Genomic DNA, 64,671 nt, shown 5'->3' on the forward strand with positions numbered 1-64,671 from the left:
AGCATGAGCTACAAGGGGGGGTCGACCCAAGCAAGCTAGGGGGTTGCTTAGAAGGTATACTCACCCACACACACTCACAAGACTCTCATTGTGTGCTATGCAAAGTGCAAGAGCTCCCTCTCCTTCTCCAAGCAAGTAGAGGTTGAAAGCCTACACCAACACTCTTGGCTATCGAGTGCAAATCCGAGTGCAAATCCAACCAAGAGCCATGCTTTAATGCTTAAGCTTGCCATCTCCTTCTTCTTCATTACTATGCTATTATGTATGCTAGCAAGAAGAGTTATGATAAGTGAGAAACTAATTCTTTCTCCTATGAAATGTTTCTTCTTCCTCTTCCCTACCCTCATTCCCTGCTAGCTCTCTCCACCTTCGAAGGTGTTTGAGGTCTTGGGACTGAGGCTTGGGATAGTTAAAGCTTTCTTCAAGTTTATGTTATGCTTGTGATGTATGAAGCTTTCCATCTTCATTGCATCACCTAGGTTACAAGGAACACAAAGATTGTACTGTAACAAGTCTCTCTTAATTGGAGAAATCATAATACAAATGCCTATTGGAGGGGGGACCGGCTCCACATAAATTTGGTCCTCAACTGTTGTCGTGTTCTCTAAATTCTCTCTCTTGCAAAAGTATTGTTCATGCCAAGTTAACTAATTGCTATGATTATATTGCTATCTTCAAGTATGTTCACCCGCTATGCTCACAAAGTCATTTCTCAAAAGTACTCTCATAAATTTTCGCTACTCTCAAGTTAAATAGGCCAATTCCATTACATGCTAATTAACAATAAAACAAGTGACTATTTCTTAATTCTTACATATCTTCTTTCCAACCTGATTTTTTCTTAATCCCCATAGATCATATCACTCACAAGGTGTTTAGGGCCTTGGGATTGAGTTCAACAAGGTGTTTTAAGTGAAAAGTTAGGTTGCAAATTTTAAGAAATTTTAGAGCTTTCATCTCTTCAATAATGTAGTTAGAAGTGCGATTAGCAAGTTCAATTGATCAAAAGATCTTATGAAGAAGAAGAATTATATTAATACAAAGGCCTTTCGATGGGGAGGTTGGCTCGAAAAAGTTTGGCCCTCAGCTTTTGTTAAATTCTCTCTCTCTCTCTCTCTCTCTCTCTCTCTCTCTCGTAGTTTCAGTACATGTATATGATGTGTGATTTGAATCTAAGTTACTACTTGTTTTGCATTTTTCATGCTCGAACATGCTGAGTGTTACACAATTGATTAATTATTCTAAAAGATGTAATTTTTGCTACACTTTAATTTTAATTCTTTGACAAAAGAGACAAAGCTTCACTTTGTTATCAAGCTCTCTTAGGCCACGAAGGTAAATGGATTTTGATAGATATTGACATCATAGTTGAGTTATACTTGTGGTAGATGCTTTCGACATGGGAGTGGATGGTTCCTCAACTTAGGGCTTGTGGCCTCTTCTTAATTTTTGGTGACTATCGAAAGTCATGTGCGTTTGAAGTGAGATTTCCATATGCGAGTAGACAATGACTCACCCCAAGATGGAGAAGGTTATTGCCAATGTGTCATCACTAAAGATATGATTGTTGGTAAGATCAACCCACATAAAAAGATTGAGTTGGTTTGCAAGCTCACTTTGTTGAAATGGGTCCATTGCATACACTCTAGAAAGCATAAAGAGGAGTTAAGGTCGTATGACTCGCTCAATAAAAAAATTGTGAGAATACTACACACCTAATGAAAATATGAGCACCATGTGCTATGGAAAAAACTCGCTTCCTCTTGAAATTTACTGTCTTAATGTCCCAAAAAAGTAAACTTGGGCATTCAAACATCAAGCACATGCCATATTAGCGACAAATTATCCACATTGACGTTCTCTCTTTTGAGAGGAATAGCTTGAAATAATTAGATTGGAAATTGCTCACTTCCATGTATTGGAGGTCTCTCTCCTTCTTCTCGAGTAGAGATCACATGGCCTGGGCATGTCCTGGATGCACATAATGGTTAAAGGGACCAATGCTATCATGCCTCCGCGATGCATTGTTGTTTGTTGGATCACATGGTGTTTTAAGCTATTGCCATGTAATTTCTCTTCGCAACAAAGCTTTATTTATGCTTACAAAAATGTTCAATTCATGGACGATTTTTCAATTCATGAATTTTCATCCCGCCCAATAGCTTTGGGGCGGAGTCACTGTGGACTTTTGATTCATTCATATATCTTCGTCTTCCCTCTATTGGCCACCTTACCCTACTTTGTCAAGTTAAATTCACATTGCCTCGGTGTCATTAATTAGTATGTGAAGATTTCACCTTCTTGGGAGCAGGTTTCACGGGCAGCTGCGGGGTTCCTCCATGGATCTCTCGCTAGCTACAGACACATATAGCAGCACATATCTTCATCAGCACCATCACCATCATCTTCAGCAGCAAGATCAACAGCAGCAACAACAGAACCTTAATCATCATCAGCACCTACCGCACCAGCAGCATCAGTACCAATACCATCATTCCCAGCTTCCTCAAGCTCTCTCTTTGGCTCCTCCTTCAGGCAAGGGTTTGTTTGATCTCGAGTCTTTGGAGCATACAGGTGCTTCCAGCAGTTCAGGTTTAGGGCAGCTGGGTGCTTCTTCTTTTCAGCCAGAGTATGGCCTGTCATCGTATACATCAGGAGCGCCCAATCCTTCATCTTCATCGGCATCAGCCCTACCATCTCACCACTTGATGCCCTCCCACAGCCCTGGGCAGTTGTGGGGAAGAAGCCCTATGAACACACACAGCCCGCATGTTGGGGCTGGGCAAAATTTGAATTACTCCTCTGCAAGGGCGGCTGCAACAACTGCCCATGATCTACATTTTGCAGGTTACAATGGTGGAAGTCATTCTCTTAGTGATGGCCGCACCGCGCAAATATCTTCCACACAAGGATGGGCGGTTTCAGAACCTCACCATTCACAGTGGTCTCAACGTATATGGGATAATTGCCTTCCTCCGGGTGTTGAGCCTTCAGCAACCTCAGCCCCAAATGCTACTTTGTCTCACATGCACACTCACCTGCAGGGGCATGCAGTCTCTCACCCACACTTTCACCCGCAGTCTACATTAGACTTGCAGATGTACCGGCAGCTGCAACAGCATAAATCCCTTGCTACGAATGTGAGGACAGGCAAGCCTCCTCAAGTAAGGCCTTCTTCTCTATGCTTTTTGTTGATTGAGCTTTTGAGATGTTGTACTTAAACCATTTGCAAAGGGTTACATGGTTATTTTGATGAGTGTTGCCGAGTGGGATTAGGTTTAGGTTGGTTCTGTTTAATGTTTGTATTCACTAATTTCACGAGGTAACTTGATGGTGGTTGTAGACATTGAAGCTCTATGTCGGATGATGTGTCAAGATTGCTTTTTTGCCATTTCTTCACTTATGCACTTTATATGGAAGAGGAAAAAAGAGATGGTAGTAAGCACGCTTGAGATAAAGTGAAAGTAAAGTACCTTTTTTTGAAATTGTAATGGTGCACACATGCAGAAACAAAGTGTAGTGAGGGCATTTACATGTTTGCATTCTGAATATTGCTCATGCTTGTTGGCATGCGCCCCCCCCCACCCCCAACGAAAGAATTTGCATTTGGACCATTGCTTGCAAGGTCTCATATTAGAAAAATCTTGTTTCACTTTTTTGAAAGATTGGAAGGTATCATGGTTGGATGAGCGAAAATATTGTTTTGAGCTTATCTTCTATCTTGTAATGTACTTTCTAAACGTATTTTAGTCTAAGAATTATATTTCAATGCTCACCATCTCTGTCTTGTTTTTCTATCATCTAGTTGAATAGTATGTTCTATCCTTTTTTTCTAGATATATATAAAATATTGTTGATACTTGTTGATGATGCATTTTACACGTGGAGCGCCAAGAAATAGTTTGATTAATTTGCAGCCTCTTTCTTCGCTCTTTCTCTCTTGCTTACACATTTGATGCGTTTTGTAGAATATGAGAAGTCTTTACAATTTTTGCGAGGCGTAAATAATCCTCAAAATGAGGATGAAACTCTTCCAAGGTTCCAACATAGACCTTCACTCAATGTACTAGTAGTCTCTATTGGTCCAGACTCAGACCAAGGATTCAAACTCATGTGTATCACTTTGTGTCTTTCTTTTTTGACTTCGCTATGAAATCTCTCTCGGATAAATAGTCGTGTGATTGTGTAGATTGAGAGATTAAGCTTGGAAAAGTTTGTTCTTAGTGGAGTGTGCGGTGTGCATGTGTGTGTGAATAGGTGCTTGGTTGTAGTGGTGAATCCTCCAACTTATGATCCTTTGTATCCCGGTGCCCTCTGCGATGATAATAGATATATGAGACTAAAGGACACATATACAATAGGGTCTCTTCCTCACTTTGTACCATCATCATGAGTTTGCAACTTAGGTGTGAAAATCTTGTGCATTTGTTCTCTCTCTCTCTCTCTCTCTATGTGTCCCCCCCCCCCGCCCCCCTTTCCTTCAACATCTTGTATCTTTCTCTGTTACTCTCTTGTACTCTCCTTGAGACTTATTTTTTGACGTCATCGATGATTGTAAAGGGGATAAGACCCTAGCTGTGCCTGTGGGCCTTGTGAAGTTTGTGTTAGGAGGAGGGCATCTTTGATATTCATAAAAAAGTTTATAATCATTATTCTTGGAACTTGTTATATTAAAATAGAACAACACTTTGAGAAAAATTATGCACCAAATGGAAGAGTACTCAGAATCGGAAGTCACTCTAGTAGTGAATGAAACCTAAGGGCACTACATGTCGACGTGCATGCCTCTGTGCCACGTGTACATGCTACTACTATGTCTTTGGAGCCAAGGTTTGTCTAGATAGTCTCAAGAATTTTTTTTCTCGCAATTTTGTGAGCCTGTTTGTCGGGCTTGTATGTCCGGACATGTCCATCGCATAGTCTTACCTAGTTTTGCATGAACGGTTTGTGCTCGTGTTTGACAATTGTTGTTAGCTTTTGGGGAGCATCCGACAACGTGAGCATGTAGATTAGGTCTATGGGAACGTGTCGGTTCAAATCCTAGGTCAAATGCATCACCAATTTTTGAGATAGGAAAGGAACAATTCAGAAGCTCTATGTGTGCACATTGCACTTACTAGGTGGTACTCATTTATTGGATGGAAGCTGGCACCGAAACTTGAGGCCACTCATTCCCCTATAAAAAGACCATTTTCTTCATCATTTGACATAAGATTCCGAGGGCATGCTCCCTTTTTGCAGTTTCCTAGCATTTTGGAGAGTCTTCGGCCTCATCCACCCTCCTTTGGATTCTCTCCCTGGCTGGTTTCAGTTTTCCAGATCTGCAGCCATCGGCTTTCCTCATTCAGCCCATCCTTTGGCATCATTGGAGGCACTTATTTGCTACTATTATGAGCCATCATCCCTAACATGTTCAACCCTACATACATCGTCAGGTTTACTACGTTTTTCAAGCCTCAAATTTACATTTTTACAGCCTAAATTAGCTCTTGATTCCTCTAACATCGGGTGTGCAAATCAACCCGAGATCTACCCTTGGCCATCCGCAACCCCCATCGAGTGGGATCTCATTGGTGCATCCATTCAGTCTCGGAGGTGCTTCATATTGAAGAGTTACTGATGGTACCGTCATCCATCTAGTTGAGTAGAGCCTTGCATTGAGGTATCGCATCCTTGTTTATTCCACTTATGCAATCCAAAGCAAATGCCACATCGGCAACGGTGTGCGGGGCCCTTGGGTGCGTCTTTCTCTATTTCTCTACGTCTCTACCTCATCTTTCTACTCTCTTTAAAGGAACTAAAAGGAACCATTAATAACACAAGGATAGAACAATGGAGTATGAAAGTATCTCGCAATTCCACTTCATCTGATAGGGAAAGAACTGGAAAAATACTATTTAACACTAGGGCTGTGTGAACACGAGCCACTTTTGTGGCTATAAGCAACTTTTTTGTAAATTCTTGTTCTCATAGACTACAAAAAAACTCATCAAAACCTTTCAGGGATTTGTTTTCAAGGCATTTTTGTGCGGAGTACTAGATCCGAGCTAACTCCTTAAGCGCTCCCATTGACTCTCGGAAGGGCAGCAAGTCCAAGAATCATGTTGGCTATTTGGGTCGGAAATCTACTTTTGAGAAGGCAAGTGGATCAAAGAAGTGTATTCGCTCGCTATGAGCTCTTCGTCGTCTTCTTGTAGTTCTAGTTTCAGCTCCAGCAAGGATGAGAAGAGGTGGTCAAAGCAAAGCAAGCACATGAAAAGCAAATTAAAGAAAAGCAAGTCTAGAAAGCATAAAAACCAATCTAACAACTAGGAGGAGGAAACCTCTTTCACCTCTGACAATGATACCCGCACTCTTGGTACCATTTTCGGCAAGAAGAAGAATCACCTAATACAACTACTGAGTACGATAACTTAGAAAAGAAGAAGAAAGAGGACAAAGGAGGTCAAAGATGGGGGCCAAGCGGTAAAAAGTCATACCTTTTCGGGCTACAAAGATGCCTCTTGAGCTCTCTCTTTCGTACAACAGTTTGACACCGCTTTCTCTGGAGGCAACTTCTTAGAAGCAGTTGTGTCAACCACACTGAAGAAAACAATTTTTTGAATTTCACCCACGTTGTCTGTGCTTTGCTATAAAGAAGAGTTGATCGGTAAAATGGTATCTCAAAAACGTTGATTGCTGGTGGCCAAGGTGTCATCTCCCCGCATCCTTAGATGGTTCTAAGTTGTGACCACATCGGCCTTGTACTAGCATTTAGCAACTTATGGAACATGCCATGGATAGTTTCTCCATGCACTTGGGCTCCTTGACTCATGCGATGGACGAGGCAGTGTCCAAGTCATCTGAGAAAGACTTTGCTAAGGAGAAGAAGAAAGGCAAGAAGCAGAAGAAGAAATCCACCTCAGCCTCACCTTCAACAGCCCCTCCTCCCCCCGGGTCCTCCTCCGCCCCGCCTCCTTCCTCCTCCATCCCCCACTACCCCCCCCGCTTCCTCATCTTCTCCTGTTCCTACCTCGCAGCCGACCCATGGGGTAGGACCTTCCTCGGCTGCTAGGAGATCTCTTGGCAGCGCTTTTGCCACGAGTCGCTTGGTGAGAGAGGGTCAACCTTTCTTGCGAACCCCCCTTCTGGTGTAAACGTTTCCCTTTGCAGTAGTTCCTTGTGGACCGATGAGCTTTGACATTCGTTGCAGGTGGGACTTCTTTGCCTACGACTTCACACGGTTTCTCGGCGACCATTTACCAGACTTTGAGGCAGCTTGCTTCAGAGTTCATGTACTGCTCCTTGCAGCTAGAGGGATAGAGGCCATGGACACAGCGGTTAGCTTCTCTTTTCCCCTATGTGGTAGGGACCAATTTGAGTGGACTCTGGACTCAGTGATGGAGTGGCTGCAGGCACAGGCCCTTGAGTTCTCTCACCACATGGGAGACCTGGGGGTTACAGACATGGTACAGACTTTGTGGCCGTTGGCCATGTTCTCAATGACACCTCTAGACTCGGCAGGATGTAGAGACATTGTGGTACACCTCTTTGTTGACACGCAAAGTCCACCATGGTATGTATACATACATGAGGACTCCTGGACAGAGGAGGTTGCCCTGTGTTAAAGTTTAGGCATCTCAAGTGAACTGCCCAATATGATCCCATTATTTAGTTTGGCTTTTAGTTATTTATTTTACTTATTTGTCAAAGCCTTGGGTAGGGCAATTTACTGGGATTGCTATAGAAGCAACCCCTTGCCTCCATTGTATTAAGTTATTCATTGCCAAGGTGGATTGGTTTAGGAGACTCTCTCTCTCTCTCTCTCTCTCTCTCTCTCTCTCTCTCTCTCTCTCTCTCTCTACGCTTCCGCATCGTCGACTTTGACATGGTACCAGAGCTTGCTGTATCTCATGCTTGAAGGCCTTGGGGTGAAGAGAGGAGAAGAACTTTGTCGCCGGTGTCCAATCCCTCCCACACGTTGTCGTGAGCGTTTTAAAATGCTAGACAGTCCCCTTGTTCTCTCTCCCGTTGCTGGCCGTGAACCTCTGGAGGAAGCGTTCTAAAACACTATCCGTTTGCAAGTGCCCCAGCCACAACGTCGAAGTCCCCCCCTACTCTAGCGGCAGCGTTTTAAAACGGTCCCCAGCATACCTTATTGGAAGAAGACCCGCCCTCCTTGAGCTTGCGTTTTGAGACGCGCCCTGTCAACGACGCCTCTGCCCCTACCGTCTGCGTTTTGAAACTCTGTGTTGATAGCGGCTAGGCAGCTCAAAGGCAGGCGCCCTGCCCCCCCCCCCCCCCCCCCCCCCCTTCCATCTGCGTTTTGAAACGTCGATTGACGGCCCAACCTCCCCTCCCTCCACTCATTGACCACCCCCCTTCTCCTTGGTGTGGCATCGTTTCAAAACGCTGTCCCCTAGGAGTCTCTCGGGGCTTTTGTGCAGCAGAGACATTCGAGACGATTGCTCTCTTGGACGACTGGAGCGAGGAGATTGGAGCCCAGAGAGGGGTCGTGCCGAGCCTTAGGAGCAGCTTGGAAGAGGCTTGGAGATCGAATTGGACGGGGAGTGCTAGGCTTTGAGTGGCCAATTGGTGGGAGTTTCGATCGGTTTCGAGTTCCAGAGAGGGATAGCAGAGGGTGTGGAGCAATTTGGCATAATGCCGTGGCGTCGATTGACATCGGCTTGGACGAAACTCTCAGCCCTTGTTATGCACAGTTTATTGTGGAGCTTTGGATTTGTTCAAGGCCTGCCACAGGGAAAGCGTGCGAAGCGGCTATCAGTGATAGAGATTTCGATTTGAGAGAGGGATAGCAGATTGTGCGGAGCCCATTGCTTGTGGAGTTCCCTTTGCGGTGGAGTTGAATCGGCTTGGATCTTTTTCGGCTTGGTTTGTAGTATGTACGGCCATTTTTGGAGTGTGAGAAGGTACCCGATTACCAAGTTTTGCAACTTCAACATGGCACCCCCTTGCTCGAGCACCCGCGACGACAACGACCAAAAGCAACAAGTGGCTATGAATAACGGATCATCAACCATCCATTTAGCGGCCTATGCACCGGCACAGTTCTCAAGGAACTCGACAAATTGTTTGGCTCGAGTTTGTGAAGTCAAAAGCAAATGGAGGAGTTCGCTAGAGGACAGCGGCAAAGGTCAGTTGGACAAGGATGGCAGTACCAGTACTCAGTTAGTTGCCTTGGTATCGGGAGGTATGACCACAAGCATGATTGTGATTCGACATGTTGTTTGGCTCGAGAGTTTGAAGCCAAAGGCAAAAGCAAGAATTCACTTGAAGACAAGGATAAAGGCCTGTTGGACAGAGATTACGGTAATAAAGATTTGGCAGAGGAGATCGACATGGCACTCGTGGCGGTGGCCACAGTGGCCTCGACGTCAGATTTCTAGTCAAATGATAGGTGTCACCACTAGCTTTAGCCAGAGAGAGGCTTGTTGAGTGACAGAGAGGGGCAAGCATTGCTCCCTATAATTAATTTGGACCCTTGTGTTGGAGTTCAAGTTATTGGTGTTTGGACCCATAGGTCGGAGTTCAATGCACATGTATCTGTCAGGGAACCAATTAGACGTCCAAAACACTATGGATGGGCTAGCCAATTCATTGTTGTTGGTCAGATTATGGACAGGATGTGTTTAGTTCATTATCTTGGAGTTTTATATATTGGACGTGATGTGTTCACAGTTCACGTAGGGGATTATTGGACGTAGTATGGGCTATAGTTCAAAGTTTCTACAAAGGCAACCGATGCTCAAGATGGCATTACTTTCAGGTACAAAGTTGAGGAGAGCAACACTGAGGTGTATAGAGTATCCCGACCGGTGCTGTAACAGACTTGGACACTCCAAGTCGAGATTCTACCGCGACACCACAAGAATTCACTTCAAAACAATTCACAGTTCACAATTGATTCATCACTGGCCTGGCGGAGTTCCGTTCCTAGAGATATTGGCCCCAAAGATTGGCGTCCCTTTCGGTATTTCTTTTTGTATTAATTTGTTGCCAAAGTACAATAGAGTGGTTGGGTCTCACTCTCAAACTCTGCGTCCAGATGCTCTGAGAAGTGAGAGATCAACTTCACTTATAAAGAGTTACAAGGGATGCCAAAAGCAGAGCCCCAAAAGCTGAAAATTAAAAGCCTTGTAAAAATTAAGCATCAAGGCTCTTTCTCTCTCTTTCTCTTGCTTGGCGTAAAGATTGCGTAGCCAAAAGCAGACCTCAAAAGCTGTCGTTGCTGTCTGTACACTGTTGCCATGTGTCTGCAGCATCGCATTTTGCGCCCGATTTTTCGGGGAGCCGTACGGCAGTGCCACATCAGTATGCAGTCCGCATTTCCGGGACAAGCAAGGCAGGCGTGTGTGTGTGCGCGTTTGTTGCCCACTGGCCACTGGCCACGTCACCGGTTTGTGACATACCCCCCTCTTTAAAGCATTGTAATTGCCCTCGATTACGCCTGCAAAAACAGACAGAGGCCATAAACTGTCTTAGCAGACACTGACTGTTAGTAACGACGCACTAGGAACACACATCTAGCACATGTACCAATTGACAGTCACATCAGTTGACATCACAGGACATCACATGACAAATCACATTCAACATTCATTCTGATCTCAGACCATGATTTATCGGCAATGCAATTAGCAATCGCATCTATATCCACTCAGGACCTCATAGATGCCCGATTGACTAATCCCTATTGCAACCATGTCTATCGAGATCATTCAGATCAAAATGCTGCAATCATTTCGTCTATCAGTTCATGCACCTTAAACAAGTGAAGTACAAATCAGTATCTTATTATCGGGAATTCCAGTTCATAAAGTCATTATAGCATAATACTGTCAGCTCACAATATCCCTGAAACACAAAGAGACATCAGGGACTTTAGTATCAAAAATCGAGGCAATCTGTTGGCAAAGGAGCGGAGCAACTCCCCTCTTGTGCATACCCGTTGCACTAGATTTCGCCCAAGCTGAATTCGGGGTTCCATTTGGAGTAGACTATGCTAAACCAAAAGCTTCAAGGTAAAGTTTCACAATTTGAGGAGTATTTGCTAGGTCCTCCTCTTCCATCCACTTCGCATCCAATGCAGGATAGTTCTTGAATTTAACCAAGAACCGCCTTATCGCTTTACCCTTAATCTTTCTGTCTTTATGTGCCAATATTTGTTCTGGAACAAGGATCTCCTCGTTTTCTTCCACTTCGGGTTGCTGATCAGGCTTCCCATCTATGGGCACATCGCCTTTAAAAGGCTTTAGGAGACTCACATGGAAAGCATTGTGAATCCTCCAAGTATCGGGCAGCTTCAATCGGAAGAAGACATCATTTATCTTTTCGGAGATCTGGAAAGGTCCCTAGTATCGCATACTAAGCTTTGGAAGAAGCCTCTCCTTTCCCTTTTTCTTTCTCAAGCGTGCCTTCTCAAAACGTAAAAGCACCCAATCGTTCTCCTTCAATTTCAAATCGCGACGATGGCGATCTACTGCCTTTTTTTGTCTTTCTTGAGATTTGTGTAAAGCCTTGTGGACCTTGGCAAAAGCCATGTCCAAGTCGCGCGTGTACTCATTGGCTTCAAAAATCTTATCTTTCGTGCTTAGGAAGGGTGGAACCTTCGTAGCACCTTAAATAATTTCAAATGGCGCCTTCCTTGTCGAAGAGTGTATCGTGTTATTGTAGGCAAATTCCACCAAAGGTAAATACTTTTCCCATTGAATCTTATGATCCGAGATGTAAGACTTCAATAAATCTAGTACCATTGAATTGGCAATCTCAGATTGCTCGTCAGTCTGCGGATGGAAAGATGACGAGAACTGCAACTGCATGCCAATGTTCTCCCAAATAGCCTTCTAAAACAAACTCGTAAATCTGGGGTCTATGTCGGAGACAATCGTCTCGAACATGCCATGTAATCTGAAGATCTGGGCCACAAACAGTCTCGCTAAGTGATCCGGCTTGACTGTTTTCTTCACTGGAATGAAATGAGCTTGCTTGCTTAACCTGTCAATAACAGTCCAGATACCATCGTGACCACTCTGTGTTCTCGGGAGATTAAAAATGCAATCCATTGCAATACTTTCCCAGGGGCGGGTGGGTATGGTTAAAGGCTGTAACAATCCCTGTGCTTTATGCCTGTCAAACTTGACCTTTTGGCATACCAAGCAACTGCGCACAATCTCGTCCACATCCTTCTTGAGTCTCGGCCAAAAGAAGTAGCTCTCTACCCCTTTCAAGGTGGTAGCAATGCCGCAGTGACCCGTAAAAGGCGGACAGTGGGATTCGGTCATAACCTTTTTCCGCAACGGTTGTGTAATGCACAACATGGTTTTCCTCTTCAAGTAGCCATCCCGAATGGAATATCCCGCTACTATCTCCCCATTTTGTATCCGAGAGAAAATATTTGCAAAATCTGTATCCATGGCATACTGATCGACCATATCCTTGAAGCTCCTATGATGTATCGCGGAAATAGCCAGAACCAATGGCTTCCGAGACAAAGCATCCGCCACCAAATTCTTCTGTCCCTGCACATGGACAATCTGGAAGTGAAACTGTGACAAGATGTTCGTCCACCGCATCTGCTTTTTCGATAGCTGCTTCTATGACAAGTAGCAACGCAAACTCTGATGGTCTGTAAAGACAGTAGAATCCTCTCCGAGTAGGTAATGCCGCCACTGAGTAAGAGCATGGATAACCCCCAAAAGCTCTTTCTCATAAATCTGTGCTGTCAATTCCGGCCTTGAGAACAATCGGCTCTCGTAGGCAATGACAATGCCTTCTCGCATTAAGACAACACCCAGACTACAACCACAAGCATCACAATATACTTCAAATGACTTTTGCAAGTCCGACAAAGTCAAAACTGGTCCTGTAGTCAATTTCTCTTTCAATGTCTGAAAGGCAGTCATTTATGTGGGTCCCCACGAGAAAGGGACTCCTTTCTGTGTCAAAATATGCAGAGGAGAAGCAACCTCTGTAAACTTTCTAATGAACCGCTTGTAGTACGAACACAAGCCCAAGAAGCTTCTGACTTCATGGACATTCTTCAAATCGGGCCAATCAAAGATAGTCTCTATCTTGGCCGGGTCCATCTGGACTCCTGCTGCTGACACAATGTGTCCCAAAAAGTGCATCCTCTGGTAGGAAAAATTCACTTTTCTTTGCATTAATCACCAACTTGTGATCTCGTCACGCCTGAAAGACCCATACCAGATGTTCTCTATATTCTGCCTCATCCTTGGAGAAAACAATGATGTTGTCAAAGAAAGTGTCAACAAAATAGTCTGTACTCACAAAAAATCGTGTCCATGATCCGGTTAAATGTCGCAGGAGCATTGGTTGGGCCAAAAGGCATCACCAAAAACTCAAATAACCCAAAAGTCGTCCGAAAAGATGTCTTGTAGACATCTCCCGATGCGATTTGGATCTAATGATATCCGCTCTTCAAGTCCATCCTGCTAAAACACGAGGATCCCTGCAGTCGGTCAAGAATATCATCAATCCTAGGAATTGGAAATTCTTGATGGTAATTTTGTTCAGAGCTCTATGATCGATGCACATTCTCGAAGATCCGTCTTTCTTCAAAACCAACAACACTTGAGAGCAATACGGTGAAGTACTAGGCTGGACAAGACCCTTTTCCAAGAGGTCTTTCACTTGGTTCATAATTTCTTCCTTCTGGGCTCGGCTCACATGGTAAGGTGGCCGGTTCGGTGGTGTGCTTCCAGGTATCAAATTAATGCTATGATCCTCGGGACGAGCGGGTGGTAACTCGCCTGGTAGGCCCTCTGAAAAGCAATCGGCATGAGTGTGGAGAAAATCTTGGTGTTTTTTATCAAGTACTGACATATTTGTCTTATGCTTATCACTCAACTCTCTCAAAAAGATCGAGTAAACAAACAAACTGGATTTCATTAATTTTGAAACGGCAGAACCCGATACAATAGGGACAGAGGGTCCAGCACGCTCTCTAGGTGACTGGTTACAGTTTTCAGGCTTGTCAGAGGAGCTTCAGAGTCTTCAGCTACATGGCATGAGAGGGGTGCAGAGCATGTGTCGGGACATCTCGGAGGCAGTACTAGCTGAGTGGCTCACACCTCTCAAGTCAGCAACGTCCAGGTGGATGGGAGCCTTCACGCGGCTGGAGGTTCTCATCTTAGTTCGGGCTTGCTCAGAGATTGTACCCTCCCTGTTTTTCGAGCTACAGGGCGAGGGACGCTTACACCAAGTTGCAGTAGAGGCCCTGTAGGTGGCAGAGTGTTGTTTTCAAAGGATCCGAGTGGTGGGCATCTGTGGGAGGATTTGTGTCATAGATCCCGACCCAGCAGCTCTTGAGATTGGCCACTGGAGACTGTGGGCTTGGGAGAGCTGTCCCCTGGCACGAGTACAGCGGGATCCTGGACAGTGGCTCTGGAGGGACCCTTTCTCCTCTGCAGACCACCCAGGTGTCCCTTTCTTTCAGTACACTGTTCGACTCGGACGTCACATACTGGAAGCACAGAGAGAGGCTCGCCCTGCTGCAACACCTCATTGGCAGGAGGAGGGTCTCACAGCTGAGTTCTTGGCAGTTTTTTGGGAGAGGTTGTGGGACTCTAGACAGTTGAGACGAGTCACTTTGTTCTAGTGGCTGGTTGCACACAGAGCTACAGCAGTTGGGAGCTGGCTTGTAGATAGTGGTCTCTCGGCCGCATGTGCAACTTGTGACCATCTTGTGGAGAGTCAGCGTCATTGTCTTTGGGACTGTCCTTTGGCACATCAGGTGTGGCTTCGTGTTCTTCGGCTGATGCCAGCCCTTTCCACAGCTCGGCAGTACACTTGGGGGGCTACTGCTTGGTCCACTCTCACGGGCCCGACACTTCTGTTTGAGCTATCTTCCACCAGCAAGATGATGGTGATGCAGGGAGGTTGACCTACACTCCAGCTTGCCACAGAGCTTACTCCACAGGAGTGGTGCATTGAGAGAGAGGAGTGTTGGGAGCTCATGAGTGGCCTGACACTTTGGTTCATCTGGCGGGCCCGTTACTTCCGCATCTTCGAGGCTCGCCCTGTACCACCAGAGAGATTGTTCAAGATCTTTGGCTAGAGCTGATCCATACTCTCAGAGGACAGCTCGAGAGACTCCAGGGCAAGTAAGCCAAGTAAGTTGAGTACTTGTTTTAAGCCAAGTAAGTTGTGTCAACTTATTTTATGCATGCCTTTTCTAAAACATTTATAAGTTAATAATGTTTTGTTTTATCTAGTTTTGTTTTGTTGCAAATAAAGTGATTTAGTTTGTTTGTTTGTTTGTTTTTGTTTTTCTTTTTTCTTTTCTTTTCTTGTATCCCTTGCTTTTATAGTTTTATGAGTGCTTTATTCCCTCTTATAATTCGTGAGTTCGGACTATTCAGAACTTATGAAGATATATGTATGGACTTCATGAGACCTTCATACTTTTGTCATTTCATCTACAATAGAAGTGAGCATAATACCTTTAGCATTAATAGAACAATGTCCTTCTATTTCACTGAATCAGTATGTACATTTGATGTGCTTTTATAGTTTTATGAGTGCTTTATTCCCTCTTATAATTCGTGAGTTCGGACTATTCAGAACTTATGAAGATATATGTATGGACTTCATGAGACCTTCATACTTTTGTCATTTCATCTACAATAGAAGTGAGCATAATACCTTTAGCATTAATAGAACAATGTCCTTCTATTTCACTGAATCAGTATGTACATTTGATGTGCTAGCTTCCTCATTGCCCCTCCTTTGAGCACGTTGAGTTGGGGCACGTGGGTGTAACCCAAAGGCCTCAAGGTAAAGCTGCAATACATTTGGTGACTCCAAAAGTTCTCTCTTCCATCCAGTTTGCATCCATAGGTGGATAGTTCTTGAACTGCACCAAATAGCTTCTTACAACCTGTCCCTTAACTTTTCTTTCCTTATGTGCCAAATTATGCTCAGGTACCAAGATCTCATCAAGTTCCTCAACTTTTGGTTGATCCTCATCTGGCATATCTTCTGGCACATCACCATCGAAGGGTCTTAGAAGACTCATGTGAAACGCATTATGAATCTTCCAAGTATCAGGCAATTTTAGCCTATAAGCAACATTGCTGATCTTATCAAGTACTTGAGAAGGCCCATAATAATGCATGCTGAACTTCGGAAACAATCTTTCCTTGCCCTTCATTTTCTTTAACTCTGTCTTTTCAAACCGCAAGAGTACCCAATCACCAAGTGAAAACAGTAATTCATGACGGTGACGATCAACAGCCCTTTTTTGCTTTGCTTAGTCTTCTCCAAGGCAAGCTTGATCTTCTTATCATAGTTATCGGGGAACAGACTTCACAGTGCCTGGAACGCCGGAACGGCGTTCCGGCAGGCCGCAACACTAGGGAATGCCCCGGAGCGTGTGGGCGTTCCGGCAGACAGTGACTCATCGGAACGGCGGGACTGAAATGTCTTGGAATGGCCAATCAACGGACAGTTTTCAATGGCTATAAACGAGCAAAAACAGACAGATTTTGGGAAGCTTCTTTCTGGCAGCCCTTATAAATTGCCCCTCACCCCTTTCATTCACAAGTGCAACAAGCTCTCAAGCTCTCTCTCTCTCTCTCTCCCTTGCTATCAAGCTCTCTCTCCCTTGAGGCTTGCTCTCAAGCTCTACCCTCGGGCCTCAAGCTCTCAAAGCTTTCTCACTTGGGCTTGCCCGCAAGGTTTCAACGGAGTCAAGCCTCCCTCTCAACTTTCAAGCCCTCTCTCTCAATTTTCAAATCCTCAAGGAGCGAGCTCTCTCTTTCTCAGATAATCCAATCATCCATGGCCTCTTCTTCTTGTTAAACCCCCTCCGTTCAGGCGGACATCACTCAAAAGGCGAAGGAATGGTCGTGGTGGGATGAAGTGACCTCGGAGGGCATCTTGTCGGCGGCGGGAGGTTCTCGTGCATGGGCATGCAAGTTATGCTCTTACATGCGGAAAGGGGGGCATGACAAAGTGAGGGCACACTTTCTTCGAGTGCCGGGACATGAGGTGAAATTTTGCACAACGTAAGCGTCGAGAAGAGGAAGGAGCTTGAGGAAAATGATCTGCAATTCAATCATAAATCCAAGCTCTAAAGACCCTCATTTTTCCTTCTTCTTTTCTACCCGGTGTCGGTGCCGGTGGATCTTCATCGGGTCAGATTCCTCGCCAAAGGACCCTTGCCACCTCTTGGGACCTAAAGAAGAAGGAAGAGGTGGATGCCGCCGTGGCCCGATTCTTCTATCACGACCATATCCCATTTGTCGCAGCGAAGTATACTTTATTGATCTTCTCTCTCATTTCTTTCGTTATCGTCATTTCCGCCTTTTTGATACTAACCTCTTCTATGTGTGATCGAAATAGGTCGGAGTATTGGAAAGTTATGGTGCAAGGATATGAGAGTATGGCACCTGCTATGTGCCGCCATCTTTTGGAGGCTCTTCGAACCACTTTCCTCGGTCGAGAGAAGGCGATCGTGGAGCAAGCAACACTCAATATTCAACGACTTTGGACAAAACATGGCGTTTCCTTTATTGCCGATGGGTGGAGCGATACAAGGAAGAGATCTATCCATGGCCTCGTCACATACTCGAGTGGAGAGATGTACTTTATGCACTCTCATGATGCCACTGAGAGTGGCAAGTCCGCCGATGTCCTCTCTGCAGAGTGGACAACAGCCATAGAAAGATCGGTGAGCAACACGTGGTGGCCTTTGTTACAGATAGGGAGGCCAGAGTTACCGGGGAACGGACTTTTGAGGCCTTGGAATGCCAGAACGGTGTTCCGGCCGATCGGGGGGGCATGGAACGTTTCGGAACGGACAGATGCGGCAGGTGGGCTGTGACCGGAACGACCAGACAAGAACGAACGGGAACGCGTCGAAACGGCCAGAACGGACCGGAACGTCTGTCAACGGTTAGAAACGGCAGTTTTTTTGAGTTTTAAAAAAAGTGACTGTTTGGGGCAGCAACGGCCATTTACACCTCCAGCTTATATAATTAGCCCTTCTTCCCCCATTCTTCACAAATGCATCAAGGTTGAAGGCCCTCTCTCCCTTGCTCTCAACTCTCAAGCCATAGGGCCTCAAGGCTCAAGCTCTCAACCTCTCTCTCTCTTGGGCTATCAAGGCTCAAGGCTCAAGCTCTCCTTCTCTCGGTCTCAACTTTCAAGAGGTGGAGCCTCTCTCTCTCAAGCCCTCTCTCAAGCTCTCTCTTTCTCTCACGGATAATCCATGGCCTCTTCTTCTCGTACAACCCCCTCCGTTCATGCGTGCAACACTCAAAAAGGCGAAGGAATGGTCGTGGTGGGATGAAGTGACCTCGGAGGTCACCTTGTCGGCGGCAGGAGGTTCTCGTGCATGGGCATGCAAGCTATGCTCTTACACGCGGAAAGGGGGGCATGACAAAGTGAGGGCACACTTTCTTAGAGTGCCGGGACATGAGGTGAGATGTTGCACCAACGTAACCATCAAGAAGAGGAAGGAGCTCGAGGAAAAGGATCGGCAATTCAACCATAGAGCCAAGCCCGCACGCGAAGGTATTGATCCAAAGACTCATTTTTCCTTCTTCCTCTCTACCTGGTTTAGGTGTTGGTGCATCTTCATCGGGTCCAATTCGTCGCCAAAGGACCCTTGCCACCTCTTGGGACCCAAAGAAGAAGGAAGAGGTGGATGCGGTCGTGGCCCGATTCTTCTATCACGACCATATATCATTTGTCGCGGCGAGTATGTTCTATGATTTATCAATCTTCTCTCTCATTTCTTCCGTTATCGTCGTTTCCGCCTTTTTGATACTAACCTCTTCTATGTTTGATCGAAATAGGTCGGAGTATTGGAAAGTCATGGTGCAACGGATAGGAGAGTATGGTACCGGCTATGTGCCGTCATCTTCAGAGGCTCTCCAAACCACTTTGCTCGATCCAGAGAAGGCTATCGTGGAGCAAGCAACCCTCAATATTTAGCGTCTTTGGGCAAAACATGGCGTTTCCCTCATTGCCGACGGGTGGAGCGATACAAGGAAGAGATCTATCTACGGTCTCGTCGCATATTGAGTGGAGAAATGTACTTTGTGCACTCTCATGATGCCACCGAGAGTGGCAAGTCCGCCGATGTCCTCTCTGCAGAGTGGACAGCGGCCATAGAAAGGATCGGTGAGCAACACGCGGTGTCTTTGTCATAGATGGGGAGGCATCAAACAGGGCAGCAGCAGCTATTATAGAGGGCCACTATCCGCATGTGACAGTGTGCTTTTGCATGGCACACTGCTTGAACAACCTTCTAAAAGACATCGACAAGCTAGACTGGATCGCTCCAGTCATTGCTGATGCAGTGAAGATTGTTACTTTCATCAACAATCACAACTTGGTTCGGAGTGAGTACCTCAAGAGGCCGGGCGGCAAAGTGCTTCTAAAGTATCTAGACACCCGCTTCGCATTCAACTTTCTTCTTGTGCGCAGGCTGTTTGAATGTCAAAATGCGGTCCGACAGGTCTTCATCAGTGATGAGTTCACCACCTCCCCCTATGCAAAGACAGTTGCAGGGATTTTGTGCAAAGATAAGGTAGAGGATCTTGAGTTCTGGAAGGAGCTCAAGAGTCTAGACGCACAGGTGAAACCGGTGGTTCATTTGCTTCGAGTTCTGGATGGCATGGATCCTTGCATTGGCAAGATTTATGAGGCAATGGACCGCATGATTGAGCAGCTTGCACAGCTTGAGCCGAAAGTGGAGCGATATGAGGAGATCCATGCGCTTTGTAGCTCGAGGTGGAATTCATATGCCTCTCCTTTACACGGGGCAGCGTACATGGTGGATCCAGAGTTCCAAGGTGCAGGGCAAGAGACAGATAGGGAAGTCATGGACCAATTTACAGAGATCTTACACAAGATGGTTCTAGACAGAGATGGGCGACGCATTGTCAGAATCAGTTGAGACAGTACAGAGAGATGCGGGGGTCATTTGGCAGTCCAGATGCTCAGATTGATCGTAGGAAGATAGGTTCAGTGCTATGGTGGGAGGACTATGGCTATGATGGCCCTGAGCTTCAGAGATTGGCGATCCGTATTCTCAGCCAGTCAGTTAGTACCTCATGCTTGGAGCAATTGTGGAGTACCTTTAGCCATATTGCTTCCAAGAAGAGAAATCGGCTTGGAGTGGAGAAGGCTAATGATCTTGTCTTCGTCAGCACAAATTTGAAAATGCTTTGCAAGAGTACAGACAAACAGACAGATCCTTTTACACAGTAGGAGATGGAGCAAGAGGCTCCTCAGGCAGGTGGAGATGCACATCCACCAACACTAGGTACTTCATCCGTGGCTGAGATCGACGAGCCGGGCCTAGAGCTCGATGATGAGGAATGGGAGGATGTGCATGATTTACAGCCGGCTACTACGGATTGGGCGGCCTCTTAGGCTAGTGGCTCTTGAGTCTTGAGTCTTTGCCATTTATCCTTACCTTTTTGTATGGCTGCTTGAGCCTTGCCCTCTTTGCCATTTTAGCTACTAGCTTTATGGTATTTGTCACCTTCAGTCTTTTGATATTGTGGTCATTGGTTTGCTCCCCTTTGGTTTTTTCGTAGCACCTTGGCGGCCCTTGAGGCTTGTTAGCCATAATTAATTCCAAAGTGTTATCTCTGACTACTACTCTTGCAATTATTTGAGAGCATTGTGTATGGGCATTGCGTTTGCTCAATGTTGTATATGTGCTATGTACTCTGGGCGCTGCACATCCCAATCAAGTCATAATAAGGTTGAATGGTCTTCGAATCGTGTTTTTTGTGGGTATTAGAGTCAAAGGACTCTAGTACTACTTGTATTCAAACACATAACGCTAAAAAAAACAATATTTGGGTGTTTTTTTAGCCTCCCGTTCCGGGCCCATTCCCGTTCCCCCGTTCCGCAGGGAGGCCCGTCGCTGTTCCCGTTCCGCGTTCCGGGTAACTCTGGGGGAGGCATCAAACAAGGCAGCAACAACTATTGTAGAGGGCCACTATCCACATGTGACAGTGTGCTTTTGCATGGCACACTGCTTGAACAACCTTCTAAAAGACATCGGCAAGCTAGAATGGATCGCTCCAGTCATTGTTGATGGAGTGAAGATTATTACTTACATCAACAATCACAACTTGGTTCGGAGCGAGTACCTCAAGAGGTCGGTTGGCAAAGTGCTTCTAAAGTATTGAGAAACCCGCTTCGCATTCGACTTTCTTCTTGTGCGCAGGTTGTCTAAATGTCAAAATGCGGTCCGACAGGTCTTCATCGATGATGAGTTCACCACCTCCCCCTATGCATAGACAATTGCAGGGATTTTGTGCAAGGATAAGGCAAAGGATCTTGAGTTCTGGAAGGAGCTCAAGAGTCTAGACGCTTAGGTAAAACCGGTGGTTCATTTGCTTCGAGTTCTGGATGGCATGCACCCTTGCATTGGCAAGGTTTATGAGGCAATGAACCACATGATCGAGCAACTTGCACAGCTTGAGCCGAAAGCAGAGCGATATAAGGAGATCCATGCGCTTTGCAACTCGAGGTGGAATTCATATGCCTCTCCTTTACACGGTGCATGGTGGATCCAGAGTTCCAAGGTGCAAGGCAAGAGACAGATAGAGAAGTCATGAACCAATTACAAAGATCTTAAACAAGATGGTTGTAGACAGAGATGGGCGACGCATTGTCAAAGATCAGTTGAGATAGTACAGAGAGATGCGGGGGTCATTTGGCAATCAAGATGCTCAGATTGATCGCAGGAAGATAGGTTCAGTGCTATTGTGACAGGACTATGGCTATGATGGCCCTGAGCTTCAGAGATTGGCGATCCGTATTCTCAGCCAGTCAGTTAGTACCTCATGCTTGGAGCAATTGTGGAGTACCTTTAGCCACATTGCTTCCAAGAAGAGGAATCGGCTTGGAGTGGAGAAGAAAAATGATCTTGCTCAAATTTGAAAATGTTTTGCAAGAGTGCAGGTAAAGAGACAGATCCTTTCACACAGTGGGAGATGGAGCAAGAGGCTCCTTAGGCATGTGGAGATGCAGAGCCACCGACACCAGGTACTTCATCCATGGTTGAGGTCGAGCTGGGCCTAGAGCTCGATGATGAGGAATGGGAGGATGTGCATGATGTACAACCGGCTACTACGAATTGGGAGGCTTCTCAGGCTAGTGGCTCTTGAGTCTTGAGTCTTGAGACTCGAGAGTTGCGACTTTAGGACTTTCATTATTCTTACCTTTTTGTATTGCTGCTTGCACTCTTTGTAGCATCTTTATGGTATTTGTCACCTTTGGTCTTTTGGTATTGTGGTTTGGCCCCCTTGTAGTCTCATTATGGTATATGTCACCTATGGTTTTTTTGTAGCGCCTTGGCGGGCCTTGTTAGCCAAAATTAAGTGAAAAGTGTATTTTGCTTAATGTTATGGCTCAACTTTCAAAGTTTCAAGTCTTATCTCTTACTTCTACTCTTGCAATTATTTGAGAGCTCTAATCTATAATTACATGTTTTATTGTGTATGGACATTGTGTTTGTTCAATGTTGTGTATGCACCATGGCCGCGGCGCCGCACATCTCAATCAAGTCATAATAAGGTTGAATGGTCTTCGAATTGTGTTTTTTGTGGGTATTAGAGTCAAAGGACTCTAGTATATATTGTATTCAAACACATAACGCTAAAAAAAGCATTATTTGGGTTTTTTTAAGCCTCCCGTTCCGCGCCGTTTCTGTTGACGCGTTACCGTTTCCCCGTTCCGCAAGAGGCCCGTCGCCGTTCCCATTCCACGTTATGGGCAACTAAGCTTCTTATACATTTCATCCATGTTCTCTACATAACGATTTGCTTCGAAAATTTTGTCCTTTGTGTGCAAAATGGGAGGAACCTTTTTTCCACCCTCAACAATCTCAAAAGGTGCCTCTTCGTATTGACGAATGCACCGTATTGTTGTACGCATACTCAAGCATGGGTAGATACTGCTCCCACTATCTGACACATAATACTTCAGCAGATCCAAGATAGTAGAATTAGCCTCTTCTGACTGCCCATCAGTTTGTGGGTGAAATGAGGATAAAAACTTGAGTGTGGTGCCAATGTTTTCGAACTAGCCTCTCCAAAACAGGCTCTTGATACGAGGATCATGATCATTGACAATAGATTGTGGCATACCATGGTATTTGAAAACATTGTACATAGACAACCATGCCATCTGGTCAGATTTTATCTTCTTCCTGGCAGGAATAAAATGGGCTTGCTTGCTGAGCTTGCAAATAATGGTCCATATGCCATCATTTTCTGCAGCGTTCTTGGAAGATAGAAGATAAAATCCATAACAATGCTTTGCCATTGCTTATCTGAAATAGGTAGTGGCTGTAATAACCATGGTGCCTTTTGCTTGTCAAACTTGACCTTTTGGCAAATCACGCATGTTCGCACAAAGGCATCTGCATCTCTCCTCAAAGCAGGCCAATAAAAGAATGTCTGGACAGCTTTCACTCTCGCATCTATACCACGATGCCCTGCATACGGTGGGACATGGCTTTCTACCATAACTTTGTCGCAATGGCCTAGTGACACATAGTCTACCATGCATCATCATAAAACCATCCTTGAGGAGAGAGTGCTCATGTTGTTGCCCATCTTGCAACTGTTCAAAGATCCTTGCAAAATCTTCATCAATAGCATATTGTTCCTTCATGTCATCAAGCTCATGATGATAAGAAATTGACACAACTGAAATTTGTGGCTTTCTTGATAACGCATCAACCACAACATTCTTCTTGCCTTCCATGCAAAATTTGAAAGTGGAACATCAAAAGAATGTTTTCCCATCGCATATTCTTTTCGGTTAAGTTTGATTGTGTCAAGAAGTATCGCAAGTTCTGACGATTTGTATGGACAATAAAATCGGCACCTAACAGGTAGCGCTTCCAGCTAGAGAGCGCATGAATGACAGCCAATAACTTTCTCATAGATTTGCATAATCTTTTCTGGCCCTTGTAAGATTCTGCTCTCGTAAGCTACTGCCCGACCATCTTGAAGTAACATTGCCCTAATACTATTGCCACACGCATCACACTGGACCACAAATGACTTCCTGAGATCTAGTAAAACAATTACTGGATCTGAAGTCATCTTTTCCTTTAAGAGATTAAAAGCTGAAATCTCTTTTTGTGTCCACTTGAATGTCACTTCTTTCTTTTGTAGAGCATGAAGGGGTGAAGCTATGGACATCATGCACAATCTTCAAATTTGGCCATGTCCTAATTGCTTCAACCGTGGCAAGATCCATTCGGACACCATCCTTTGACACTGTGTGGCCAAGAAAGTGAATCTTTTCCAAGGAGAACTCACTTTTCTTAGGATTGACAAGCAACATGTGACTGCGTAGCTCTTCAAAGACAATGGTCACATGACGCATATGCTCCTCTTCATTCTTTGAGTAGACTATCATGTCGTCAAAGAATGTGCCGACAAAGTTTTGATGTGGGCGGAAAATCCGATCCATCATACTATTGAACATAGCAAGAGCATTTGTAAGACCGAACGATGTCACTAAGAACTCATACAGACCAAATGTGTTCTAAACGCAGTCTTATGCACATCCTCGTCTAGTTGCCGTAGTCATGAACCTTGTGGAGCATTCAAATCAACAAAAGGTACAGACAGGGTGGCCGTGAACTCTCGTCACGCTCAAACACTGGAGGAGGAACAACCTGTCTGTCCTGTGAGGAAGAACCCTCTTCCTTGGCATCGTTTGTCCTGTCAGCCATAGTGTAATTCCTGTGCTCTGTGTCTTCGCCGCAAACCAACCAAGGCTCACTCTTTAAGGAAAAAATGATTCTATCCCGGCGATAGAACCATGAAACCGGCTTGTAGGGCGGTAGACTTTAGCTTTCTTCCGATTCTTTACTTGATAACTTTACTAGACTTTACGACACATAGAGGAAAACTTCGCAAATGAACGTGTGAATGGAATTAACACTTTAGACAAACCACGGATCGGTAGCTAGAGTGCTACCAAGCAGACAGTGACACCATGTAGGCCCCAAAGACTGACGCCCCTTTCAGTATTTCTTTATTCTTATAAAACTTGGGACAAAAGCTGCAAGTTCCTATGAGCTAGCCCACTCTTACCGGGCTGAAAATGGCCTACTCTAGCCCGATTTCGGTAGCATAACCGTAGTAGGAGGCTTCACAGATAAAATCCCCATGTAAAAGATGACTTTCTTGGCACATACGGGCACTTTCCCAAACCTGGCGAGAATCTGCAACACGCTAAATTCTCTGTTTTTGCCCCAAAAATGCTCCTTTGTCTAGTCGTGCTCGTTCAGGTTCTTGCCGTGGATCTTATGCATCCGATTGTTATGCTTTGGTTGTCTATAGTTTATGTGATGTTGAGGAACCTCTGTCTTTTGATGAAGCACATAATTCAAAAAATTGGATGGCTCCCATGCAATCTGAATATGATGCACTTGTAGAAAATGACACATGGACTTTATGTGATTTGCCTTATGGCAAAAAAGCCATTGGTACAAAGTGGGTTTACAAGTTGAAACGCAAGCTGGATGGTGAGATGATCGTTATAAGGCTCGACTTGTTGCAAAGGGTTATACGCAGCTGTCGTATGACTACTGTGCATTTTCTGTGCATTGGTAGCTCATATTGGTTGGGATGTACATCAGTCAAACATTGTTACTGCTTTCTTGAATGGTGACATATTTGAGGAAGTTTAAGTAACGTAGCCTCACGGTTTTGTCAAGAAAGGACAAGAGGACAAAGTGTGCAAATGTAAGAAAGCTTTGTATGGGTTGAAGCAATCTCCTCGTGCTTGGTATGAGAAGGCTGACACTCATTTGGTCAAACGAGGCTTTTGTAATAGTCCAACAGAAAGCACATTGTATGTAAAGTGTGAGGGTGATGTACTTCTCATTGTGGTTCTCTATGTGGATGATTTGCTGATCACTGGACCAAATGAGAGACATATTGTTGAATCTAAGGCTGATTTGAATGCTACTTTCAAGATGAAAGATTTGGGGCTGTTGCATCATTACTTGGGCATAGAGTTAAGCAGTGTGATGGTGGTATTGCCTTGTGTCAAACAAGTTACATAGAGACATTGCTATGTAAGTTTGGGCTTGAGGATTGCAAACCTATTGCCACTCCCATGGAAACAAGTTCCTCATGATGCTAGTGATCCTGTCGATGTCACTCTTTACCAAACTGTTATTGGTTGCCTTATTTATGTATGCAACACGAGGCCGGATATTCAGTTTGTAGTTTCACAGGTCAACAGATTTATGCATAGCCCAGTGTCTAAGCCTAGCATTGGCAGGCTGACAAGAGGATTTTTCGCTACTTGAGTGGCACTTTACATCTTGGCACACAGCTTGGAGAAGACGAAGGAAGCTCAAAGCACACAATAGAGAGTGTGTTACTTAGTGTGCAATAGAAAGATGGATAGCCCTAGAGTGATGGGTGTATATACAATGCTCAGGGGAAAAAAACCTCCTAAAGAGGGAAAAAATGCCCCGGCGGTCCTAGTGTGTTCACACACATCACTATCACATGTATATGGTAACAAATCCCCTCTGGAGTGATGTCGTGAACGAGAGCTGGCACATGAGTAAGGGAAAGTGCCATGCCCTGAGGACATGATCAATCCACAAAGGGGAGTAAGCTCAAAGCTTTGCGGAAAGCTTCAAGCTTCTCACGAGACAATGCCTTTGTGAAAAGATCAGCAAGGTTGTCCTGTGTTGGCACATAAGCCAAGCTGATTTTTCCTTCTAAGAGCCTCTCCCTGACATAGTGGTAATGCACCTCAATGTGCTTTGTGCGAGCATGAAAAATTGGGTTCCTCGCAATTGCCTGAAACCGGCCCGTAGGGTGGTAGGCGTTGGCTTTCACCTGAAATTCTTTACTCTAGACACATACAGAGTGCTTTTGTCACGTGACTCATCCAACCCTATGTGTCCGTGGACAAGCTACAGCATGATCAGGGTTCAGTCAATCCAGTGAGTCTAGATTAGAAGTGATCTGACACTTTTGTGAGTCTAGTCGTAGACCGTGCATGACCAGTCACTTAGCATAGATGCATATCCTCTGGTTTTACACAACATGATCATCAGTATTCCCTTCCAAATCCATCAGATTCAGTTAGGGGAATTTTCCAGTGCATTTAGCCTATTTTCCCTATTTTTGGTATTTTTCACTTATTATTTTAAGTGACTTTCCAAAAAAAGTAGGTAGGGCAATTTTGCTAAGTTAATATATAAGCAAACCCAAGTTAGCACTTTCTGGCAGAAGAGGCAGCAGGAGCTTCCCGCTCAACAGGCACCTTCTCAGCAAGAACCCATCAAGAACCTAGCGTTTGCAGATTTCCTCTTCATCGCCAAGACCACATTCAGCCTATCGTTTTCTGTCCCTAGCAGATTCCCACTGCATCAAGCACCAAGCCTTGGCGATCTCAGCTTTGCATCATCGACATCACCACCAGATTTGCATAGCGTTTTTACTAACGCTACAAGGCAGCCCCAGCGTTTTTGGTTTTCAGCCTCAATCGCATCAGATGGTCAGCGTTTTAACTTTTCAGCCCTATTGGACAGCAGCAGATTCAGCCCTAGTTGGTTGCAGAAGACCCCCATTTTCAGCCCTCGAAAACGCAGCCAAAACAGTCATTTTCAGCCACCCAAAACAGCCCAAAGATTAGCAGATTTTCAGCAGTTAGAAGACCACAGATTTCAGCCCTAAAGTCGTCGTCGTCATCACCGTTGTCGTCATTGGCATAGTCCCAAGTTGCATCAGTCCATTGCATCGTCATTGTACCACTTTGTGCAATCAATAAGTAGACCACTCTCGCCGACGAGAGTCGGACCTTAGGAGGAGGGTTTTACAACGTCTCTGGTGTCGCTCTCTTCTCTCTCTATCTCTCAGTCGGACCTTCGGAGGAGGGTTTTACAACGTCTCTGGTGTCGCTCTCTTCTCTCTCTATCTCTCAGTCTCATTCACTTGCACGCACAGTGTCCATTCACTTTGTTGTGATCATAGCACTTTTCATTAAGAACGGAAGGCTCTCCCTTCCATAAGAACTAAAAGGAACCTTGAGCACAATTCGGAGCACTCATCTTGAGCAAAGCACAAACAATCATTGCGTTGCAACTAACATTGGTATCAGAGCTTTGGCAGTGTTCTGCATCACTCAAGGAAAGAACCACAAGATTTTTTTTGCTTGTTGAGGTCGCACGAACCCAAGTTCGCTTGGGCGTGTCGATTCCTAATCGTGTTTTGTTGAAGAGTGACAGGAATCCCAAGAAAGAAGGGCTTGTCCAGCCTACCCTTGTGTCTCTTTTCACTCATTGAGAGCGGACCGTGCACTTAGCGGCCGACCAATCAACGTGAGGTGGGAAAAAGCAACCTTGGTGTGAGCGCAAGGCCACCAAGGGGTGCGCCCGTAGAAAGGAGTAGAACTCGGGTAAAGAGAAGATCCTTCTCAAACGCGATTTGCAAGCGAAAGGAAACCTCAAGAACCTCAAGAACCCAAGAACCTAAGACCGTCAAGAACCTTAGTTCCTCGTGGACTTAAGGACCAAGGATCATAGTGCATGGTCGTCACCCGAAGCAGAATGGATACTTCGCATACAGGTGATGAGTATGAGAGAGGCGGCGAAGATTTTACCAGGAGACTTTTTTGACCCTCCCCCTTTGCCATCTACGCTGCTAAGTGTACCAAACCCTATGGAGGAAATGGTCAAGCAGATGATGGCCATGATGGACAAACAAGAAGCAAATCGCCTTGCTAAGGACCGCGAGCAAGAAGCAAATCGCCTTGCTTTAGAACGCGAGCGCGATGCAGGCAAAGAAAGAAAACAACAAAGAAAGGCGGAAGAGGCAACTCAAAGAGCGGCCTTGGAGATCGAGCGTGAGGCTCAACGAAAACTACGCACTCAAGAATTGATTCGACAAGTACTAGCCTAAAGACCGAACCACCCAAAGATCGTGGGAGTTCCTCAAGTGGTGCAAGCCACGATGCGGATTCCAACCATCTAGTCACAGAGAAGTTGACTTTCAGTAAGTATGACGATAAGATGGATGCTACGGTTATTCATTCTTGGTTGCATCCATTTAATGCTTATTTTGCGACAACTAAGAATACAGGAAATAGCAAAGTTTTGACGGCAGCTATGTACCTTGCTGGTGATGCCATCAATTGGTACCATGCATGGCAAGAGGCACAGCTAGCCGCGCACCTAGAGGAAGCGGACCTTTCCTTCAATTGGGCTGATTTCCAAGACAAGCTCAAGGCGCGGTTTATGCCACTTGAGTACCTTGCACGATTGAAGGACGATTGGCGCTCTCTCAAGCAAAATGGTATGCCGGTTATGTCTTTTTCTAATCGTGTTTTGCAGCTAGGTACCCAATTACGTAAATCGGATGATGAGCGCAAAGAGGCTTTTCTCTTTGGATTGGACGAGTATATCAAGTACGAAGTCGAGGTTCTCGATCCAATCGATCTCAACAAGGCGGTAGCGATTGCTCTCGCACAGGAGATGAAGCACAACAAGGGAAAGCCTAAGGAGAACAAGACTTCCACAAGTACCTCGCAGACTTCTCAGAACCCTCAGAACGGTAAGAATGGTAACTCTTCTAACCAATCTTCCAACAGTCTCTCAGAAAAGAATTCTTCCAATGAATCTAAGGATAAGGTTAACACAATTGCTAAACCTAAGCTTACTCCAGATGAAAAGGTAGCACAAGGAATTGTAGGAGGATACATCACGTCGGAAGAGCAAAGCACTTATTCTAAGGAAGGTCGTTGTTTTCATTGTCACATTAAGGGTCACATAAAAAGAACATGTCCTAAGCTTGAATCGAATGAATCTAAAGAATCCACAGAACGCACTTCCTCTGTCAATGCAATGAATGATAACACGAGTGTGCCCCACATTTCTCCCGACCCTCCCATTGATGTTTCTCTCATTAAATGTTATGGTCGTACGTCCGGGCAGCGTTTTGTCATATTGTTTGACCCAGGTAGTATGTGTGATGTGATCAGTCCCTCTCTTGTTGAGAGAGCCCGCCTCGAAGTTAGTCCGAGATCTCCTATCGAGGTCTTTGGCTTTCGTCCCGATATGGAGGCTCTCATCACGGAGGAGTGCCTTGATGTGTTGTTTGGAATTCAACAAGCTGCCTTCACTAGAAGATTTGTTGTTTCTCCTCTCTCAGGATCTGATATGATTTTGGGCATTAGATGGTTTCGTGATAATGACGCTCTCATGAATTTTTCGGCTAACACTTTAACTCTCAATGCCGACAGTGATTCTCCTATTGTCATTCATGGAGAGGACATTGCTCATTCTCCATCTCTCATTGCTAATATGCAGGACAAGATTGAAAGGATTCAGGAAAAGGAGACTCTCTTAGTCTCTTTTTCTCCACAGCGTGCCACACAGAATTTGCATGATTATGAGAAGCATGATGATGTGATTGACAATGACAAGCATGATGATTTGCATGATCAAGATGTGATTTCTCACAAGCATGATGATTTGCATGAAGATGACGTGATTGTTCACAAGGATGATGTGTTAGTGGATGCTTTTTCTAGCGAAGCTAACCTCGTTGTAGATTCGATCAATCACGAAGAACCGATCTTGGCTTTCGAGTCGAGGTCCAAAGAACCCCCACAGCACGATTCAATCCTTCAAGAAGGATCAATCTTGGCTCTGAGCCTAGGTCCAACGAACCCTCACAGGAAGTATTATGTGTTCGCATGATTGATATGCACGCATTGTTCGAATGTTTCATTCGTGATCGTTTCTTGTATTTTGGTCAGCATCATTCTGTGATCCCTTTTCTTAGGCATGACATATTGTATGTTGAACATGTTTCTCTCATGGATGAGCACGAATGTATGCGGATTTTTCATAAAAAGTTGAAAAGTATGTATGTAAGGAAGTCACAGTCCGTGTCTCTTCCTTGGCATGACACAGTTTCCGAACGAGCACATGAAAGTATGAGCACCAAGCATGGGCATTTCCGTTGTGAATTGCCACAATTGATTACTCTAGATCAAAAGGGAAAGATTCGATCTCATTGTTTGCATATGTTTGGTGAACGGGTTGGCACTCCGTCTCTATGTTCATCTACATTGCATACACAGTCTTTAGAGAAGACGAGATTTTTTCCACTTACTTTACATGGAATGGGTATGTTCATGGTTTTGTGTTGGACATGGTTTCAGGAATATTCAGCCATGGAGATTCTTGAAGATGGAAGAAGCACGACTCTAGACGAAGTTAAAGCAAGGAAGGAGATTCAAAAGACTGTGTGTCGCTTTCGGCGCGGCCTAAAGAAGCAAGCGTTGCAGACCTTTATGAAGTTCAAGCACCGCACGACCCACACAACAGAGTGGGCCGGCGAAGAGTCCCTTCCAGGATTCCGGATGCTATTGGCGATCTCCCTCGACACCATACAGTTCGGTACCAGTACCTCACTTTGAAAAGGAGGGGATGTTATGTGACACATCCAACCCTATGTGTCCGTGGACAAGCTACAACATGATCAGGGTTCAGTCTGTCCAGTCAGTCTAGATTAGAAGTGATCTGGCACTTTTGTGAGTCTATTCGTAGACCGTGCATGACCAGTCACTTAGCATAGATGCATATCCTCTGGTTGCACACAACATGATCATCAATATTCCCTTCAGAATCCATCAGATTTAGTTAGGGGAATTTTCCAATGCATTTAGCCTATTTTCCCTATTTTTGGTATTTTTCACTTATTATTTTAAGTGACTTTCCAACAAAAGTAGGTAGGGCAATTTTGCTAAGTTAATCTATAAGCAAACCCAAGTTAGCACTTTCTGGCAGAAGAGGCAGCAGGAGCTCCCCGCTCAACAGGCACCTTCTCAGCAAGAACCCATCAAGCACCTAGCGTTTGCAGATTTCCTCTTCATCGCCAAGACCACATTCAGCCTAGCGTTTTTTGTCCCTAGTAGATTCCCACCGCATCAAGCACCAAGCCTTGGCGATCTCAGATTTGCATCATCGCCATCACCACCAGATTTGCATAGCGTTTTTACTAACGCTACAAGGCAGCCCCAGCGTTTTTGGTTTTCAGCCTCAGTCGCATCAGATGGTCAGCGTTTTAACTTTTCAGCCCTATTGGACAGCAGCAGATTCAGCCCTAGTTGGTTGCAGAAGACCCCCATTTTCAGCCCTCGAAAACGCAGCCAAAACAGTCATTTTCAGCCACCCAAAACAGCCCAAAGATTAGCAGATTTTCAGCAGTTAGAAGACCACAGATTTCAACCCTAAAGTCGTCATCGTCATCACCGTCGTTGTCATCGGCATAGTCCCAAGTTGCATCAGTCCATTGCATCGTCATTGCACCACTTTGTGCAATCAATAAGTAGACCACTCTCGCCGACGAGAGTGGGACCTTCGGAGGAGGGTTTACAACGTCTCTGGTGTCGTATCTCTCTTCTCTCTCTCTCTATCTCTCAGTCTTATTCACTTGCACGCACAGTGTCCATTCACTTTGTTGTGATCATAGCACTTTCCATTAAGAACGGAAGGCTCTCCCTTCCATAAGAACTAAAAGGAACCTTGAGCACAGTTCGGAGCACTCATCTTGAGCAAAGCGCAAACAATCATTCCGTTGCACCCAACAACTTTGCAAAGGTAACCTGTAACGGGGGTTAACACCTAAGTACACATACGGCTCGGAAGCTAGAATGCGCCAAGCAGACGTCGACAACCTGTAGGCCCCAAAATTGGCGCCCCTTTCGGTATTTCTTTATTCTTTAACAGAGGGAATAAAACTTGTGATCTCCTACGAGCTGCCCCGCACAATCTAGGCTAAGAAACACCCGTTCTGGCCCGATTTCGGCAGCATAACTGTACTAGGACGCTTCACAGTCAGTATCCCCACGCAATAGATGACTTTCCCGACGCATACGGACACTTTGCAAAACCTGACGAGAATCTGCAGCATGCTGAATTCTCTGTTTTCTGCTGTGAAAATGCGCCAGATCACCTGTACAACGGTCCCCTCGTGTCTCCTAACCTCTTGGGGGTATTAGGGATCGTTTAGGGCCCAAACCCTAAACCTGCAAAAACACAGCAGGCTGTACTTCCCTGTTTTGGGCTCCGTTTCGCGTGCCGGTGCATCTATAGCAAGACCTCGAGCTCCCGCACCTGTAGGGCTACTTGCCCTTTGAATCGGACGAGGTTTCTCACGTGAAACCTCTCCGAATTCACCTGTACCTGCGGGGGATTAGCGGCTAGCTAATCCAGTACCTGTGCAAGAGGCTCTTGCCTCGGCAATCGCACATGAACCCACATAACTGTACATTGGTCAAATGAAAAGCCCACTAGAGGGGCATAACATACTGCTCATAGGGGGGAGAGAGAGCAGTGCGTAGCGTGCAGGGCATCACTCCTGGCACCGCACTGTACATAATGGGGAAAGGAAGCACTCCATAGCTCTTAACCTGTGACAAAAACCAAAAAGAGCCTCCTCCCAGCTTAAATTTCATCGCCCATTTTTCTGCATGAGGCAAGTCTATGAAAAACTGCCACTTGGCACATTTACAAGCATTTGCCCGTTTCGGGTTTGTCGTCTAAAAATCTCCCGACTGGTCGCCCGGTTGACTTCGCGGCAGAGTTGTAAAATGTTCCTCTAGTCATACCAGAGGTAATCACGCGAACACATTTTGCGGCCCAAAATAGCAGTTTCCTAAATTTTAGGAAATGATTCCGTTGGGCTCCCACTGGTCATCTGACCATCTATCCTCATTGGGACTGCATCCAAAAGTGCAATGTGGCCCAATTGTCGGATACTTTCCGTTGGTAGTCACACCTTGACTTTAGGCCTGTATTGAGTTCACTCCCTAGTATCCACCAACTTGCTAAGTGTGACAAGGGGACCTATATGATCTTGCTCTGAGCCTAGACATTCTCTTACTATACGAATTCCAGTGCCGACCACTTCCCGTTTGCTGGTGAAACTACCGTTCATATTGGCCATACAATGTCCGACCGTTTGCTACTTCAAGAAGAGGGTCTCAAAAATAAAACAAAACCCATTGGAAAGAAACCAACAACTAAAGTTAGCAGTTGCCACGTCCTCGTGACATAGTTAACAGCTGCCACGTCCCCGTGACACTGCCAATGCACTCTGACTGTCAATGTAGATAGTGTTGGCAGTGTTGTGTCCAACATCCAAATCAACCATAAGGCGTCCGAGCCATACACACTCAACCGTAGCTGTGAAGACTGCCCTGTACTTAGCCTCACAACTCGAAGTGGCCACAGTAGGTTGCTTCTTGCTCAATCATGATATACATGAATTGCCAAGCATGAAACAAAAACCACTTGTGGACATTCGCGTGTCAAAACAACCAACCCAATCTGAGTCCGAAAAAGCATGTAAGTCTGGCGGCAATGATCCCCCCTTGGGATAAAACAAGCCAAGATGTAAAGTGCCACTAAGGTAGCGGAAAATCCTCTTGACAGTCGGCCAATGCTTAGACCCTGGGCTATGCATAAATTTGCTGACGTGTGAGACTGCAAACTGAATATCTGGCCTCGTGTTGCATACATAAATGAGGCCGCCAACAGCAGTTTGATAAAGAGTGACATCAGCAAGATCGCCAGCATCATGTAGACTCAACTTCAAACCTGTTTCCATGGGAGTGGCAATAGGTTTGCAATCCTCAAGTCCAAACATACATAGCAATGTCTCTATGTAACTTTTCTGACACAAGGCAATACCACCATCACACTGCTTAAACTGTATACCCAAGTAATGATGCAACAACCCCAAATCTTTCATCTTGAAAGTAGCATTCAAATCAGCCTTAAATTCAGCAATATGTCTCTCATTTGGTTCAGTGATCAGCAAATCATCGACATAAAGAACCACAATGAGAAGTATATCAGCCTCACGCTTTACATACAATGTGCTTTCTGTTGGACTGTTACGAAAGCCTCGTTTGACCAAATGAGTGTCAACTTTCTCATACCAAGCACGAGGAGATTGCTTCAACCCATACAAAGCCTTCTTACATCTGCACACTTTGTCCTCTTGTCCTTTCTTGACAAAACCGCGAGGCTACGTTACTTAAACTTCCTCAAATATGTCACCATTCAAGAAAGCAGTAACAATGTCTGATTGATGTACATCCCAACCAAAATGAGCTGCCAATGCACATAGAAAACGCACAGTAGTCATTCGACAAGTGGGAGCATAAGTCTCTTCATAATCTATGCCTTTTTGCTGTGCATAACCCATTGCAACAAGTCGAGCCTTATGGCGATCGATCTCACTATCCGGCTTGCGTTTCAACTTGTAAACCCACTTCGTACCAATGGCCTTTTTGCCAAGAGGCAAATCACATGAAGTCCATGTGTCATCTTCTATAGTGCATCATATTTTGATTGCATGGCAGCCATCCAATTTTTTGAATTTTGTGCTTCATCAAAAGACAAAGGCTCCTCAACATCATGTAAGATAGACACTGCCAAAGCATAACAATTTGATGCATAAGATGCATGGCAAGAGCTTGAACGAGTACGACTAGACAAAGGTGCATCCAATTTACTGTCACGCAAAGTGTGCACTAGCCATTTTGGCATACCTCTAGCTTGCTCATTTTCAGCACTTTCCTCATCAAGTACATCATGCACATCTGCATTAGTAATAGGCTGATCTGTAACATTTTCAGAAACCCCCATAGGTTGTACATTTGTCTCATTAGAACTTACATTCGTATTTCCACCACTGAAAAGAGGCAACAAAGTGTCATAAATGTTCTGTGAGCTTACATTACTGTCTCTAGTACATGGCAACAATGGCTGAACAGAATCTTTTACAAACACTACATCCCGTGAAACCAGAATACGTTTAGTTTGCGGATGATACAACCTGTAACCTTTGCTTTCAGCACTATAACCACCAAAAATACATTTGACAGCCTTATCATCCAATTTTTTGCGCTGTGTTTGTAAAAGATGCCAAACAACCAAAAACACGCATGTGCTCAATAGAAGGCTTTCTATCATGCAATGCTTTATATAGAGTAATAGATTGCAACGCTTTCGTAGGACACCTGTTTAGTACATAAGTGGCACACATGATGGCCTCAAGCCAAAAAGAATGCGGCAAAGCTTGACTTTTGACCATACATCGTGACCATACATCGTGCCATTTCCGTAAGTGACCTGTTTTTTCTCTCAGCAACACCATTTTGCTGAGGTATATAAGGCACTTTACATTGGTGTTTTATCCCATGACTAGCCAGAAATGCATTGAATTCATGAGACATATACCCCCCCCCTCGATCGGAACGAAGGGTGCCCATAGTACATTTCGAGACATTTTCAGCCATAGCTAGAAATTGTTTGAAGCACATAAAACTTCGGACTTCGCTCTAAGCGGAAATACCCATGCATGCCTGGAGTAATCATCAATGAAAGTCACGAAGTACAGGTAATTGCCCAAGGACGGAGTTTACATGGGCCCACAAACATCACTATGCACAAGCTGCAACCTGCATGTGGCCCTAACTGAACTATCCTTTGGAAACTTAGAACGCTGCATTTTACCCAGAATACAGCCTTCACAAACATGTTTGATAGGTGCTTCAACAGGCGGCAAAGAAGCAACCATATCAGATTTCTGCAAACGTAGCAAACTCGCAAAATTCAGATGACCAAAACGTGCACGTCAAAGTTTTGCATTTGAAATAGCCCTTGAATCTGCAACAGCATTTGCAAAATTTTGTCCACACTTGTCATACAAAAGGCCAGATGCAACAATTTCATCGCTAAAACTGAGATCATGAACTGCACATCTGTCATCCACAAATTTGACTACAAGTCAAAGTATAGCAAGTGCGGATACAGACAAGAGATTCTTCTTGATCCCAGGTACATAAAGTGTATCAACAAGCGTGAAGGAACTGCCATTTGTAGCAGTAAGCACAATCTTTTCAACTCCCTGAACCAGATAAGAGGTATGGTTGGCACAAGTGACTGAATTCCCATGAGGGACAGGCTCGAGAGAGGTGAACAATTCACGATGTGAGGTAATGTGCTTTGTAGCACCACTGTCGAAATACCACATGTGTGAATCTGCAGCAACTGACAAGCATGCATCATGGACAGGAGGATTATAAGTGCACTCTGTGCTAAAAGCCCATTCTGCATCAACATCAGCAACAGTCTCCTTTCACAGAAGAATCAACAATGGTTGCATTTGTAGTGGAACCAGCATTTGCAGTTGAACCACCCTGTTTCTTCTTAGCCTCTTTGGCCTTCAACTTAGGACACTGCTTGATCAAGTGATCGTTAGCTTTACAATTATGGCAACGCATCTTCTTTTTGCCCTTATCCCCAGATGTTCCAGACGAATTGCTGTTAGCAAAAGCATTAGGAACAGAAGTTTTGCCACTCGCAGCAGAATCATAAGAAGTGGTTGCATTGCTGTTACCACCCTTTCTTTGAGAAGCAGTAAAAGCCTGTTCAACTGCACGCTGTCTAGTCCTGTTTTTTCTGGAAAGTGACTCTTGCAATAGCAATGTGCATAATGCATCAAACTTGACAATTTTTGGATTTCCTTGGGTCATAAGTCCCCAAGTACTAGCAAAAGTCTGGTAAGAATCAGGTAAGGCATCAAGAACAGTCTGCACAAGGGAACTGTCTGAAATGACTTCACCTACAAAAATAAGTTGCTCATTGATATCCTTGACACCAGCAAGAAAAGTGTCCATATCATCTTCCTCATGCATAATCTTCGACTCCAGCATACATGCTTCTAAAAATGTAGCGTTGGAACGCTGTTGGGCTGACACCCGCTCGCTGCTGCTGTTTTCTTTACGCTGCGCCATCGCCCCCTCCCCCCCCTCCCCAGCGTGCCCGCCTGCCCTCTCTGTCCCCCCGCCAGCCCTCGCTGTCCCCCTTGATGCCCTGCTTGTCCGCGCGTTGCCCCACCCTTGCAGTAGCAGCTCGCGACTTTGCCACTGCTGCAGCCCCGCCCGCCGCTGCCGACCCCCTATTGCAGCCGCTCCCACCATTGCCGCCCCCGCCCGCTGCTGCTAGCGCTCCCGCATTAGCCGTCCCCACCCGTTCCCCCCGCGGCCTGCCTGCTCTTTTTCCTCACAGTTGCATCCTGCATATCGGTACTTACGGCATCGACTCCGTTTTGGGGCAATGTTTTGCGTGCCAAGTTGCAGATTCCGTCCGCCTTACTCTTCTTACGCCACAGCAGCAGACACAGATGGAGGCTCCAGCTTCGCCACAGAGGGACTCGCCTGAAGCCACCTCGCCCGACCCCGTTGAGCCCACCATTCGACTTGCTCTTTCGCCGACAGAGCAAGTGAGCCTTGCCGCAGAGGTAGAGCGCTTGCAGGCGACTTCGGTCATCTGCAAGGTTCTCGGCACCCGTCCTAGCAGAGGAGAGCTGCGAGACCTTCTCCAGGCCCGCCTTCTCGCAGAGGTGGGCAAGATCTTGGATGTCGAGATGCTCGGACGGGGGTACTACCAGATCGAGTTCGAGACTTCCGAGATGGCCTCCAAGGTCATAGCTCTGAGTCCACTGGCCATCCGAGCATCACGCGCCCACTTTCGACAGTGGCGACATGGTTTTGACCCGACTTCGGATGTGCTAGTAGAGGAGGCAGACATCCCCATCTCAGTCTGCTTTCCGGGTTTACAGAGGGAGTACCTTCCACTTCTCTCCAGGATTGGCTCCGCCATCGGGACTGTCCTGGAGACACCTCGTACGGCAGCATCAATAGCTGCCAAGGCGGCTGGCATCCCTTCAGTTCGAGTTTTGGTCAGAGATACCCACACGCTCCCGAAGGTCATCCTTATGCCTCGGGTGAGTGGGGGTTGGTTTAGACAAAGTGTGGAGTACTTGGGTCTCCCGAACCAGTGCTTCATTTGCAGACAAATGGGCCACCTAGCGAAGGCCTGTCCACGGAGGAGGCCATGACCTTCACCTCAGCCTCAACCCTAGCCTACCAAGGTTTGGCCGCAGCCACAGCCAGCGGCACAGCGCACAGATTCAGAGCCACCCTCTGAGCCTGGGGCTCCAGCGGAGGAGGGGTGGCAGGAGGCCCGTGGTCATCGACGCAAGGGGCCACAGCGACAGCCTGGCACTCAGAGTGGCCCTCAGGTGCCTACTCAGCAGTAGTGGGTTCCCACGGGGAACCGCTTTGGTCCTCTTGAGCAGGAGAAGCCCCCTACGTCAGCCTCCACCTCCGCTTCACCCTCGCCAACCGCCCCACCTTCAGAGTTCCCCTCCCCCGCCCTCTGCTCTCGTCCACTCCCCACCTCGCCCCCCTGTCTGTGTTGCCCCACCCCGCTTCTCTTCTCCCCCCCCCCCCCCCCCCCCCCCCAGCTCCTTCTCCCCCTCCTCCTGCTTCAGTACCACAGTCGACTCAGGAGACTGGTCCCTCTGAAACCGGCCTGTTCAATCCAAAAAGGGCGGTAGACTTTACTTCAAACCTTGATTTAGCTTTCACCCATTATTAGTCGTCTATTATACCTGCGCTATAGTGACACAAGAGAGGGGAATGGGATACAGATGCTAGAATGCACCTGTATGAGAAGACCGACACCAGATTGGCCCCTAACTTAGGCGCCCCTTTCGGTATTTCTTTATTGTTTAAAAGAGGGAATAAACGCTGTGGTTCTTTCCAAGCTGCCCCGCACAACCTTGGCTGAATTTTGATTGTTCTAGCCTGATTTCGGCAGCATAGCTGTACTAGAACCCTTCACGGTCAGTATTCCCACGCATTAAATGACTTTCCCGACGCATACGGGCACTTTGCAAAACCTGGCGAGAATCTGCAGCACGCTGAACTCTCTGTTTTCAGCCCCAAAAATGCGCAAGATCACCTGTACAGCGGTCCCCTTGCGTCCCCGAACCTCCTGGGGGTATTAGGGTCCGTTTAGGGCCAAAACCCTAAACCTGCAAAAATACACAGCAGGCTGTAATTTACTGTTTTGGGCTCCGTTTCGCTTGCCGGTCGCATCCGTAGCAAGTCCTCGAGCTCCCGCACCTGTAGGGCTACTTGCCCTATGAATCGGACGAGATTTCTGGCGTGAAACCTCTCCGAATTCACCTGTTCCTGCGGGGGAATTAGCCGCTAGCTAATCCAGTACCTGTGCAAGAGGCTCTTGCCTCGGCAATCGCGCATGAACCCACACAACTGTACATTGGTCAAATGAAAAGCCCACTAGAGGGGCATAACATACTGCCAAAGGGGAGAGAGAGGGCAGTGCGTAGCGTGCAGGGCATCACTCCTGGCACCGCACTGTGCATAAGAGGGAAAGCAAGCACTCCATAGCTCTTAACCTGTGACAAAAACTGAAAATGAGGCTCTCCCCCTCCTAAATTCAGCGCCACTTCTTGTTGCATGAGGCAAGTGCACCAGAAGGTGCCACTTGGCACATTTACAAGCATTTTCCCGTTTCGGGGTTGCCGTCTAAAAATATCCCAACCGGTTGCCCAGTTGACTTCACGGCAGAGTAAGAAAATGTTCCCCTTGTCATTCCGGAGGTAATGACGTCAATACATTTTCAGGTCCCAAAATAGCAGTTCCCTAAAATTTAGGAGATGCTGCCGTTATATCTTTCTAGGTCATCCGACCCTCTTTGTACACTGCGGCCACATCCAGAACTGAAATGTAGCCTCTGTAGCAAAGGATTCCACTTTGGCTAGTCAATGACCCCACTTGGCTAACCATAGTCCTTGTCCAACCTTAGTGCTCTCTTGCCCTCAGGCCTGGACTCCCTCTGGACAGTTCCACACTAGCTATGCAATGCAGGGCAGTTAGATTTCCCGAGGGGTGTTTCCAAAAAGTGAAAGTAAATAGATAATAAGAAAGAAATCAACAAAAAGGGTAGATAGTAGTCACACGCTGGTGACATACCCCCCTCTTGAAATCTCAAACGTCCTCGTTTGCATCTATGTCGTACATGCTCACTGTTAACACTGATGTATTTAACACCTGTCGACACATATACGACACATACATGCTCATTGTCAACCCTGGTGTATTCAACACCTCGTCGACTCATGTATTGCCTGCGTGTGAACCCTGTCCCAATGACATAGTGGTAGCTGCGCACTCTGCCATTGCTTTGAGTCACTAACTTTCCAATGACAAAATGGTAGCTGCACATTTTGCCATTGTCTTATAGTACACGTTGGATCCCGTAACACTTTCGAGCATACCCAAACCGACAGTTTAAGAATGCAGTTACACATGTACTCTTGAATAGAAGCAATCACTGTATCCTTGACAAACTGACAAGAAATACTCACTTCTATAGGACTAACCAAACTTTTGGACATTCCATAAGAGCAATTGCCAAACTGACAATCTGTACAGCTCTAACATTCATGTAACAGGTATTTCATTTGAGCTCACTTTAAATACCTTGTACATCATTTGTTTCAGAAGCCATTGTCACACTGACAATCCATGTAGCTTTGAAACTCAAGGGGTCAAGGTAGGTTGCAAATCGAAGGCTTCCAGGTAAAGTGATAACACAGTTGGTGACTTTGCAAGTTCACCTTCTTCCATCCACTTAGCATCCATTGGTGGATAGTTTCTGAACTTTACCAAGTAACGCCTAGCAACCTTGCCTTTCACTTTCCTTTCTTTGTGTGCAAAAATCTGTTCCGGGACCAAGATCTCGTCAAGTTCCTTGACTTCCGGCTGATCTTCAGCTGGCATATCTTCTGGCACATCACCCACATAGGGTCTGAGAAGACTCACATGAAACACATTGTGAATCTTCCAACTGTCAGGCAATTTCAGCCTATATGCAACATCACTGATTATGTCGCATACTTGAAAAGGCCCATAGTAACGCATGCTGAGCTTTGGAAACAGTCTTTCCTTGCCCTTCATCTTCTTTAACCTTGCCTTTTCAAAGCGTAAAAGCACCCAATCACCAAGTGAATATACCACTTCACGACGGTGACGATCAGCTGCTTTCTTTTGCTTTGCCCGAGTCCTTTCTAAGGCCACTTTGACCTTCTGGTACATTTCATCCATGTCCTGAACATACTTATCTGCTTCAAATATCTTGTCCTTTGTATGCAATATGGGAGGAACTTTCTTGCCACCTTCAACTATCTCAAAAGGTGCCTTGCCAGTTGATGAATGCATTGTATTATTGTATGCATACTCCACCAATGGCAAATACTGCTCCCACTTTCCTTTATGCTCTGACACATAGCACTTCAGCAGATCTAGGACAGTAGAATTTGCTTCTTCTGACTGCCCATCTGTTTGAGGATGAAATGACGAAGAGAATTTGAGCGTTGTGCCCATGTTCTCAAACAAGCCTCTCCAGAACAAACTTGTCATGCGTGGATCATGGTCGCTAACAATCGACTGTGGCATGCCATGATACTTGAAAATATTGCTCATAAACAAGCGTGCCATCTGATCTGGCTTTATCTTCTTCCTGACAGGAATAAAATGAGCCTGTTTGCTGAATCTGCAAATAATGGTCCAAATACCATCATTTCCTGTCTGCGTTCTCGGAAGATCAAAGATAAAATCCATAGCAATACTTTCCCATGGTTTATCTGGAATAGGTAGTGGTTGCAATAACCCTGGTGCCTTTTGCCTGTCAAACTTGACTTTTTGGCATATTAGGCATTCTCGCACAAAGGCATCCACATCTCTTCTCAATGTAGGCCAGTAGAAGAATGTCTCAACCGCTTTAACTGTAGCATCGATACCACGATGCCCTGCATACGGTGGGACATGACTCTCTTCCATAACTTTGCGTCGCAATGGCTTTGTGACACACAATCTGCCATGCATCATCATGAATCCGTCTTTTAGAAGATAGTGTTCATGACGACGTCCTTGCATTAGCTGCTCGAAGACCCTTGCAAAATCTTCATCATTTTCATATTGTTCTCTCATATCAGCAAGTGCATGATGATAAGGATTTGACACAGCTGAAATTTGTGGCTTCCTTGATAAGGCATCAGCCACAACGTTCTTCTTGCCTTCTACATGCACAATCTGAAAATGGAACATGGACAAGATATTTGCCCATCGCATATGCTTCTCAGATAACTTTGTCTGTGTCAAGAAGTACTGCAAGGTCTGATGGTCCGTTTGGACAACAAAGTCTGCACCTAGCAGGTAGTGTTTCCAACTTAAGAGCGCATGAATCACAGCCAGTAACTCTTTCTCATAGACCTGCATGGTCATCTCTGGCCCTTGCAAAATTCTGCTCTCATAGGCTACTACCCTGCCATCTTGCATTAGCACTGCACCAATGCTACTACCACAGGCATCACACTGGACCACAAATGTCTTCCTAAGATCTGGCAACACAATGACTGGATCTGAAGTCATCTTTTCCTTTAAGAGATTTAAAGCTGAAATCTCTTTCTGTGTCCATCTGATGGTGACTGCCTTCTTTTGAAGAGCATGTAAAGGTGAAGTAATCTCAGCAAAATTTCGGATAAACCTTCTGTAATAGGAGCATAGTCCCAAAAAGCTTCGGACATCATGCACCGTCTTCAAATTTGGCCATGACTTGATCGCTTCAACTTTTCCAGGATCCATTCTGACACCATCCTTTGAGACAATGTGTCCCAGAAAGTGAATCTCTTCCAGAAAAAACTCACTTTTCTTTGCATTGATGAGCAACCTATGACTGCGTAGCTCTTTGAACACAATGGCCAAGTGATGCCTATGCTCCTCTTCATTCTTTGAGTAGACTATCATGTCATCAAAGAATGTACCAACAAACTGTTGGTGTGGACGGAAAATTCTGTCCATCATCCTATTGAACGTAGCAGGAGCATTTGTGAGACCAAAGGGCATCACTAAAAATTCGTAAAGGCCAAACGTCGTTCTAAAAGCAGTCTTGTGCACATCCTCTGATCTAATGCGAATCTGATGGTACCCACTCTTTAGATCTATTCTGCTAAACATAGCTGCTCCTTCTAATTTGTCCATAATATCATCAATTCTAGGTATAGGGAACCTATTCTTGATGGTATTCTTGTTCAGTGCACGGTAGTCGATGCACATACGCCATAAGCCATCCTTTTTCTGCACAAACAACATTGGAGAATAGAATGGAGATGAACTGGGCTGAATCAGTCTCTTTTCTAAGAGCTCCTGTACTTGGCCCATTATCTCTTTCTGCTGAGCCGCACTAACCCTGTACGGAGGCTTATTTGGTGGGCTACTGCCTGGCACCAAATCTATCGCATGGTCCTCGGGTCTCTCTGGCGGTAATTGAGACGGTAATGAATCGGAAAAAGAGTCACTATACTGTTGTAAAAACATTGACCTTTCTTTATCTAGCACAGATAAATTTGATTCATCACAATCTGACACTTCACGTGCAAAAACCAAGTACGCAGAAAGATGCTTTTTCATTACAGAAGTAATAGCAGAAGCTGATACAGTAGGAATAGACTCCCCTTTAAGCTTTACATCCAGAATGTGAGTCTTTCCCCTACTCTGTACAGTGATCTTTTTGTTGTAGGCATCCATGATTCCCTGTACACGAAATAACCAAGGAATACCTAACAACACATCACATCCGTCCAGTGGCATGATGTAAAATTCTTCAGCATCTACATGGGACTGGATATGTAGACGCAACTTTCCAATGATGGGTGTCACAGCCTCTGTATAGCCAGTACATGCCAAACCTACCTCTGCTGTATACCCCATCTCTTCAGGTATGATTCCCAACTTTGAAGCCAATTCTGGGGAAATGAAGTTGGCTTTGGCACCTGGATCAAAGAAGATAAGCACTGTTTGATCCCTGACCTTTCCCCATGCTCTGCAAAGGTCACTTGCATCTGAATTTGGCTTATCGCACACCATATCTGGCACTAGACCAGCCATGGGCTTCTTTCCTTTCCTGTCCTCCTTGTCTTCAGAATCAGCTAGCCTTTTCTTTGTAGGACAGTTGTAAGCAATGTGGCCAGGCTGCTCACATATAAAGCATTTGTTTTCTGTCCTCAAGACCTTCTTTTGCTCTTCTGACTTGCGAGGAAAACGTCTTTTCCATTTCGTTGCTGGTCCTTTTTCTGATTCAGCTGTAGCTTTGTCTTTCCCTGCGTTGGCTGACTCCTGAGTCCCTTTAGGAGCCTCATTGGGAACGTGCTTCTTGGCTGAATTTTTCTTGCCTGATCCTACCTTGACGCCAGTGTTAAATTCACAATCATCTCCCTTGAGCAAACCATTGCCAGTGTTTGCTACCTCGATGAGCTGCGTCAAAGTAGTGACTTTTGTCTTCGTACAGTACTTTCTCAATCCTTTAGGTAGGCCACAACAGTATTTTTCAATCTATTCTGTCAATGGCACAAACCTATAGGAAGTTACTGGAAGTAGAGCTTTCCAAAACTTCCGATTGTAATCATCCAGATTTCTGCAAGTGGCAGCATTAAGCTGGTGCCATTTTGTCATGACATCTGCTTCAAAGTCATCAGATAACCATGCTGCTGCAAAAATCTCCTTGAAGTAAATCCATGTGGATGGAGCTTGCCCTTGAAGCAATAAAGTTGTCCACCATTGTCCCGCATTCCCTGTCAAGAAAGTGGCTGCCTTGCGGACCTTTGAAGCCTCTGTAAAGTTTCCCCCTGCATAGGCCTTGTCAAACTGCTGGAGGAATGAGAGAGCCTTCTTTCTGTCATCAAACCCTGTAAAGGTCGTGAAAGTTACACCTTTGCCACCTTCTTTGTACGGAGTTGGCCTCTCCAGCGGCGTTAAATTGTCATATGGAAGTGACTGAAACATGGGAACACTATTAGGGTTCATCTGTGTTCCTTGGCCGCTATTAACGTGACCTGGAAATGCCATATTGGCTGCTGATTTGTAATTCCAGCCATACCAAAATTTGTCAGTGGCATCCCAAATTGGCCCTTAGTGCTCTGAAACCCTGGTTGCATACCCATGACACTGTACATGGGGTTAGGCATCATCGTTTGAGCACCCCCAAACACTGTTCCTGGCGTGTAAAACTGATTTCCAGGTGCATGACCAGCCATGCTCTGGAATACGGATCCACCTCCAAAATAGCCAGGGTGTACTGAAGGTGGTGGGAAGACCTGTTGCATAGCCTGTAGGTTGCTTTCCTGCCCATTAGAACCAGCTATAGGCTGTTGAAAGGTGGCGGGCTGAACTGGTACAGCTTGAAAGACTAGCATCTCAGCCATCTGTTCTTGCACCTTAGGCATAGGTTGTGGAGACTGCATGTTCTCCGTCAAGTGTATAGGTGTTTCCATTGACTGTGCGGTATGAATCACCTGTACTCGAGTCTTAACAGGCTTTTGAATATGATCCAGTGACCCAACTTGCTGAGACGGAACAGGAGGTTGCAGAAAGGCTAAAAACCTCGGGTTCTGCATTACTTGTGTGAACATAGCCACAGCAGTAGCCAACTGGGTCCTGAATATATCGTCATCTGTCTGTGGTGGTCTTGAGGACTCACCCACTTCATGTGTCTGTTGACCCTGTGAAGAGGAAACCTCTTCAGTCACATCATCTGGTCTGTCAGCCATAATTGCAATTCCCTGTGTCTGGTTTATGATCCCCTGTGTCTTCAAGCCCAAAACTGACCAAGGCTCACTTCTATGGGAAAAAGTGATTTAATCCCGTCGATGGAACCATGAAACCGGCCTGTTCAATCCAAAAAGGGCGGTAAACTTTACTTCAAACCTTGATTTAGCTTTCACCCATTATTAGTCGTCTATTATACCTGCGCTATAGTGACACAAGAGAGGGGAATGGGATACAGATGCTAGAATGCACCTGTATGAGAAGACCGACACCAGATTGGCCCCTAACTTAGGCGCCCCTTTCTGTATTTCTTTATTGTTTAAAAGAGGGAATAAACGTTGTGGTTCTTTCCAAGCTGCCCCGCACAACCTTGGCTGAATTTTGATTGTTCTAGCCTGATTTCGGCAGCATAACTGTACTAGAACCCTTCACGGTCAGTATTCCCACGCATTAAATGACTTTCCCGACGCATACGGGCACTTTGCAAAACCTGGCGAGAATCTGCAGCACGCTGAACTCTCTGTTTTCAGCCCCAAAAATGCGCAAGATCACCTGTACAGCGGTCCCCTTGCGTCCCCGAACCTCCTGGGGGTATTAGGGTCCGTTTAGGGCCAAAACCCTAAACCTGCAAAAATACACAGCAGGCTGTAATTTACTGTTTTGGGCTCCGTTTCGCTTGCCGGTCGCATCCGTAGCAAGTCCTCGAGCTCCCGCACCTGTAGGGCTACTTGCCCTTTGAATCGGACGAGATTTCTGGCGTGAAACCTCTCCGAATTCACCTTTTCCTGCGGGGGAATTAGCCGCTAGCTAATCCAGTACCTGTGCAAGAGGCTCTTGCCTCGGCAATCGCGCATGAACCCACACAACTGTACATTGGTCAAATGAAGAGCCCACCAGAGGGGCATAACATACTGCCAAAGGGGAGAGAGAGGGCAGTGCGTAGCATGCAGGGCATCACTCCTGGCACCGCACTGTGCATAAGAGGGAAAGCAAGCACTCCATAGCTCTTAACCTGTGACAAAAACTGAAAATGAGGCTCTCCCCCTCCTAAATTCAGCGCCACTTCTTGTTGCATGAGGCAAGTGCACCAGAAGGTGCCACTTGGCACATTTACAAGCATTTTCCCGTTTCGGGGTTGCCGTCTAAAAATATCCCAACCGGTTGCCCAGTTGACTTCACGGCAGAGTAAGAAAATGTTCCCCTTGTCATTCCGGAGGTAATGACGTCAATACATTTTCAGGTCCCAAAATAGCAGTTCCCTAAAATTTAGGAGATGCTGCCGTTATATCTTTCTAGGTCATCCGACCCTCTTTGTACACTGCGGCCACATCCAGAACTGAAATGTAGCCTCTGTAGCAAAGGATTCCACTTTGGCTAGTCAATGACCCCACTTGGCTAACCATAGTCCTTGTCCAACCTTAGTGCTCTCTTGCCCTCAGGCCTGGACTCCCTCTGGACAGTTCCACACTAGCTATGCAATGCAGGGCAGTTAGATTTCCCGAGGGGTGTTTCCAAAAAGTGAAAGTAAATAGATAATAAGAAAGAAATCAACAAAAAGGGTAGATAAGTCACACGCTGGTGACACCCTCGCTGGTGGCTAGGAGATCTCTTGGCAGCGCCTTTGCCACGAGTCGCCTAGCGAGAGAGGGTCAGCCCTTCTTGCGGCCCCCTCTGCAGATTCAGACATCTTCCCTTGCAGCTATCCCTCGTGGTCTGATGAGCATTGACCTCTGACGCTGCTGGGATTTCTTCGATTACGGGTTCACTCGCTTTCTCGGCGATTCCGCAGCAGACCACGAGGCAGCCTGCTTCAAGGTCCACGCTTTGTTCCTCGCTGCTAGGGGGACAGAGGCCTTGGACTCAGCAGTTGGTTTCTCCTTCCCCCTCTGTGGTAGAACCGAGACAGAGTGGTCCCTCGACTCAGTGGTGGGATGGTTGCATACACAGGTTCTCGAGTTCTCTCACCACATGGGAGAACTTGGAGTTACAGATTTGCTGCAGACTTTGTGGCCACTGGCCAAGTTTGCGGTGACACCCCCAGACTCAGCAGGATGTAGGCACATTGTGGTGTACTTTTTTACTGATACGCAGTGTTTGCCTTGCTATGTATACATTCATGAGGACTCTTGGACAGAGGAGGTTGCTTTACGCACGGCTCGCTCTGCTTGGGCTTGGGCCAGGCACTCACTGCAGTCTCGCCTATCTAGAGGACGCTCGGATGCGGATTACTCCCCATCCAAGCCAGCCTCGAAGATAGCCCGTCTTGCTGCTGCGGCAGCATCTGTTCTCTCTCGCTCCCCATGAGGATCGTCTCGTGGAACGTGCAGGGACTAGGTGGGCCCCAGTTTCAACGACAGCGGGGCCGATTGCGTCAGGAGGTTCAGCGCTGCCTTGTGGGAGGAGAGATTGATCTCCTTATGCTTCAGGAGCACCATCTGTCTGAGAGCCGCATTAGACGTTGTGGTTAGCTCTTGCGTGGACGTTATGATACTTTTTGGTCAGCTGCTTTTGGACCTGGAGGCTTCGAGGGTGGGGTATGTATGACTATTGCGGACTCATTGCAGCAGGCCATTGTGGGCAGAGGGATTATTGTGCCAGGCAGGGCTCAGTGGATTACTATGCAGGTTTAGGGTGGCCTTGTGGGCTTCCTGAACATCTATGCGTCCAATATGGCGAGTGATCGTGCAGAGTTTTGGTCACATATTGTTGAGTCTTTGCCACAGGTTGACCATTGGTGTGTAGGAGGGGACTTCAACATGTTGGAGGACCCTTCTGACAGGATCGGAGGCAGCCATGCTACTGTGTATTGAGTCAAGTTAGCATCTTGGGAGAGGTTGTGTATGACTTTGAGGGTCTTGGATACATGGCAGCATTCTGGCTTTGTGAGGCCTCTAGAGAGTCTTGCCTTCTCTAGATCAGACCGCAGAGTGGGAGGAGTGAATCTATCGCGGATAGATCGCTTCTACACTAGTGACCACTTCAGTGACTTGGGGGGATCAGTGGGCATCCTGGCAGGGACATCCTTCTCGGACCATGCACCAGTGATCCTCATAGTGGCAGACAAGCAGAGGAGTGGGAGCACGATGCTTCGCATCCCGATTCCCAGAGCGGGTCTTGTTGGACTCAGCACTCAGAGAGCGGGTAGAGGCTCTCTGGACAGAGAGCATGGACAGCCAGGCTCTACCTGCAGACAGAGTGGCCTTAGGCCTAGCTTAGCTTAGCCACTTTTTTCTCTAGGAGTCTCTGGCTCGACGGGCTGCAGCGAGAGAGGAGGAGCAGCGTCTCAGAAGAGGCATTGCTTCACTACAGAGGATGCAGGAGCAGCATCCAGACAGTCCATGGTTGGAGGAGCAGTTACAGTAGGCTCGACAGGAGCTTGCTTGCACAGAGGAGAGGCGCCATGAGTTTGCCTTTCACCGACAGGCATCTCAATGGACTGAGGTGGGTGACAGAGTGACAGGTGCTTTTTTTGAGACAGTGGGACCTCGGCACTGGCATGCCAAGGTCAATCAGTTGAGGAGACCCGATGGGTCAGTTGTTTGTGAGCCCGAGGATATGTGTGCAGTTGCTACTGACTTTTAACGTGAGTTACTGTCGGCTGAGCCCCAGTCAGAGAGAGAGGATGCATGCAGGGAGCAGGTTTGGGCACAGATGCCTTGTCTTGTGACTGAGGAGATGTGCCAGAGGCTAGAGATGCCTCTTCAGCTTGAGGAGCTGCACACGGCTCTTAGGGCCCTCCCTCGTGGTAGCTGTCCAGGTGAGGATGGGTTGACTCCCAGCTTCTTCTTGGAGTACTGGGACTTGCTTGGCCCATATCTTTGTAGTGCCTTTCAGTACATTCTGCACACAGGAGTGATGCCGGATAGCATGAGTGAGGGCCTGATTTACCTCATTCCAAAGGAGGGTGGCTCCTTGGATGAGATTCGACAGTGGCGCCCCATCACCATCCTCAACTCAGCCTACAAAATTCTTGCCAAGGCTGTGAGTGAGGGCCTGATTTACCTCATTCCAAAGGAGGGTGGCTCCTTGGATGAGATTCGACAGTGGCGCCCCATCACCATCCTCAACTCAGCCTACAAAATTCTTGCCAAGGCTGTGAGTTTGAGGATTCAGCCACTTTTGGAGAGCCTTATACATGGGACTCAGACAGGTTTTGTAAAGGAACGCAGTATCCTTGACAACATCTTCACTTTCTGGGAGGCTTCTGCCTTGGCACGACTCCGTGGGGAGGACCTTGTGATTCTTCTTCTCGATTTTGAGAAGGCATATGACAGAGTTGACTGGGACTTTCTAGAGGGCACGCTACGTAGGATGGGCTTCTCAGATGCTTGGATCAGAGGGGTGTCAGCTTTGTACAGACAGGCTCACAGTCAGGTGCTTTTGGCAGGAGGTAGAGGTGAGCGCTTCATGCTCACACGATTGGTCAGACAGGGTTGTCCTCTTGCCCCCTTTCTCTTTCTGTTCTATGCGGAGGCGATGAGCAGATTTTTGGTGTCACAGCAGGTTGGTCTGAGGGGGTTAGCACTCCCTATACGGGGAGATGAGCTTCTGGACGCTGAGTTTGCCGACGACTCAGCCTTGTACTTAGAGGGCCAGGAGGCCAATCTACACAGATGTGAGCAGGCTTTGGAGACCTTCTGCTTTGCATCGGGCGCACTGATCAACTGGAGAAAGACAGAGGCTTTCTCGGTTGGCAGTGCTCCTGTGCCAGATTGGGGTCCCATGGCAGCAGGTCCAGCGCGCTCTCTAGGTGACTGGCTAGAGTTCACAGGTTTGTCAGAGGAGGTGGAGGTTGTCCAGCTACATGGCATGAGAGGGGTGCAGAGCATGTGTCAGGACATCTCAGAGTCAGTTCAAGCTTAGTGGCTCACGCCTCTCGAGCCAGTAGCACCCCGGTGGATGGGAGCCTTCACACGACTGGAGGTTCTCATTTCAGTCAGGGCCTGCTCAGAGACTGTTCCAGCCCTATTCTTCGAGCTTCAGGGCGGGGGACGATTACGAGTTACAGTAGAGGCCCTGCAGGTAGCAGAGTGCTGTTTCCAGAGGATCCGAGTTGTGGGCATCTGTGGGAGGACTTGCGTCATAGACCCTGACCCAGCAGCTCTTGAGACTGGACACTGGAGGCTATGGGCTTGGGAGTGTTGTCCACTGGCACGAGTACAGTGGGATCCTAGTGAGTGGCTATGGAGGGACCCCTTCTTTTCTGCAGACTGCCCAGGAGTCCCCTTCTTTCAGTACACTGTTCGGCTTGGAGGTCATATACTTGCAGCACAGAGAGAGGTCTGCCCCGCTGCAGCACGTCATTGGCAGGAGGAGGGCCTCGCAGTCGAGTTCTTGGCAGCTTTCTGGCAAAGGTTGTGGGATTCCAGACAGCCGAGGCGCGTCACTTTGTTCCAGTGGCTGGTTGCACACAGAGCCACAGCAGTAGGGAGTTGGCTTGTGCATAGTGGTCTCTCGGCCGCATGTGTAGCCTGTGACCAGTTGGACAACAAGGTTGCACACAGAGCCACAGCAGTAGGGAGTTGGCTTGTGCATAGTGGTCTCTCGGCCGCATGTGTAGCCTGTGACCAGTTGGTGGAGAGTCAGCGTCACTGTCTTTGGGACTGTCCCTCGAACCAGCAAGAGTGGCTACGAGTTCTTCAGCTGATGCCTGTCCTCTCCACGGCTTGACAGTACACTTGGGGGGCAGCGGCTTGGTCCACCCTCACGGGCCCGGCACTTCAGTTTGAGCTATCTTCCACCAGCAGGATGATAGTGATGCAGGGGGAGCGACCTACACTCCAGCCTGCTATAGATCTTACTCCACAGAAGTGGTGCAGTGAGAGAGAGGAGTGTTGGGAGCTCATCAGCGGCCCAACTCTCTGGTTCATCTGGCGGGCCCGCTGTTTTCGCATCTTTGAGGCTCGCCCTGTGCCACCAGCAGAGACTGTTCGTGACTTTTGGCTAGAGCTGATCCATACTCTCAGAGGACAGCTTGAGGGACTACAGGGCAGCGCCGACCGCATGCGGGAGCGTCGCGAGGCTTTCCTTCGACTTTGGCGCCTTGGGCCTTTCTACACCATTGTCCAAGGGATGCTCAGATGGCACTACTGTCCACCTGTGTGGATCTTCCCTCCTCCCATCTCTTGATTTAGCCTCATTGTATATATGCTGTTTTTTCATTGGGAGAGTCTCCCCATCATGCTTGTTGTAGCCCTCTCCTGCAGAGGTGGATGTAGCCCTATGGGCAGTTTTCATTAACTAATAGAAGGATCTTTTTCTCGGAAAAAAAAAAATCTTCGACTCCAGCTCTTTACGCAGCAAAGCAATTTTAGCCTCATTGCGGCTTGCATAAAGACCTGCTAGAATATCCCAAGTCTGTTTTGTAGATTTTGTTGAACGGACGTGAGGAACAATGGTGCGCCTCACATACAACGCAATCAATGCATGAGCCTGCGCATCCTTTACATCCCAACGAGCTTGTTCTGCCGTAGGCAAAACAACTCTAATAGCAGCAATCCTTGCAGCAAGACGTGCAACATCCTCAACATCGCCTACATCCTCAGAACTAGGACGTACATCAATGCCCTGCACAATATTCCAGACGCCCTTTGACACAAGAACGTGTTGCATCATATAAGCCCACTTAGGGTAATTGTCTCCATCCAACCTGTCCTCAACAGCAAACATCTTGAAGACATCTTTGTTGTTGTCAGCCATGGTAAATGTTGCACCTGATGTGAAAACTGCCCGAAAATAGGAGAAATGGAGCGAGAACAACACGTGCTATATAGCACAAATAGGAGAAGACTGTAAAGCACTTGTTATGCAGAAATCGGCACTGATAGAAATTCTGCTTAAAATGACGAAATTGCCTGTGCAAACTTGCCTGTAGTGGAAACGGAGGCCGAAATGAACCCGAATCAGAAATCTGAGCAGACTAAGCTCTACGAGCTTGCCCGAAATATTTGTCGACCTGCGAACACTCGCCAAACCTCACTGTAGTCGGACAAAGTGAGCAGGCGTGTGCTGGAGCAGCAGGCGACTAAGCCCGGGAGGACGTAACCTGCTCTGATACCAATTGTTGGAATTAGGGTTGCAGAGAAACGCACACAGCTTGGAGAAGACGAAGGAAGCTCAAGGCACACAATAGAGAGTGTGTTACTTAGTGTGCAATGGAAAGATGGATAGCCCTAGAGTGATGGGCGTATATACAATGCTCGGGGGAAAAAACCTCCTAAAGAGGGAAAAAATTGCCTCGACGGCCCTAGCGTGTTCACACACATCACTACCACATGTATATGGTAACAATCCCAAGGGGGGATCATTGCCGCCAGATTTACATGCTTTTTCGGACTCAGATTGGTGGGCTAGTTGTTTTGACACGCAAGTGTCCACGAGTGGTTTTTGTTTCATGCTCGGCAGTTCATGCATATCATGGTTGAGCAAGAAGCAGCCTTGCGTGGCCCCTTCTAGTTGTGAGGCTGAGTACAGGGCAGTCTTCACAACTACGGTTGAGTGTGTATGGCTCAGACACCTTATGGTTGATTTGGGTGTTGGACAGGACACTACCAACACTATCTACATTGACAGTTAGAGCGTGTTGGCAGTTGCGAGGAACCTAGTTTTTCATGCTTGCACAAAGCACATTGAGGTGCATTACCATTATGTCAGGGAGAGGCTCTAAGCAAGAGAGATCAACTTGGCTTATGTGTCAACATAGGATTATGGTCCAAATAGCATCATGCTCACTTTGAGTCCTCCTTAGATCAAAGCTAAGATCATTGCTTTACTTTCCCAAAGGTTATCTAGAATAGGTAAAGGCTGTAGGAATCCTATCAATTTGTGTCTGTCAATTTTTCCTTTCTAGCACACTACACGAGTGCGCACAAACTCGTCCGTGTCCTTCTTGAGCTGAGGCTAGTAGCAATACTTGTCCACCCCCTTCAAGGTCGCCTTGATGTCTCTGTGTCCAACAAAAGGTGGATTGTGGCACTCCGTCGACACCTTTTGCCTTAGTCGACACGTCACACATCAATTTTCGCATCAAATAATCTTCCTTGAGAGAATACCCTACAACTGTCACCCCACAGTGTACCGTGTTAAAGATGTCTGCAAAATCTGTATCTGTAACATACTAGAGTATAGGGAAGTGCCATGCCCTTTGAGGACATGATCAGTCCACAAAGGGGAATAGGTTTAGCAAGCAGGTTTCGTATCAATAAAGAAGATAGTGAAGCCCGACCAATCGACGAAAGTGTTTGTCTCACAAATTTTCAGATTACATGGCATGCCTCAATCTATAGTGTCAGATAGACACCCTAGATTCAAGAGCTTGTTTTGGAGAGCAGTGTGGAAGAATATAGCTACACAATTTAAATTTTGTTCGTCGTTTCATCCACAGACAGATGGAAAGTCTAATACAGCCAATTCAACGGTTTTGGATTTGTTGGAGTCTCATATTTCTGACAATAAGACTCAATGGGAGAAATATTCACCATTGGTGGAGTTTGCTTACAACAATACTGTTGACACATCTATGGGGAAGGCGCCATTAGAGATCGTTGAGGGTATCAGAAAGGCTCCACAGATTCTGTGCCACAAGGACAAGATTTTTGAAGCAGATTAGTACTCAGAGGATCTAGAGATTGCCTTTGCTAAGGTGAAGGAGGCTTTGTAGAAGTCTCAAGCACGGCTTGAAAAGGCAGCAGACACGACGTTAGTTGGTAGCAGACAAGCATTGACGTGACTTGCAATTGAAGGAGAATGATTGGGTGCTACTTCGGTTTGAGAAAGCACGCCTATCAAAGAGGAAGGGTAAAGACTCAAGAGAGGCTTTTCCCAAGCTCAATATGCAATACTACGGGCCCTTCCAGGTTCAAGAAAAGGTCAACGATGTATCCTTTCGAGTGAAGTTGCCAGATACACAATGCTTTTTATGTGAGTCTCTTGAGACCTTTTGAAGGTGAGGTGCTGGGAACAGAGAACCAGAGCAGCAACCAAAAGTGGAAGAGACGGAAGAGATTCTTATTCCAAAATAGGTCTCGACGCGCAAGGAAAGGAAAGTGAAGGGTAATCTGTTCCTCCGGTATTTGGTCAAGTTCAAGAACCATCGGGCTCTTGATGCAAAGTGGATGGCGGAGGAGGATTATCAGATACTCCTCAGTTACTAGAGTTGCACCTTGAGGCTTTTGGTTTAGCTGTGACTATTCCGGAAGTGCACTTCGAATCAATGGGTTGAATATGGTGTGGTGCATGCTACACAAGAGGGGAGCCCCACTCCACTCCTTTGTCACATATTACCTAGGAAAAATGAAATCACTAATTTCTCCATGAGATATTAGGGGTACTAACAAAGTGAAAGTATTCTGCGTAATAAATTTATGAAAAATGTACATTGAAAATGAGAATTCCTAAAAAGAACATGTGCTCTCTCATGTGTGTATATCTGAGCACGTGTCAGAAAGATGAAATGACTGCATCATTTTATCTGTTCACCTGATAGGTGATGTGATTATATAGTAATGACATTTAATAGATCAAGACATCTGTGGAAAGATCTGCACAGTTTGGATTTGATTGCTAAATAAGTTACATTGATTATGCTTTGTATTTGGGATCTTCTGGGATAATATGATGTATGTTCAGTGAGTAGTGTCTTTTGTGCAAGTGGTTGGCGTGTGTGTGCGCGTGCATAGAGTCGGTGTCTACTGAGCTAGTTTTTTGCATGCTAATCGAGGACAATTACTCTTCTTTCGGGGGGGGGGGATGTAACATATTGTGATGACGTGGCACTTGAAGGCAAGACGAGATTAAACCCAAGGGGGCCGAAGTGATGATGTGGCGATTTTTAGCGAAAGTGACACATGGCATGCACTTTTGCAAATTGTGCCGTGATGTACGGGCTGCTGACATGGCAGCTGTATGACAGCTTTTCGGCCAGATTTTGGGGGACTGTTTTTGGAGGCTCTTGCTTTTGGGGGCGCCCTGTTTACGGCCCCTCTATAACCTATATGAGTGTGCCAAGGGGGTGAGTCCGGAGATTGTGCATGTTGCAAATCTCTCCCCTTGGTAGTTGTACTCTATGATTATCAATAAGGAAAGAAGTTCTGAAAGGTTCGCCAGACTTTGGGGCCGGTTCATTTGGGTGTCCAAGCCTAGAACATCATTCACAAGAGTTATTGTGGCTACATCATCCATGGAGTTGATAGAGTCTTACATTGAGGTATTGCAATTGTATACATTCCATTTACGCAATCGAAAGCAAGTAACACATTTGTAACGGTGTGGTAGGCCCTTGAGAGGGTCTTTGTGAAAATAACTCTTTTTAGTATTTCCAACACGTCCCAAATGCAACCTTGTATTGGACTCATGGGGTCAAGTTGCAGTTTTGGTGTGCTTCAAACATACAAACGTATTGGTCATTCTAAATGTTTGGAATGGGTACTATTACGACCGCAAACGTACTAAATGTATTTGTTTTCAAAAATTAGCCCGGCCATACCTGACACACATTGAACCTACTTAACCACCTTGTCAGTTCAGCTGCTCCATTGCTTGCATGAAATCAAATGCATACAAGGAGAGAGGACTCTTGGTATCAAAAGCAGTCTGAAAGATTACTTCAAAGCTCCCCGGGGGTTGGAAGGGAGGGGTGCCTGCTGCTGAGGCTATTTGGGTCCTCTGATGTGCGCTATTCTCTTATTCCTCTTGTTTTGTTCTGACACAATTACAGGGTTTAATTGCAGTCGTTTCTCTGGTGTGATCATCTTGTTGCTTGTTTGTCCTTATTTTTCTGTTTGTTCGAGCCCTTTCCTTGTGGTGTTGCTTGCTGTTTTGGTCAAAAGGAGGATGGTTTATTCTTCTAAAATGGTTGTTCTTTTCCATGATTCTTTTATTGTAAACTTGTTTAGCCTCCCATTTTCCTCTTCTTGAAAGTTTCTTGAGAACACAAAACTCTGGTATACATGTTTAGCTGCTCGTTAGATGAGAGGCCTGTGGCGCAAATTGCTCTCCTTTTGCAGTCCTTGTTTTCTGAAAAGGTTGTGCGGTTTTTGAATGGCCCAGCTGTAGAGTACTGAATAAAGCCAGGAAAAGACATTACTTTTCAAGTTAGCCTGCAACTAAGAGCATTTTCTTTACCAGGAATGTTAGGGTGCAAATGCAAACCACTTGTGCGAGTAAAATGTGCAAGTAAGTAGCTATGTAAACATATGGCAAGTGGGAAGCGTAGCTGGGGTTGCTCAATAGACAGGGGTGTTGTCATTCAGGTCTCTGTTTCAAAGATGTGCATCATCAATTGAGATTAGGTTTTGCAATTTTGCTCCTCTAAAGGTCCACACATACTTGCCTAGGGTTTGAGATCTCTTGCTTTCATTGTGACAGAAACTTGTGCCCAAAAGGAAGTCTGCCAAAGCTGCCGCCGAGACAAAAATTCCAGTGGTCAAAACTATTGTGATGAAGGAAACTGGTGCTGCTAAGGGCCTGGCGCCAGAAAAGGGACCCGGATGGTGTTTCGTTTGCCAACGCAACTGTGTTACTGAGGTTGCTCTGAGGCAGCACTTGGAAGGAAAGGGGCACAGGAAACAGGTGGAGCGCCAGAAATTACGAGCAGAGGTGGCTTCAAAAATCGCGGAGGAAGATGGGGGGGTCTCAAACATGCTAGAGCAAGTCTGGGTGCAAGTTTCAATGATGGGCAAACCAGCTCGAGCCGGGAAGTCAAAGAAGAAACCAAAAGTCGAAGAGGCTCGAAAGGATGCTCAACCTACCGATGTCAAACCTAATGCTGAAGGAGAGCCCACAGCCACAAAGAAAAAAGTGGTGGAAATGGTGCGGTGCGAGCTTTGTAACGTGGAATGTAATAGCCAGACAGTTCTAGAGTTCCATTTTGGAGGCAAAAAGCATGCAGCTAGACTGAAAAAGTCACAGGAGTCAGCTGTAGCTTGTACTACAGAGCAAACCGTTGCGACAACAGAGCAACCTGCTTTGACTAGTACAGAACAACCCGCTGCGACATGTCAGTAACAAAGCCTCTAATGAATCATTACAAATAGTTTGCGGAGTGCGAAAGACATGATCCCAAAACAGATTAGTGATGTCAATGCTAGCTCATGCCTGAGTTGTTTTTCAAAGAGCTGATTTGCACTCTCATTAACTTTAAGGGGCTTTGTACAATGGATTGCGGACTTGACAAGCTACTGCGACCAACAAAGGTACAAGGGGGTTTATGTGAGGTTTAGTGCTTGATATTTCTTTTTTGTTTAGGCAATCTTGTTCACTTATGCGACAAAGTACTATGGGCAGGGAAGGAGTTCTGCCTTTCCCTTTTGGGCTCCTTTGTGGTGATCAATTTGTTATTGTTGTTTTCTTTGTGAGTTCATTAATTATGCCAGATTGCAAGGTGCCTTTTATTTCAAATTCATGAAACCTGAGTATCCTGTACACGATTGCTGAAGTTTATGGTCCTTTTTCCCCCGTCTAATGTGAGACTAGGATTTTCAAGATCAAATAATAATGCTTCAATTCTGGAGAGTGATGTCATTTGATAGGTCTTTTAAATTTTCATGTAACCTGACTGAAGTAGTGTTGCTATTATACTCACATCAGTATCTGGCATTGGCCCTTAATGAATATGTAGATTTCTTCACATATACCCAATACTGGGTCATAAATATATGTTTGAAAGTTGAAGATGAAAATATTCATGTGATTGCTCATATGCTATACTGGTAGGTATTATGCTTAATGCCAAAATTTGGGACAATCAAAGATTGCAGGTAGGAATTTATGAGAGTAAGTGGAGGATAGTGTGGGAAAGTAAGAGTAAGTATATTGATGGATGTACGCTTTTTGGTAACATTTATAAATCACCAGCATTGTGGTGGGTACCTCACAACGGTGTTTCAGGGACGGAATTTTCAGTCTTGACTGTTGAATTCATCAATATACCAAGGCCTCAAAAACTTTTTCCGATGTGCTCTTAAAATTGTAACAAAGATCGAGTTGTGAATCCTATTGTGGGTAGCATTGTTTATGTACATTGACTAGCTTGTTGTGCATAATGATAAGGTGCAAACACTAAGGAGGGCTTCCGCATAGGCCCTTCACCTTGGCAGGCCCTCTAGAATGTTAGTGTACCACCCGTTTACAAAGTTTAGAGCCTCAGAGAGCCAAGTTTTACCGCTCATAAATTATATTCATTCATCTGTCATCACACCCATATCCTAATTGGGTGTATCCAAGGCATTGTGTAACGTGAAAGCATTGCTTATGACTGGTTTCATAATTACATAAATTCACTTAGCCTACATAATGTGATGTTTGCACATTGCATGATGTTGAATCATCATACAGTGTTTGGAAATCGGACAAAAATATGTACAAAAAAGCATTTAAAACAACATAAGAGGACAATATTGCATGTATGTACTGTGTTTTGGTTTCTTGATACGCCTTTTAGTCTCCCTTCGGTTCCCTTGTGGCATGAATAAAATTGTGTAAATTGAAGTTAACCCATTGCAATACTATGGCTGGCTTAAGATGGAAAGGCCAACACCAGTTCGTGCAACCAAGATGTTACACAGTGATCGAGGGGCCCCTTTCTCTCCTCTTCCGGAAATGGGCTATTGTTGAGAGCCTCTTAGTGCAATAGCAACTCTTTTAATCAACGGCTAGTGTTGTTGCGGTTGTTTTCATCTAGACCATCAAGTGTGGAGGCACACAAAAAGCTCATATCTACAGCTGGTCTGGTATGAACTAAACATAAGTTAGCTATGTTCAGATTAATCTATTGGGTTTCATTTATTTCAACGATTTGATTTTCAAATTTGAACATACTTAGAGAGATGCTATGATTACTACTTGAAATATTTAAATCGGGAAAAGGCTACAAGGTTTGATGTGAATGAGGCTTTATAAATAGAATATACCACCTAACATCTAAGTTTGCAAGCATTTATATTTGCAGAGAAGTCGTCCTTTAACACCAAAAGTGGCGTTGCTAGGGGATTTAATAGATGGCGATTCGAGTAGTATGTTGATTATTACGTGTTGTTGTATAGTATTTTTGAGCTTGTGTACATACCAAAACTTTGTTATATCTTGGGTGCTAGCTCAATTGGTAGAGGCATAGCCTATGTGCGTAAGGTCTTGGGTTCAGTCCCCCCTTGGTGACCTGAAGACACGTTCTAAGTCCTTAGGGATTTGTTCCCATATGCCTCCACCACGGGGGTTGGGTGTGTGCGTGTGATGGGTTGCCTCTCTCCCTACCTGTGAGGCCATTCTATACAATGTGTGCGCGTGTGTGTTTCAAAGTTCGTGTACTCTTTAAAAAAAAAAGGTTGCTATATCACAATGGATACAACCTGCTAGCATTCTTTGTTAAGTACTACAGTTTTAAGATTTTTCCAAGTTTATATGCCCACAGCTTAACCAATTTGTAGCTTTCTATACTTTTTTTTTTGGTTACAAATTTAAATTAAATAGCTTTTGTGTAATCGGTTCAAGTTTTCTCTTTCCAAGAAGGAACCCCCCCCCCCCCCCCCCCCCCCATGCCCCCGCAAAAAAAAACAACAATATAACTTGTTTTATCATAGTGAATTTTAAATCGGTATTGTAAGTTAATATCAAGTAGGGCAAAATAATAAAGCAAGATCTACATTGATGATCATGTGCAAAACGACATATGCAAAGGAAATTTTATGACACATTTTGAAGTTTTGAACAATTTCACTATTGATTAGAAATTTAAAAACTTAGGCACTAAAAGTATGAAAGAAAAGATCATTCTTGTCAGATAGGCACGGGTTTTTATGTATGGCAATGTAGCAGTGTGTGGAATGGTTACTTGAGAGTTTTTTAACTTTTCTACATGATAACAATCAATAAAAAGAAGTGTCCCCATTGTTTCAACTTTTCAAATAAAATTTCAAACAATTGTACATTTTCACTCATGCCTCAAGTCCATACATGCAAGTGGTTGTGTACAATCACAACGTTTTGAAATCCAGAAAACTAGAAAAGGCTTGTGTTGAGTAAAACTTTTAGCTACTTTCTTGAAGAAAAATTCAGTCAAAAAGTGACTTTCCACAAGTATGGGTTGTTGCTATCAATTCAATTATATAGCACCTTTGTGCTTATGTACCACAGAACCCAAAGAGCTTAAGCATCACTTATAATAATCTAGATGCCATGGTCCATGATAAATTCACGTAAGGTCTTTCTTAGTACTAAGGGCCATTGTATTTAGCAATTTGTAATGTGTGCGCTTTAGCATCACTTATGTAAGTGGAGATGTCATAGTCCATGATAAATGCAAGTAAGGTCTTTCTTAGTACTAAGGGCCATTGTATTTAGCAATTTGTAATGTGTGCGCTTTAGCATCACTTATGTAAGTGGAGATGTCATAGTCCATGATAAATGCAAGTAAGGTCTTTCTTAGTACTAAGTATTTAAAAATTTGTATGTGTGAATGTTGTCTCACTAATCAATTTGTGTATCCGTGTTGTCATGTTGTTTAAGGTCTTTCGAGTGTTGTGCTTGTGCTAAATGTAGGCCTTCTTGCATATCTATTGCTATTGCTCTAATTCTAGTAAACCTTACTCTTATGTTTCTACTTGTATGAAACTTGGTCTTTACTCTTGTAACACTGTATTGTGTTGTTTCCATGTCGGGATTGATCATAATGATTGGGCGCACAACTTTATAGAGTTCGCTTGAATTTTTCAATATATATATATATCAAATATACAAATATTGCTAAAAGGTATGGAATATGAACAATATCGTTGTCTTCCAAAGTGCATTAATTGGCATAATCATTTTATAGCAAGGTCCAAAGTGTAAGAGCTATAATGGATAAACCAATGTGGCGTTCATCATTGTATAAGCGCTATAGCAATAAAGAATAACTAAATCGGATAATATACAATGGAATGAAATATTGATTGATTGATAGAGAAATTGATAGAGAAACACAAGCTTTGCATAGTGGCTCAAGATGGAAGGTGGAAATAACGGTGACATGGATATACACCACATATGGTAGAGGGCAAGTAGCATGTGGGCTATAACAAGTAGCATGTGCGCATAACATGAGTGACATGTGCTAGGGAGCTCTATGTAGGAGGTTGTATCCATGCACATAGAGGTGCATGGATGTATGCTTGGCTTTAGGGATTGACCCCATTAGAGTGTAAGCTAAAGGCTTACCCCAACATGTGCATCCGTAAGTTAAAGCTTACATGACAAGCATGGATTCTAATTGTGGATTTTGGTAACTACATATGGCTCATAAAGATGAATCTAATGCAAGAGGGTAGGTCTTACCACCAAACTTTGGGTTTGGGACAATGTCTAAACACATTACAAAACAACCTCATAGTAGACAATGTTGACATCCCTTCTTCTACTACTACTACTACTACTACATGTACCTTGCCTTTGTAATCTCTAGGATTCTGTTGATTTCTAGAATTATCTTGAAGAAAAACTTGTAGGGTGCATGTCCCTTCTTGTTGGAATGAGGGCACACTATAATGTGGAAGCCACCTTTGTGATTTATGGTTGCTTTTGCCACAATGTGAGCAATCTTTATCTTTGAAGACCATTGTGCTATTTGGGATCTATGTCTTCTTCTAAAAGTCAATTAACTACATGTTCAAGTGAAGATATGGGATCCTTCTCCTTTAGCACACAATTATCAAAGCTACTTGGTAGGGCTTTAAGGAGGATGGAAATTTTATCCTCGTCTAATAGTGAGACCTTAAAGCTAAATTTTAAAGTTGAGCGCTTACCTCGAACACCAAATACACACTTTAGGGTTTGCCAATCATGCAGAGCGGATGTATCATCATCAATGTGACGGATGAAGTCATCTTCTAGGGCTGTAATGATGATTTTGAGTGCTTGCATTCAAGGTTTGTATCGAGAATTTCCTTGAACTAGATGGTGGTTTCACAATGCTCCAAAGGTTCTTCTACATGAGCACCCCCTTCACTTTGTTCTACCAAGTGTAATACCTGACGCCTTTGAATTTGTCTATATTTTCAGTGGACATTGTGCTTGTAGGGTGGTCTTACCACGTAAACTTAGCAGTGTCTTGACCCTTTACAACTTTAGAGTGAAATGTGCTAGTGCCACTAGCTCAAATCTAGCATACAAAGTGATTTCAACCAAAGTATAGCTATGTCTTTGGAAGCTCCTTGTTGCTTGTGCTATGGAATCGGGGCCTTAGTGTTTAGAGATAACATCAATAACAAAGAGTTTTAAGGCCAAGGAGGTTATGAGTGCGATGGGAAAGTGGCCTTCAAAGGGGCATATAGGGCCTGGCAACTTGAGCAGTTTTCAAGCATGCGCGGGCAGTTTGCGAACACGCATGGGCGATCTACCGGTCCACTAGATCCCCCCCCCCCCCTTTTGTGATCGAACCAGAGGCTAGTTGGGTCAGCTTTGTCCTCACTTAAAGGTGGTTTCCACACACCAAAGTGTGTGTGCACGCACACACACAAAATAAGGGAATAATTAGGGGCTAATCTTCTTTGTTTTTACAATTTGAGAGCTCAAATTGAAGCCAAATCACAGAGCTGTCTGCAAAAATTCCAATGCAAATCGATGAGGCTTTGGATTATGTGCAAAAATCATGGAAAGACACACTCAAAATTGGTGAAAAATGACCCAATTAGTGAGAAAAAATACCCAATTTAAGCATGCTTAAGAAATTGAGCCAATTGAGGGTCAATTGCAGCAATTAAGAGCATAAAAAAGCCAAATTGAAAGTCCAAAGAAGAAGAAAAATCGACACACAAGCTAATAATTAATATAATTATTGCTAATCATTGGCAAGGTATAGATGTGTCCAAAGACCAATGTTAGAGATAATTAGAATTGAGTAGCAATTAGCTTAAAGAGTTTACTGCTTAAAAAGAGAGAGAGAGAGAGAGAGAGAGAGAGAGAGAGAGAGCACTAAGTTTAGCATAGGGATCTAACCAATGTTATTAGGAGATATTAATTATGTGTTAACTTGATGCCACATGTAAGAGCTATGGTGGATAAACCAATGTGGCACTCATCATTTTGTAAGAACCATATTAATAGAGAATAGCTAAATACTCAATACAATGGAATGAAAAATTGCTTGATTGATTAGAG

At 45.4% G+C, this 64,671-nt stretch overlaps 1 protein-coding gene across 1 annotated transcript; it reads left to right on the plus strand.

Moving 5' to 3' along the window:
• Positions 1-2,244: 2,244 nt before the first annotated feature.
• On the plus strand, positions 2,245-58,926 carry LOC147448023 (uncharacterized). The gene is made up of 2 exons (XM_086523922.1): positions 2,245-3,164; positions 57,910-58,926. Exons 1-2 carry the CDS (start codon positions 2,340-2,342, stop codon positions 58,546-58,548), a joined length of 1,464 nt encoding a protein of 487 aa, XP_086380048.1. The 5' UTR covers positions 2,245-2,339; the 3' UTR covers positions 58,549-58,926.
• The last annotated feature ends 5,745 nt before the right edge of the window (positions 58,927-64,671 follow it).

The sequence above is a fragment of the Adiantum capillus-veneris genome, chromosome 11 (assembly GCF_014529385.1).
Source record: "Adiantum capillus-veneris isolate H3 chromosome 11, ASM1452938v2, whole genome shotgun sequence".
Lineage (NCBI taxonomy): Eukaryota > Viridiplantae > Streptophyta > Polypodiopsida > Polypodiales > Pteridaceae > Adiantum > Adiantum capillus-veneris.

What these genes read in the sequence shown, in the direction of transcription:
- LOC147448023 (XM_086523922.1), top strand. Translation starts at nt 2,340, where the DNA reads ATGGATCTCTCGCTAGCTACAGACACATATAGCAGCACATATCTTCAT. An exon ending in GGACAGGCAAGCCTCCTCAA is followed by an intron (nt 3,165 to 57,909) that starts GTAAGGCCTTCT and finishes TCATTGTGACAG; the next exon opens with AAACTTGTGCCCAAAAGGAA.